The sequence below is a fragment of the Leopardus geoffroyi genome, chromosome D3 (assembly GCF_018350155.1).
Source record: "Leopardus geoffroyi isolate Oge1 chromosome D3, O.geoffroyi_Oge1_pat1.0, whole genome shotgun sequence".
NCBI classification, from domain to species: domain Eukaryota; kingdom Metazoa; phylum Chordata; class Mammalia; order Carnivora; family Felidae; genus Leopardus; species Leopardus geoffroyi.
Window position 1 is genome coordinate 27,298,458 of NC_059339.1, and position 67,541 is coordinate 27,365,998.

Here is a 67,541-nt window from a genome sequence, read left to right on the forward strand (position 1 = left end):
CGAGATCATGACCTGAGCTGAAATTAAGAGTCGGATGCTCAGCCAACCGAGTCACCCAGGTGCCCCTGATTGTAACAGTTTTTTACACAACTTTTTTAGTTTTTAAGTAATCTCCACACCTGATATGGGGCTCAAATCCATGACCCCAAGATCAAGAGTCAAACACTCTTTCAGCTGAGCCACCCAGGTACCCCTACAAGGTAATTTTAGAACTTTTTTGTTCTTTTAAAAGAAACCCTGTACCCATTAATGGTCACTCCTCATTGCCTCTCTTGGCCCCAGTCCTAAGCAACCAGTAATCTACTTTCTGTCTCCATAGGTCTGCCTGTTCTGGAGATTTCGTAGCAATAGAATTCACAATATGTGATCTTTTGCAAATGGCTTCTTTCACTTAATATAACGTTCTCAAGATTTACTCTTGGGCACCTGGCTGGCTCAGTCGGTAGAACATGTGACTCTTAATCTCGAGTGTGTGAGTTCAAGCCCCATTCTGGGCATAGAGTTTCCTAAATAAACAAGCAACCCAGTAAATAAATAGCTTTTAAAAAGATTTACTCATATTGTAAATATGAGTAATTGTAATTTACTCATATTGTAAATACTTCATTCCTTTTTATGGCCAAATAGTATTCCATTGCATGGGCATACAGCATTTGGTTTATCCCTTCATCACGTGGCGGACATTTGGGTTATTTCTACTTTGGGGCTATTGTCAATAATGCTGCCATGAACATTTGTGTATCTGTTTTTGTGTGGGCCTATGTTTTCAAAATTAAAAAATATTTTGTACTGAAAAACGACACTTTCCAAATGAAAAGACAATCTACAGAATGGGAGAAAATATTTCCAAGTCACATATTTGATAAAGTGCTTACATCTAGAATATGCAAAGAGTTCTTACAATTCAATAATAAAAAAGTTAATAATCCAAATTAAAAATGGGTGAAAGCCAGGGCACCTTGGTGGCTCAGTCGGTTAAGCACCCGACTTTGGCTCAGGTCATGATCTCGCAGCTTGTGAGTTCAAGCCCTGCATCAGGCTGTCTGCTATCAACACAGAGACTTCTTGGAATTCTCTGTCCCCCTCTCTCTGCCCCTCCTCCTCTCATGCTCTCTCTCGCTCTCTCTCTCAAAAATAAACATTTTTAAAAAATAAAAATGGATGAATGGATAAAGAAGTTGTGGTTTATATACACAATGGAATACTGCTTGGCAATGAGAAAGAATGAAATATGGCCATTTGCAGCAACGTGGATGGAACTGGAGAGTGTGATGCTAAGTGAAATAAGTCAGGCAGAGAAAGACAGATACCATATGTTTTCACTCTTATGCGGATCCTGAGAAACTTAACAGAAGACCAGGGGGGAGTGGCAGGGGGAAGCAGAAGTTACAGAGAGAGAAGGAGGCAGACCATAATAGAGTCTTAAACACTGAGAAGAAACTGAGGGTTGATGGGGGCTGGGAGGGAGGGGAAAGGGGGTGATGGGCATTGAGGAGGGCACCTGTTGGGATGAGCACTGGGTGTTGTATGGAAACCAATCTGACAATAAATTTCATATTCAAAAAATAATAAAAAAACAAAAAATAATAAAAATAAAAATGGGTGAAGGATTTCAACAGACATTTCTCCAAAGAAGATACACAAATGACCAATAAGCACGAGAAAAGATACTCAGCACCTGTTAGTAATCAGGGAAATGCAAACCAAAACCACAATAAGACACCTGTTTCACAGTCACCAGGATAGCTGTCGCCAAAAAGACAAACACTAATAAGAGTTCGTGATATGAGACAGAGCTGGAACCCTCACACGTTGCTGGTGAGAATGTAAAATGTTACAACAGTGTTTGGCAATTCCTCAAAAAGTAAAGGGAAGGCTCAGCAATTCTGCTCCTAGGTACATAACCCAAGAGAATTGAAAATATAGGTTCTAGGGGAGCCTGGGAGGCTCAGTTAAGGGTCCACCTCTTGATTTTGGCTCAGGTCATGATCTCACAGTTCGTGGGTTCGAGTCCCACATCGGGCTCTGTGCTGACAGTGCAGAGCCTGCTTGGGATTCTCTCTCTCCTTCTCTCTCTGCCCCTCCCCCTGACTCTCTCTCTCTCACACACAAAATAAACAAACATTAAAAAAAGAAATAAATGGGGCACCTAGGTGGCCCAGTCAATTACGCGTTTTACTTTGACTCAGGTCATGTGGTTCGTGGGTTCAAGCCCCACATCGGGCTCTCTGCTGTCAGCATGGAGCCCGCTTCGGATCCTCTGTCCCCTTCTCTCTGCCTGCCCCCCCCCCCGCTCTCTCTCTCTCTCTCTCTCTCAACAATAAATAAAAAACATAGTTCCATACAAAACGGATACATAAATGTTCATGGCAGCATTATTCACAATAAATAGCCCCAAAGGAGAAATAACCCAAGTGTCCACCAAGTGGTGAATGGATAAATAAAATGTAGTATATCCACACAATGGAATATTATTTGGCCATAAAAAGGAACGAAGCACTCATATACACCGCGATATGAGTAAATCCACTCTCCCTATTTTTTCTTTTGGCATTTGTACTTTGGGTGTCATACCTAAAACACTATTAACTAATGCAAAGTTATAAAGATTATTCCTCTGTTTTGTCCTAACAGGTTTTTTTTTTTTTTTTTTTTTTTTGAGAGAGGGTACAAGTGAGTGAGGGACAAAGAGAGAGGGAGAGAGAGAATCCCACGAGGAACACAGAAAGAGAGAGAGAAGCAGGGCTCACCCAAAGCGGGGCTCAAACTGACGACCTAAGAGATCATGACCTGAGCCACAGTCCGGTCGATGTTTAACTGACTGAGCCACCCAGGCGCCGCTCTCCTCTTTTATAATTTCAGCTCCTCTATCTGGGTCTTTGATCCTCTCTCCGGGTCTAAGTTTTTGGACAGGACCCTTCCAGTGCAGTGATCGTGTTTTTCCCCCAGTGATTTTTGTTCAACCTTAGGCTGGAAAGCCCCTTCCCTGACCTCAATCCTTTCTACTCATGTACAAATTAACTTATCCAAGGCATTCATATTGTGATTCCTGAGGTGTTAGGGGCTGGATGTGTATATAATAGGTACAGTATTTGTCAAACAATCGTATTTATTGGGCAGCTGCTGTGTGCTTGCATGATGCCGGAGTTAGAAAGTTAGAAAGGTGAGTAAAATATGATAGTTGTCCTCAAGGAGCAAACACACAAGCTGGAGATTCATTCAGAAGTATTTATTTATTCAGTACTTTGTTTTATTTTAAGTAGGCTCCATGTCCAATGTGGGACTTGAACTCAGGACCCTGAGATCAAGAATCACATGCTCAGGGCGCCTGGGTGGCTCAGTCGGTTAAGGACCTGACTTGGGCTCAGGTCATGATCTCGTGGTCCGTGACTTCAAGCCCCACATCGGGCTCCGTGCTGACAGCTCAGAGCCTGGAGCCTGCTTCCGATTCTGTGTCTCCCTCTCTCTCTGCCCCTCCCCCGCTTACACTCTGTCTGTCTCTCTCTCAAAAATAAACAAACAAAAAGATAAAAGTCATGTGCTCTACCGACTGAGCCAGCCAGGAGCCTCTGTTCAGCACCTTGAAGTGCCCAGCACCAAGCAAATAAGACATCCCTCTTTACTTTTATTTGCTGAATGGTGGCAACGAGTGCACAGGAGGGCACTAAACCCAGTCCAGGAGGAGGGGAAGTGGAGGAGGCAAGGTCTCTTAGAGGAAGTGATGACTGGCGGTCTTCCAGGATGGGTGGCAGTCGGCTGCTGAGGAAGGAAGGAGGCTAAGCCGACCTTCAGAGACGTGGCCTGAGGAGCAGAATGTACACTTCCTCAGTGGGCACCAGGCTGTGCGCGGGGAAAACAGCGCTCCTTCCACCCAGAGAGGGAGGGTGGAGGAAGCAAGTTCCGGGCCGTCTGAAGCCATCCCAGGCAGAAGGCTCGCTTCACCCACTTTACTGCATTGCCTAGAACATGGACCCTTAAATAATAAGACGTCAGATGCACAAACTCAGAGCCCCCCGGATGGTGTTCTGTACAACAGAAGATGCAGACGTTCATTGTGGGAAGTCCACCGTTCTCCAGATGGTTTGGGGAGCTTTTCACCTGAGCATCACAAGAAATACATTGAGTGCATGCCGGGAAATGCCATGTCTGCTGCACTCAGGCGGTGGGGGTGCTGCGTGGCAGGTCCTATAGGTCCAATTCTCCCTGAAGCGGCTGCTCTCCAGAAGCTGAACACAGCTAAAGGCAGGCTAAGGGAGGTGGCTGCAGATGTATAATGGTGCGAAGACCCAAAAGGGACGGTGAAAGCAGTTGAACGGCTGACGACTTCACCTTCCCCTACCGCCTGGTGCAGTAAGCGCTTGGCGCCCCCAAGGGCCCACCTTACTCTGTGGCTGGAAGGCATTTGCTCCCTCCTCTGGCTTCTTTGCATTTTTCTGACCTCTTGGGGCAGCAGTGACCCACATGGATGTTAAAGTCAGTGGCTGTTCTCACAGCTGGAATATTGGTTGAGAGGGAGTAGGACTTCTTGATGGGGAGAGGAGAGGTTGGGAAACAATTTGATCTATTTCGGTCATTAGATGTTTGAGAAACTTATGCTAGGAATTCTGGTTTGCAGAGTCCAAAAAAAAAAAAAAAAAAAAAAAAAAAAAAAAAAAAAGCTAGCGAAGTTTTTAAAGTGAAAGCTACCCGAGTCACGTGTCATCTGAGGGCTGCTCATGCAGAAGGTCTGATCTACTCTTCGACATCAGAGGGGAAGTACAGGTTCCTCCCAATTCCAGAGCCTCTGTCCTACGTCACCTATACTGAGCAATCAGAGCCTGAGTGAACCACCTGGGGTCAGCGGTGGGGTCGGGTGAAGCCTCGGTGTCTGATGGATTTGGTCTCGAAAGGCAGTGGGGCCAGCATGGGCTCCTGGGAACGATGTCACCTGAGGGGTTGGCAAGTCTGAGGCGCGGGAGGCAGAGCAGAGCCTCCAGAGATCGTGCACCTGTGCTTCCTGTGCTGAATGCCACCAGAAGGGGTCGTGAGCTCTGAGGTGTCTGGATTTGGCCCTTTGGCAGCATTTGGGGTGGTGGTGGCTGGTGGTGGAGGCGTGAGGAATTGGAGGGCCAGGCCAGTTAGCAGGATGGGAAGCTCCAGGAGGCTGGAATGAATGGGCGGCAGGAAGCCCGTCTGAGCCCGAGCCAGGCCCTGCAGCCTCTGCCCTTGGATGTCACCTACCCTTTCAGTGTGCTGTGGACAGAACTGCTGCGGGCACTGCCCACCCGCGGTCCCCATTCCCCCAACTGTGACTCCAGGGCTCCTCCGCCTGTACCTCTACCTCTGCTCTCGTCCCACGGCCCTTTCTCAACGCTGCAGCTCAGAGCTCTTTGCAAAGTAGCTCGGGGTCACAGGGAGGGTAAGGTCCCCGTTGCCCTCACCTGGAGCAGCAGCCACGCCGGACCCCCTCTGCTCCTGCTCCTGAGACGGGAGCCACCGAACGCTGTGGGCTGTCTCACCACGTGCCTCTGCTCCCCCAGACCCCGACCATTGGAACCATTCCCTTCCTTGACCTCACTGTTCTTCGTTATGACTTCTGGACTCTGCATCTACTAAGTCCCAGGGAATCGGAGGGTCCTGTCTGTTCTCTCTGGGGAACACAGCGCCCACCCAGCACAGCGCGGGGTATACACAGCAGGTGGCTGTTTTACAGCTCATGGGTGAACGGGTGGAGTGTCTTGTTTTCGCATTTTAGGGTGTTAGAGAATGTTTTCAGGTGAAAAAAGGGCACAAGAGAAATGTGGATGAGGGAAGCCATGGGAAAGTGAAAGGTCACGGGGACACCCATCCTTGTGGGCAGGGTGGACACCGTCAGGGGGAGCTATGAGGGAGGTGTGCCGGGGAAACGGCGCCACTGAGATCTGACCCCACACCATCATCTCCGTGTGTTCGTATCGCTTTCATTGACTGAATGAGTCTGGGAACAAAAGTCACTCCCTCATCTGTTCACGTCCAACTTGTAGAAATACTATCTTACTTCCATCGAATTTGACAAAAGTAACAATCCTGCCCAGGGACAGGAGGACATTAACACTCACGCCTGGCCAAGCACCCCAGAGACACTCATGTGGGGCCGGAAGGTGCACGGTTCGGTTCCCAGCTGCACACACAACCCTCGGAGCTTCCGGGAGTCACAGGAAGTTTGACTCACATCCTGGGGTTGCCAGCTTTTTGTATTAAGGCCACCCCTGACGTGCTGAGTAGAAGGCAGAATTCTCCCAGCATAGGGGCCCCTGCGTGGCTCAGTTAAGTGACCCACTCTTGATTTTGGCTCAGGTCATGATCTCGTGGTTCGTGGGTTCGAGCCCCACGTGGGGCTCTGTGCTGACAGCGTGGAGCCTGTTTGGGATTCTACTAAGTAAAAACTTAAAAATAATTCTCCCAGCTTAGATACAGTTCAGGGCCCATGCTGGCTGAGGCCAACTCTGGGCCTGGTTCCCAGAGCTCTCGGAGGCCTGCCCTCTCCCATCATGGCCACTTAGGGGTTTATGGCTGCCTTGGTCTGTTGCTGCTGTAAACAAACCCACCGTCCCCCTGGGAAGGACAATGGTGCCCTCAGTGGTCTCTGCCAACCCCAGCTGTTTGGGAGACCTGTGCAGACGACCGTGCTGGAGGCTGAGCCCTGGGACCACAAGACTCGGGAGCAAAAACAGCTTTATTCAGATCTGTGGTCAGTTACAAACTTGGTTTGTTTTTTGGTCACAGGCCCCAGAATGCCATTATTCTGAGTCCACATCAAAATACAAAGCTCAACATTTAGTTTGGAAACTTAAAAAAACCCAAAACACCCAAAACAAAGGTTTGGTTTAAAATCGTCGTTGAGATGTTCTCTCTGGTGCGTCCCCTGTAAGATGAATGCACGTGCTTGAGACCCTGTGGGGATGACTTTCGACAGAGAACATGAAATTGTTGTGTAGTATGAACATTCACATGTCATCAAAAAGTTAGTGTCTTTGCACTCGATTTTACTGAAGGTACAAACAATGCCTTTGACCATCTTTGGTTGCAGCACCAGACGATGCCCAACTCCCATGGCCCAGCCCATGGGACAAGCGAGCCTGTCCCGGATGAGGCAGTGACGCTGGGCTGCCACCAAGCAACGCGCTTAATGGCTTGGGGGCCAGGAGGGAGCCAGAGGTGAAGCACTGTCCCACTGAGCATCTGTGCTCCTGGAGGATCTTTTCTTCTAGAAAGTGGAGCTGTAGGGCCCAGCCCCAGAATTGCTGGCAATGCGTGAAGAATGACCCTCACTTTGCCAAAGGCGATGGCAAAATCTAGGTTTAAAGTTAGGAATCAGAGAACCATCCTCTAACTTTCTCAGGAACCTCTAGGGTTTTGGAATCTTCTCTGGAACCAGACACTGAGGGACCGTCCTGCTGTCGGCAGGGAGAGGAGAGGCACGCCACCTTGCCAACCTTAAGGATGGCGAGGCCCCTCCTGGGCAGCACTGCCTCCCAGGCCTCACACAGCTAGACCCTGGGGCGTCAGGTTGGAGAAAGGCCTGGAGGCCCATTTCACTGCAGGGCCTGTGGCTGAGGGAAGCAGGGAGGACCGAGTGGCTGGGTCCGGCACCGTCCTGTGACGCTAACAGGCCCTTTGATGTCACTCCCTTCCTTGCCAAGCCTGGACCACACCCTTCCGGTTTCATCTCCTCTTACGCGTGGCATGGCTCAGTGGCTGCAGGAAAGCGGCCCCCTAGCTCGGAGGTGGCCTCTCAGGCTCGAGCGAGAGGCTGTGTGGGCCTCTTGCTGGCGGCCCTGCATCGGCACCCGGCCTGAGGTCAGAGATGGTGCAGCTTGCTGCGCTCGGTGAGCAGCGTCATGGCCACAGCGTAGAGGAGGTAGCCCAGCACGAGGAGCAGGGCGCAAGGGAGGGGCCCAATACAGAACAGGGAGGCCACGAAGAAGGCCAGAAGCAGCGAGAGCAGCGTCCGGTAGCTGCCCAGGAAGCGCAGGCTGAGCCTAGGGCCCCGGGGACGGCGGGCCGCACACCCTCGTGCCACCGGGCTCAGCAGGTGCCTGTCTGCCAGCCCAGGCTCCGTGAGGTGGTACCGACAAAAGCTGCCGAGGAAGTCGGCACGGGAACACAGGGCTGCCATCGGGCCTGCAAACTGGGCAGAGACAGAGGCACGGGGAGTGGGCGCGGGCAGGGCCGCACGCTGCCCCGGCCTCTCCCCGAGGGTGGCAGGACCAGAGGCGGGGGCGGCCCTCCCGCGTGCACTCACCCTGCGGTTGATGGCGGAGGACAGCCGGAAGAGCACGCGGACCAGGCTGGCGATCTCATAGCTCCGGATGGGCTGCAGCTCTGAGTCACCCTGGTACTCGATGTCAAACCTTCGCAGCCCATTGATGATCTAGAAGCAGCAAAGGAGGCGAGCCCCGGGTGAAACCTGGGCCGTGCGAGCAGCCCTGCGAACACACCTCTGCGACGCCTCACAAGTGCGGTCTCCGCTGCCGGGCCTGCCGGGACAACAGGGCTCGGAGGCTCGGCCAGCGGGAGCCACGGCCACGCCGCCAGGAGAGCGGAGCCCTCTGGGGTGTGGCCCTTACCTGGTACCGGCCCAGGGGCGTGAGGATGAGCCCGTCCTCCCCCACGACGCAGTCTGGGAGCTGCTTCTTCCCATTCTCATCTTGAGTTGTCCCCAAGGCAAGCGTGAGCTGGGTGAGCTGAGCCTCGCTGAGCTGTGAGGGAGGAAGCCCCGTGAGGAGGCAGTGCCGCTTCCTGCTACCTGCCTTCACTCTCGGGGTGAAGGGAGGAGACTGGCCCCCCTGGGCCTCTAACGGCGACAGCAAGGGGGCCCAGACGTGACATCGTGGGCACGGGCTGTATCTCCCACGGGCTGGGCAGGGGATGAGGGCCGCGGGACCGAACGCCAGGAAGGGGACAGCTCCCCCGGCTCGTACTCGGAACATCTGGCACAGGTACTCCAGGGCCTTCTCCAGGTACTCGTCTGTCTTGCGGACACTGTCCTGCCCCATCTCGTCCAGGTCGTTGGCTGCGTAGGAGCCGTTCGTGTCTGTGGAGCAGAAGCCCAGCCACGACAGAAAGGGGCGGCCGGCCGTGCTCTCCCCGCACTGGTCAGAGATGGACTTGGCAGTCTGCTTGGCCTGCGTGATGAGCTGAGCCAGGCGCAAGACCTGCGGGGCATGGGGGCAGGTCAGCCAGCTCGGGTGGTGCCACCGCACGCCACCCAGCCACCGACAGGCTGGCAGGCGGACCTGGGGGCCCCCAGCAGGCCAGGAGGAGGCCAGGGTCTTTCAAGACTAAGACGTGCATATTCTACGTGTGTGTGTGTGTGTGTGTGTGTGTGTGTGCGTGTGTATTTCCTTTGGAGAGACACAGAGGCAGACTGTGAGCAGGGGAGGGGCAGAGAGAGAGGGAGACACAGAATCCAAAGCAGGCTCCAGGCTCCAGTTGTCAGCACAGAGCCCGATGTGGGGCTCGAACTCAGGAGCCCTGAGATCATGACCTGAACCAAAGTCAGACACTTAACTCACTGAGCCACCAGGCGCCCCCAAGACGCCCATATTCTAAATGTGAAAACTTTCTAGCAAGTGCTGCCTTTATCATCAGAAAAAACGTAGACCGCACTGAAAAAAGAAAAAAAGCCAAGGTACAGCAGCGTCCACCAACACCCAACCTTCCTCCTTCCGTACAACACGTGTGCTCTCCCTGGCCCTGCTGTTGCCACGGCTTCGGGACGGCCGTGTGGCCTGGGGGAGCCCCAACTCACCAGCGTCCGGACCTCGGGCCCGAACATTGGGGTGTACTTGCAGTCCTGGCCCTCCAGGCTGTAAACGTGGCTCTTCACCTTGAAGGAGGCGTCTGTGACGGCTGGGGGCCACGAGGACAGGAAGCTGCCGGTGAAAGTGGGAGCTGTGAAGAGTCGGTGCTGGCGGTGTGGGATGACGAGTTCTGGCTCCAGGAACAGCTGTTCCCCTGGAAAGCAGAACCCGACTCTGGCTTCAGCTTCCATGGCACCAAACAGCCAGTAGCCGCTGGCTGGCTTCCTGGGTGCCGCTGAGGCTTCCGAGGGATAGGGACCGAGTGGCACAGGGGCCCAACTCCTAATGTTCCTGGAGCCCCCACCAGTCTCAACAGGAAGGCCGACATGCACAAAAGAAAACCAGAGAAGCTAACACCCGATAAAGCCATCTAAGACACGACACGGGCCAAGACTGCTTTCTCATGCCACCAAGAGTCACCAGGGAGACACAGCTCTGAGCTCTGCTTCCCCCGCCCAGCACCCCCGCAGCTCCTGCCTGGCACGCGTGCCACAGGGAAGGCAGGATGCCGCTAGGCTCCGACGTCCACCCCGCCACCGTGCACCAGGAGTCCCCGTGGCACCTCTGCCAGCCCACCGCGAGCCCGTGAGGCACATGCAGGGTCCGTGGGTCCCTCTCTAAGTGCTGCTTCCCTCTGGCTGAGGGCTTACCTTTCTGGATCATTTCAGCCAGGTTGGGCTGGGCAAAGACTTTGGCCACTCGGAATACCATGAGCGCGTTCTTGGGGCTGACCAGGTCGGTGCGGAGCGCGCGGCTCAGGAAGCCCACAAAAAGCTTGGTGTACATCAGCAGATTCTCCTGCACAAAGGGTGCCCTGGGGACCAGGCAGTGCATCAGGGCCCAGAACTCCCACTGGAGGCAGGACTACACCAGTCTATGCCCCCGCTTCACTAGCGCTCTCTTCCTTGGGTTCCAGGTTCTCCCCTGCCACGACCTCATCGTGGCTGAGGGACCAGGGCTGGGGGCAAGGGAGGAGGCACAAGGGAGGCAGGGAAGACCTAGGCCTCCTATAGACGGCGCAATCCGCTGTAGGATGCGGCCCTTCCCGAGAGGGCCAAAGCCTCCGCAGCAGAGGCTGGCCCGGGCACCAGAAGGAGCACAAGGAAGGCAGTCGTGGAGAGGAGGCGCTGGCGGAGGCTGGGGGGTTGGCCGTGAGGGCGGGAGGGGAGGCGGTGGTGGCTGCTATGCAGAACGCTAGTGAAGACGGGTCGAGGGGTGCTTGGGGGCGAGTGCAAACATACATCTGAGGGGAGACAGTCAACGGCAAGGGGACAGCACAGAGGAGTCACCAGCTGTTTCTGTGGGAGATCAAGCCCAGGGCCCAGACAACAAAGCACAGTCAAGGAGGGAGGGGCCTGTGCCCCACCTGGAAGCAGGTCCCCCTAGGGAGGACAACGGGCCGGGGCTCACCATCTCTCCGACACACACCGGGCCTGGCAGTCGCTGCTCTGAGCCTGCTTCTCAGGTGCATACCTCCAGGGCTGTAGGTAGCTCAGCCACATCTCCAGGACCTGGTGGGACACGTGTGCCCTGAGGGCCTGGAGGCTGGCATTCTGCTGGGCTGTGGGGCTGGGGCTTTGGTCCAGATCCTTGGGTGGCCTGGAGCTCGGCTCCCGGCAGGCAGCTCAGGTAAGGAGGGGGTGATCCTAACCGTGGGGCTTCGGTTCTCCTGGAGGTGTTACCACGTTCTCTTCCCACCCGCCACTCCGAGAGGGAGCAGGAGGGAACTCCGCATCCCCTATGATGTTTCTTTTTTCATCTTTAATTAAAATGATTTTTTTAACCTGCAGATAGCTGACACACAACGTTACATTAGTTTTAACCCTTAGGATATGTAACCCTCGTGCCAGCCCTTCGGAAGCGAGTGTGGAACGTGTGGAACACAGGAGTGCTTTCCCCAGCTGAGGGAGCCTGTGAGGCTCAGTGGGGCTGGGAACCCACCCAGCGTGGACCCACTGGGTTCCAGGTCAGGGCAGACAGCTTTTCTGTACCTGGGGGTTGGCTCTGAAAACTCAAATGAGCAGAACAACGTGACCCACCAATGTGACCCTCAGCAGCAATAGCTGATTCCTTCCTGCATCCGCCCCACGGGACCTCCCTCATCAGGCACAGAGGGCAAAGACAAAGAAAGCAAGATGGGGCTGACACTCACGGCTCTGAAGGACGCATCCAGGGGCCAGTGGCCAAAGCAGTGCTGCAGGAAAAGGTAGAGTTTCTGCTGGACAAACCTCGGGACGGCGGCCCTGCAGGGGAGGGGAGGCGAGGAGAGGGTCCCCTCATAGGTGAGCCAAGTGGCTCCCGGTTCCGAGGGCCAGCTCTGCCGGGGTGAACACTGGGCACCCCTGAAGGTAACGCCTCCTATTTTGGGCCCCATTTTTCACAAAGAAACCAAAGTTCAGAGAGATTAGGGAATGTCCCAAGGACACACAGCACACAAGCGGTTGACCTAGTATGGCTCCTGTGACCATCTCTGCTTGGGTCACCACACACAAGTCACCTGCTCTGCTGGCCCCAGTTGGCCTAGGAGTCAGGCCACCGTCCTGGCCCTTTTGACAGAAGGACTGGGGGAGCAGAGGGGAAGAGGAGGGGGAGGGTGCAGCACAGAGCTCAGTCTCCCATGACAAATGAGCCACTTTGCAGTGAAGGCACTCCCAGCCCATCGGCTTTCCTGGGCATTCTGAGTGCGGTCAATGTAGATCTTCCACTCTGCCCACACTGGGGAGGAGGGGACAAGACAGGGCAACAAGATGGGGCCTCTTTCTGGCCAGCCTGGCTCTTTCTACTGAAGACGGCAGGCCTGGAAGGAAAGGCCGTGGCAGCCAGGCAGCCCCCACCCGCCTGTGGAGCCAGAGGAGGCGTCGGGAAACAGACCCAGGAGGGGTCAAGGTGATTTCCCACCTGCCCCACCCTGCAGACGCCTCACAGGCCGACCCCATGCCCTAAGGATAGGTTACTGTGGGCAACAAGTATGTGCAGTAGGAGGCAGTGGCAGCCAGGGACACGGGAGGCCTGTGCATGCCCTGTACCCACCGTTTGAACTCCTCCAGGGGACTGGTGGCGTGAGAGTGGGTGGAGGGAGAGACCTGCTCAGGCTTCAGGCTGTTGGAAAAGGCGTGCAGATGCTTTAGCAGCAGGCGCACCACCAACACGTGCTCCTCCGTGGGTGTGAACGACTCCTGAGGTTGAGGGGGAGCTGTGTCAGGACCCAGACTGGTCCCAGGGTGGGGCCCCCAGGCCTGGCCATGTATGTCCCGCCCAGGACCACTTCTCCCCGACAGGATGTGTGGGCCACCCACCCACAGGGCCCTCCCTGGGCCTGGCACGCAGCAGATAGACCTCGCATGCCAGCTCTGAGACCCGCTAAGAGCACGCAAGGCAGGGCGGGACGGGACGGCTTTGCTAAAGCAGACCTGAATGCTTCCCTGTGTGCTTCCAACCCCTTCTTGCACCCTCTGTGGTTGACTCGGGTCATTGCTGCCCGGCCAAGTCCTCGGGGGTCCCCCCCAACCCCTGGCCAGCCAGAGGAGGAGCAGGGGGCAAGGCAGGCCAGTATCCCACCCTGGATCCGGACTCAGGGTCTCCTGCCTGCCTCCCAGGTATATGAAGACAGCTCGCTGGGGCCCATGGCTTCCTTTTTCAGGGAGAAACACTCCCAAATTCCTTCTCCTGCTGTAACCCTCACCCTTCCATCCACTTCCTGTCCTGGACACAGCCAGCTGGGGCTTGGCGCAGGGTGGCCCTTCCTCTATTGCTAACAGCCCTGCCGTCAGCACAAGACAAGAGTGCTTTCTATCTTGTCAGGTGAAATTCTCGTTCACAAGGTTCAAGTAGGATCTTTAAGACCCAGCCCCGAGAGGAAAGCCTGTCTGCTGGCTCTTCTGTGACGGAATACAGGATGGAGTCTCCAGAGTGGCAGAGGACGGCACCGGCAGGATACGCTGCCTCCGGCTCCCAGCTCTGGGGTGCCCGGACGCGCTCCTCTCCCCACACTCACCCCCCAGGCCTCTGGGACCCCCACAACCTCGATAGAGCTTTCGGCAGCCTAGTCCAAATCCTGAGCAATGTTGAGGCTGGCACAAGCCGTGCCTCCTGGCACAGCCCGGGCACCCAGTCACAGCCCCACCACTGCCCGCGGCACTGCCTTCTCCGCTCTCCTTGCCATGGATCTGTCTCCACAGGCCTAGGCAACACACCACACGACTCGATATGACTGCGGGGGAAGCTACGGGGCTTCAGGAGGAGATTTTCTTCTGCTTATCTGTAAGCTTAAGCGATGAACTTGCATCATTTGAACAACAAAAAAAACGTAAGATATTTTCACAGTAACGGAGGATCAGAGGGCACTGTTGCCAGGCTGTGACTCCCCCCAGGAGCCTCCCCCTTTCTCATTCCTGGCCCCTCGCCGACCCACCCACCATCTCCCTAGCAGAGGACAGAGCATTTGCACTGAACCGGGAAGCTCCTTGGGCTATCTTCCCTCTGGACAGAAGCCAAACCTTTCTTCTCATCCCCCCCCCCCCCCCCCCCCCGCCGAGAGCCAAATCCCCACAGGAATCCAGCCACCGCTGCTGTAAGTGGGCCTCCTCCACCCGCATGGCCGCTAGGGACACTTTCCCAAAGCCAGTGGCATTTCTCACTGGGCCCAGCCCTTCTCAGCTCAGCAACCCTTCCCATGGTGGGTGGGGGGAGGGCTCTTACCCCTCCTGCTGTGCACTTTTCTCCAGGGATGCTGCTCTTGGCCAAGTGAGCCCTTCCCCAACACATGCTGGAGTGGTACCACTTCTGTGCTAAACCCGCCCCCGCTGGTCCTTCTGGATCATTCTCTTCCCTCTTCCCTGTGGCTGCTGCTTCTGAGTGGGAACCCTGTGCGCACTCACCACCCCATCCCAGCAAACGTGATTTCTTATCTTGTGCTCAAATAGCAGGTTAAATGTGGTGTGCTCCCACTGAGGGGGAACTGGACAGACCCCTGGCCTCGAGCATGGGATCTAGATGCATGCTTTCTGCCCAAACTTCCTGACATTCATCTCATGAATCCATGAACTACGAGACTCCATCTGCCCTGAAACAGCCTGTAGTCCTGCACTCCATCTACCGACCTCAAGACTTCAAACCCGTCCACACTGGTCATCTCTGCCTAAAGCAGACCAGTCTCCGTGAGGCCCTCTCTCGCTCTCGCCTACCTCTGTGGGAGCACAAAAGTCCACAAGAGGCCAGGCCCCAGCATGCTCAAGGACCAACAGCCTCTCCAGGCTAGGGGACGAAGCCCTTGTCCTCCCTGCCCCTTGGCCTCACACAGGCTTGGGATTGACAGACCATGCCACCATGAGCCTTGGGGCTTCCCTGGGCTCAGTCAGTTCCTAGGTACCAGGCCCGCAAAGCCAGGCAGGCCACTGCGAAGGCCACACTGTTTCCGCTCCCTCAACCCAGGGCCAAGCACAGAAGTCACCAACTCCCAAGAGCCTACCACATTCCAACTGGCTTGGGGCTTGGCCAGGCAGATCTGGTGGCCCCACACCCCAAACCCGGGCTAGTCTACCAAGCTGAGGGCTGAGCCAGGCTAAAGACGGATGCCTGCCACCATCCCCAACACACACTGGCCTCACTCTGCTTGGAACTGGCCTGAATCACCCCAGTTGGCCCCCGGCCGGACCCTCGCTTTACCACTGCACTGCCATGCGCTCCATGGCTCACACCACAGGGCAGGGGTGAAACAAAACAATATGAGAGCGGCCAGTACTTGGTAGGCGTGGAGGGCCTGGAGGCTGGGTTGGGCAGGGCTGTGGAGGGCGCTGGAGACACTGAGTCGGTAGTGCAGAACCTCCAGCTGAGAGACAACAAAACAGAGAAGCCAAGAACAGGCAGGGAGGGCAGAGGACAGGGCAGGGGACAGGAGGGGAGAGACCGGGGAGGGGACAGCAGGGAGAGAAAGACAAAAATGAGCCCAGAAGTAAGGAGAGAAAACAAAAAAAAACAAAAACAAAAACAAAAACAAAAGCACGTCAGTGACAATCCAAACAATCACAGCCCAGCAGCCTCAGACCAATGGACACCACCCTCTCAGCCGCCCAGACGGAGCCCTTCCTGGTGGGCAGACTAGAGCCAGGCCCAAGGGGTGCTCTTCCACCTGCCAGGCAGAGGGACAGACAGACCCTCAAGGTCACTTGGGCAGCCTCCTTCATGTCTCTGGGGCCTGAAGTTCTCTCCAGCTCCCTGAGGTCAGCCTGACTCACTTTCCTTCCAGAGGGTCCTGCCCTCCCCCAACCCCGAATGCTCTGTGTGCAGCGTGTGCACACTGGAGCCCACCAGGATCCCAGGAGTCTTGCTGGGACACACTGATGGCCACCAAGGCCCTGAAGGCCCCGAGGCTCCGAAGAGAAAGTTTTGAGGAGCTAGTTCCAGATGGAGACCTCTTTGCTCAAGAAAGAAAAATTTGTAACTTATTGGACTTCCCTGTGTTGTCCCAAGAAGAAATTTACCAAACTGATATATGATGAGATCAGTTCCTAGGTGTCAAAGATCCAATCAGCGACCCCTCCTGAATGGGGCTGATTCCCAGGGTGGCACAGAGGCAAGCAAGGTTTAGCTCACCAGGCCTGACACCTTCCACACCCCACGTTCCCGAAATCGTTAAAGGTAACGTGGACACTCATGGGTTCGAATCCTGGGAGACCCACCTCTCGTACCTCACCAGGACTCCCCAACTCCAGACACACAGAGCCCTCCATCAGTCCCGACGGGCCCCAAGAATCTGGTCATGGCCACACACACCCAGAGGCAGCTGGAACCCTGAGGCTGGGACAGCCTGGGCCATGGGGGATGACAGCAGAGCTGGCTTAAGCTGTCCACCCCTACCCCACCTCTGCCCTGCCCCGCTGCAGCGACAAGGCCTGCTAAAGCAGTCCCCCTTAGCCAAGCACAACCCAGAGCCGGCCCTGGCACACATCCTGCCCTGGGAGGGCCATGCCTCCCACCGCGTACCATGCTTCACACGGGAGAGGTCAGAATGCATGTGCCAGACCTCGAGGAGACAGGCACAGCCACAGACGCGCAGAGCAGGGGCAGGAAGCAGCACAGCAAGGAGGTGTCTGCCCTTCATGGCCTTCCTCTGGGCCAGACCCGGGCTCAGCGACAGCTCTCAGTGAGGAATCAGGGAGCACACGGTTCCCCTGTTGGGGGTCTGCCCAGCCTGCAGGAACACAGTGCAGGCCCCACAGTGTCCTGCAGGAATATGCGGTCTTTACCGACCATCTGACTCTCCTGAAGCCCTCCCTGCCCAGTAAGCTGAGGCAGAGCAGAGGCCCGGGCTGTAAGGAGCGAGCATACGCTCCGGACCCAGGCTAGGCATGGAAGCACCATGGGACCTCTCAGAGCTGCGTTTCCTTCATCTTTCACATCAGGAAAACTGACCCCAAGGCTAGGATTTCCAAACGGCACAGCACAGGCCTGGGTAAATGGTAAGGAGCCTCAGGTGAAGCAGACCTCCACGGCTGTCCTTCTCCCCTTCCCACACACCAGGTTTTCTTAGGTTTTGCTTTCAGCCTCAATAGGAGGCAAAGACAAATAGGAAACAAAACAAAACAAAACAAAACACAACTAAACACCTCAATGGGTACCTGGTGGGGGCTTCCCAGTCGCCCCCTGACTACCAGTCATTCTGAGCAGCTCTCCCCTGCCCTGTGGTCTGGCCAAGAGGAAGCAAACGTGAGGAAGAAGGGGAAGGCTCCCCTGCTCCGGCAGGGACGGCCCACCCTCCTCCCTCGTATAGGGCTCGGGATCCTCACAGGAGACAATCCAGAGGACCTCTGTGACTGGCAGATCTGCTAAAAATGACAGTGAATGTGCTCCCCCTGGCTCAGAAGACAGAACGAGCAGATGGGAAGGCAATGCAGCAAAGCAGCCCCTGCCTCTGCAAAAGCCACATGCACAGGGGCTGAGTGAGCCCCCAGGGCCCTAGGGGGAAGCCTGGCCCCTGACCCCCGTGCACCAGCCAGGAACATGCAGCCAGTCCACTGTGGAAGCAGCAATGGCAGTGCAAGCACTTAGTAACGCGAGAGGCCCAAGACAGAGTTCTGGCTTTCCCTCTCTTCCCTGTGCAGTCAAGGACAGAGATTTGGGTCACTCTGCACTTTAAGAGAGCAGTGGTTGGGGGCTGCTCCCCAAATGGGTACTCAGAAGGGCAGCAGAGAAGCAGAACTGGTTGCCAACACTTTGCAGAACCACCACCACTTGCTGGAATCACAGAGGGAAGGTCACAGGCCACCCTCGTGAATTTTAGCCTATAGAGTGTTAATTCGTAAGGAATCTCTCAAGAATTCTGTCTGGCGTTGACAAAAGCAAAGTCTGAGGAGCAAACACAGAAGCGCACAGAAGCCACAGATCACACAGTTGGTTACAGGCCCCAGTTCACACGTTTCAGGCTGCTTCATGGAGCGTGAACCTAGGTGCCCACCCTGCCTAATAAGAGGCGAACAGAGCTGTTGTACTCTGACGAGTCCAGTAGGCCGCCGGCCCTGGGAACGTTCCAGGGACACAGCTGCCTTCACGCCTCTGCAAATGAGCATGCTGCCCTGTGAGGGAAGAGAAGGGAAAAAGAGGAGGAGACAGGCCAGGCTGCATGCAGGGAGGCATCAGATCCCACCCACTGCAGAAAGGGCTGCCTGCCAATGCTCTGGAGGAGGTGGAAGGCAGTATGGGCACCAAGGTGAGCGAAGTCGGCCGGGTGCCACCTCAGCAGGAAAGCAGGAGACGCTGTGATAGCAGAGGGAACAGGCCCGGATGTGACTCCCAGAGGCATCCGCAGCTCTCCTGGCCCCAGAGCACGAGCACCACAACCTCAGCCATTCCGGCTGCCAGGGAGGGGGCTCTGGAAATAGCATGGGGAGGACCCCAGAGAGGACAGGCCTCCAGCCCGCAGGGTGCAAGCCCACCACAGAATGAAACCCACCTGCCGTCTGGCATCAGAGTAAGGGGTGATGGTGAGTTTCTGCTTCCCACCATCCAGCCCTTGACAACGAGCTGAGATCAAGGACAAGAAGCAGCAGGTGGACCAGGCACACCAGGGCCAGAGCAGAGGGGATGAAAAAGTGTGGCAACCTACCTTGGCGTGAGGGGACTGCATTTTTTGGTACATCTCCAAGGAATAATGATGAAGCCACATTTCAACAAAAACCTGCAAGAGAGCACTGGATGGTCAAATGGTTTCCATCTAAGGTATCACAGCCATTCCAGGGGCAGGTCTTTTCAACCAACGGTGTTGGGAAAACTGGATATCTACATGCAAAAGAATAAAGCTGGACCTTTACTTCACACCATGAAAAATAAATAACTCAGAATGGATGAAAGGCATACATGTAAGAGCTAAGACTTAAAACTCTTAGCACAAACTGTGGGCAGAAAGCTTCAGGACACTGGACTGGGCTATGATTTCTAGCTCTAAAAGCACAGGCAACAAAAGAAACCAGACAAATTGGACTTGATGAAAATTCAAAAATATTTTGCACGTCAGAAGACATTATCCACAGAAAAAGGTCACCCACAGGATGGGGGAAAGTATTTACAAATCGTGTATGTGATAAAGAATGGATACCCAGAATATAAAGACAACTCCTAAAACTCAGCCACAAAAAAATAAAGCCACTCAATTAAAAAATGGGCAAAGGGCTTGAACAGACATTTCGCCAAAGACGTACCAATGGCCGATAAGGACACGAGTAGATACTCAAATCATCAATCATGAGGGAGGTGCAAATCAAAACCACAGGGAGACACCACCTCACATCCGTGAGGATGGCTATACTAAAAGATAGAAAATGATGGGCATTGGTAAGGTCGTGCACCGCTGACAGGAATATAAAATGGTACAGCCACTGTGGAAAATGGTATGGCGGCTCCTTAAAGTATTAAATAGAACTATCATATGACCCAGCAATTCCCCTTCAGGGTATATACCCCAAAGAACCGAAATCAGAATCTCTAAGAGATATCTGTACATCCATGTAGAAACAGCTATTCACAATAGCTAAAATGTGCTAACAACCCAAGTGGCCATCCATAGATGAACAGAAACACAAAAAGGGGAATATCCACATGACACAACATTATTGAACTCTGGGGCACCCGTGTGGCTCAGTTGGTTAAGCATTGGACTCTTGATTTCGGCTCAGGTCATGATCTCACGAATCATGAGATCAAGCCCTGTGTCAGGCTCTGCGCTGAGAATGGGGCCTGCTTAAGATTCTCTCTTGCGCCCCCTCTGCCCCTTTCCCCTGCTCGTGTGCATGCGCTCTCTCCCTAAAATAAAACAAACAAACAAAACCAAACAACGACAACAAAAACGCTACTGGGGCAGGGGTTTAATATCCAAATGACGGTGATCACAGGAAACATCTCCAGCAACGTGGGAACAGGTTGAAAATGTCGAAGGTGGGGAAAGCTTTTACACGGATCCAATGGAAACTGAGCAGCGCTCCTATTACCACGAGAAAGACAAAAGTCTTTGGAAAGGGGACGCTGGGATGAAAAATACTACCAATGACATACAGGTTAGACACATGGGCACGTTTCTTCTAGTCTGATTCCCACACGCCACAGCAGGAGAACACCAACAATTCAGAACCACTTTCAGGCTGAGGACAGTCTTTAGACCTCTGCCCCTGGGGGTGGAAGGTGGCCAGGCAGTTTATTTTGAAACAGAAGATGAGAAGAGCCTCCTCGCGCTCACCTGAAGCAGAGTTTCTGACCTCCAGATCTCATGGGAGGCAGGGTCTGCATTCACAGATGTCTGATGAGAGATGTGTCGCTTTAGGAGGCTGGTGTGGTGGAGGCCATAAGAAGCGAAGGGCATGGTTGGTGTTCTGAGGGAGACACAGGAAAAGGCCTTCGTTAGGGGATCCTGCTGGCACAACCAGGGGCAATCTCAACATCAACATCACTGGCAACAGTAACCATTACCACTTGTTGAATCATAGAACAACCCCCAAATCCATACAAATCCATATCGATACACACAATCAACAGACAGGAAGAAAAGTCTTTCCTACCACAGAATGCCCACTGATAACTATAGGATGAAACCAGACAGCTATCGTCTGGCAACCAACCAATTAATAACTGATTTGGCTGACGATCGTCAAGGGACACGAACACCACTGGTAATTACAGAATCTCAGTAGATCTTCCCAACAAATCCCTTTTGTTAATTAATTTAGGCACAAAGGACCCATTTAATTTTATGGTAGGAAAACCTGGCCAACACCCCCTTGGCCCAGCGATCAAGACAATGTTGCAAGCACACAGACTCCACGGGCTGCTGGGTCTAATCACTAGGAAATACCAGAGAACTTAAGATAAGGGCATTCTGCACACCTCCAGGCTGCACGCTTCAAAGGTGTTGAGGTCAGGAAACAGGGAAAGACTGAGAGAGTGTTCCAGACTGGAGGGGGACCAGAGCCAACCACACACAGAGAGTGACCCTCCCCCAGGTCCCAGCCAGGTGGCAAACATTAGTGGGGTAGACAGTGCAGCCCGAGTGGGGTTTGAGGCTTAGATGGCAGCCGGGTAGCAATATTAATTCCCTGACTTGGATGGAAGTGCAGGAGGCTGTGTAGGAGAATGCACTGGCTCTTAGGAAATACACTCCAAGACATTAAGAGGGAACAGGCATTGCATTTATAGCTTACTCAGATGGCCCAGAAAAAACACATACAGATAAAGAATGAAATGATTCAGAAACGTAGGTGAAGGACTTATGAAAGTTTTTGGTTATTGTGGCAAGTTTTCTAGAAGTCTGAAATTCTGTGTTAAAACAAGCCAACAAAATCGGGCCCAGAGAACAGCTGGGCAACTGAAACCTGCCTCTGAGAGGGTGTGAACCTGGCCAGCCCTGGTCCTTCTTGGCCGCAGCATTACTGATGCCGGGGCAGCCTCTCCCCACCTCCGTGCCCCCACCTCCTCTTTTCAATCCCCCCTCCTTGGGCACATCTGTGCACACATGTGAGTTCTGGGTCACGGCACGGCACATGTCAGCAGATGTGGGGTGGGCCTGAACCTGCCTCCCAGGGAAGAAGGTACACCAGCAAGACTGAGGAGGGTGAGGAGCACAGCTGGCAGCTCCCAGGTCAGGAGCGTCTCCTGGGGAGAGGCGGCCAATGAGCCACTGGCTAAATGCACCCCGCCAAGGCCTCAGTTCACCCTCGAGTTGAGGCTGGCTGTACACTCCCGTCCTGCACGGTCTAGCCACAGCCCAGCCTTGGACTGGCACGAAAGGCTTTTTGCCCCAGGGCCTCTGGCTCAGGCCACGACCTGGTCCTGCAGCCTACACACATTCTTCCTGTTCTTATTCCTCCACATGTCAGCCCTGCTGTGGCCTGCCCACAGCCCCTTTCTCTCCAGCACCACCTGCCTAGTGCCATCAATCAGCCCTGGCAACACACCGCTTCAGTGTGGGGCTTGGATGCACATGTGGGGAGGGCTGCTGTGGGCAGAACACAGCCCACTCCCAGACCAAAGCCAGCCCTCGTCCTTGTGGCCACAGGACCTAATCACTGAAAACCCACACAGATGTCCTCCTTTACCCTCCTCTCCAGTCTGTGCTAGGGCAGCTGGGGTTGAGATCTCAGGCATAAGAAAAGTTGGGACACCATGAACAAAGAGTGGCACTACTGTCCCTATGAGCAATGCCCGCTGACCAGACCACCCCCTCATGGAAGAACCAGGCCTTAAAGGCTAGCCACAGGGCTGGGCCACCCCAGGCCAAGGGCCAGGGCAACCAGAGAGCCTTACCTGGGAGCGGGTGAGGGGTTGGGCCCCCCAGGACTGGAGGAGAGTGCGGGGAGCACACTGCCTTCTGTGGGCAGGAACCATGACAGGTATCTGTCCACGAGGATGAAATAGGCACAGTCTGAAGTTCGTATGTGGAGAGTCCCAGGGAGTGGCTGGAAAAGCAAATCTGCATTGGTGTGTAGCTCTGCGTGCCACCCTGGCTGCTAACCCCAGCAACGGCAGGGCTCAAATCACTGCACATGAGCCCTGGGACATGCGCCATATCCCAAGGGCCCGAACACAAGCACCTTGGGCAGTGCCAGGAGCAAAGTTCCCACCACAGGGGGCTAGACCCCACAGTCCTTTTCGGCACATGGGAAGATGACGTACAGCAAACTTCCTGGGCACCTCTGCCCTGCGCCCATGCCCAGTAAGCACTTCCTGTGGGAAGCCTTCCCGACTACCACTCGAGGCACCCAGGTCACCCCACATGACCTGTCAAATCCGCCCACCAGCCTGTCATCCTCACTAAGTGAGAATGGCCTGAAGGGCGAAGGCTGGAGGAGGATGCAAAGGAGGAGCTGGAGAAATGAGGTGGAGAGGGAAGAGAAAGAAAGTCCTAGGCCACAGCCCCCACCCTCCATGGGGGCTTTGGTAAAGAGCTGCTTAGGGGCATCCCTTTCGTACCTTTTGAGTGATGAGGCTCAAAGCAAAGAAGAACATGTAGTACTCGAACGGATCTGACGGCAGTGTCAGGGGGCAAACAGGCAGGGGTTGTTGGACCACCCTCAGCATTACGTCTTGGCCACCCATGGCCTCCCCACCCCTGGGGGACTGACAAAGGATACTGAGGGCCAGGTTCAGGCCGAGGCCCCCCGTCGGGGGGAACTGGACCTTGTTGTGGTACAGGGGGCTGTCGGGGAGCACGCGCTCCTGGATGGATGCCTTCACGGGGCCCTGCGGAGAGAGCGTGTTGGGCTTGTGGACAGGCTCTGGCAGGGCGCCCCATGCAGTGCAGCCTTTGGGAGGGGTGCGGTGGAGGCCACAGGCACTCAGACCCTGCCTGGGGGAGTGGTGCCGTCCTCTGGGTAGCACCAGAGCAAGAGGGCCTCCACTCAGAACGGTTCACGCCATCCTCAGGAACACCCGCAAACAGCAAGGGCAGCAGCCGTTTGAGTTTCTGAGCCTTGTCAAGCACTTGATGTTCCCCGTCTTCTTTGCTCCTCAAACCCCCTGAACAAGTCATCCCTTAATTCTGCCCCCTGGACCGGAGACTCAGAAAACCAGCAACTGGTCACATGGCCCTGCCTGCCACTCAGCCAGGTACAAACCAGGAGTGTGGCGCCTTCCCCATGGGCAGAGTTTGGAATGATCTTTAAAAAAAGCAGCCACTGAAGTTCTATGTGCCACGCCCCCTGGGCCCTGAGCAGACACCATGGTGCCGTGCCCACTGCCGCCGCCCCTCAAGCCCTGCCCGCCTCCCCCACGGCCGCAGCCGCTGTGCGGGGTGCTCTGCCCGAGCACGGCTCTCACCCCACGGCTTACTTACAGGCAGGTAGGAAACCGGAAAGTCAAACTTATAGTCTTCGGCCTGGAGCTTATAAACCAACTTCATCATTGGGCCACTGGAGATGAAATTAAAACAACAAAAACAGGGCAACGAACTGCAAACCATCTTGCTTTGACGGTTTCTGAGTTTTGAGAAATTCGGTGCTTCAAGAATGGGATCACCATGAGGAAACATCCGGCCCCTCTCAGGTGACAAACCTACCTACCCGGGGTCTAGAAACTCCATTGCAATGCTGTACTCCACAGGGCTCACTCGCCCCTGTAAGCAGCGGAGGTTCCAGCCAACGAGGACACCGTCCAGGCTGCCGAAAATGCTCTCTACCAGCCACGGGAAGATGGCGTGCAGCTCCTGAAATGGGTGTGCAGGGGAGGCTGCGGGCAGGCTTGCTGAGGACCGGTGCCCACTGCCGGGCTCCATGCCACGTGAGCCTCCCACCCAGTCCAGCCCCGTGCCACAAACTGCCCACCTCGTCCATGGAGTGTGTACACATGAACTGGAAATTTCTGGAGTCACTGACCACCCCTGATGACATTCCTGTGATCGTCGGTGAGAATCCTTGTCCAGGCCAGCTGCCTGGGCTTACACTACTATTTGATAATTCTGGGTGTGATTTAAATGTATCTTTTCAGTATTTTCATCAGGGTTTCTCAATCTTTTTGAGCTGGATGCTTCCTTGTTGGGGTGGGGATTGTCCTGTGCATTTGGGGATACTTACTAGCACACTTGGTCCCTACCCACTTGATGCCAGTAGCACCCTCCCCTGTGTGACAACCAAAAATGTCTCCAGACGGTGCTAAGTATCCCATGCAGGACAGAAGCACCTGTGGCTGAGAACCCCTGGCCTACATGCTGACATGTTTAAATGTGTCCATACACGTGACAGTTACAATACTGGGTCAAGCCTCTGTCCAGGGCAATGCTCAGAGGTAGGAATCAGGGGCTTATATAAGAACATTTTTCAGGGGTGCCTGGTGGCTCAGTCGGTTAGGCATCTGGCTCTTGATTTCCACTCAGGTCATGAGTGGACTTGATCAGTTCACAGGATCAAGCCCTGCACGGGGCTCTGCCTGGACAGCACAGAGTCTGCTTGGGATATTCTTTCTGTCTCTCTCTCTCTCTCTCTCTCTCTCAAAATAAATAAATAAACTTAAAAAAAATGTTTTTCAACGAGTATGAGACATGCCCCAAGGAGATGCTAGCACAGCTGTACCTTTGCTGGAAAATCCTCAATGACTTTAACCAAGTCTTGGCACCGCTGTGCAAAAGGCTTATTTACAGAGTCAGCTTTCAGGCTAGCCTAGAAGATAGAACAAACCAAAAAGATCATGAGCATATTCACTTGGGGGCTTTTGCGGTTATCCTGGCTCGAATCAAAACAGAAATCCAAATGATAGGTAGGAGTCAGACATACCACCGGCCTGGTTCCCCGGCACCTCGTGCCTCTGTCAGTGGCCTAAAGGACACGACTAGGAGACGCCTTGGCTCTCTACATCGCCAACTCTCAGGCTTCTTCCCTGCACCCTCTGTCAGGCATCCCCACTTATAGCAGAGAACTGCACATTTGCATGACCGAAGTGACTTCCACACAATCCATAAGCAGGGGGTCAGCTCCAGGGTCAGTCCCACAACCAGAAGAGGATGCTTATGCGTAGGGCACCCCTCAGAGACCACAGGGTACTCACTGAGTGCATACACGTGAACTGGAAATTTCCCATGTGATGACCCCCTGTGATGACCCCACTGTGATCATCAGTGAGGATGCCCAGCAAAATGAGAGTGACAGAAGGCCTCTTAACCAAGCTACCCTTTATTCAGTAGGTAACAAACCAACTAAACTCACTATCTTAAGAAACAAGGCACGCAGGTGAGAAATGATAGACAGCTTTAACCAAATGTTGACACTAATCATGAAGGTGATGGACAGGCTAGGAAATTCAGGACAAGAATGAAGGAAATCTACCCAAGGTCATGGGGTATGGATTAAGATCAGGAGAAAATATCAGAATGTGAACCAAGAGGGCTCTGCCCAAGGATACCTAAGGCCTTAGCCACCTCTAAATGAAGGTGGTGTCTCAGTCAGAGGTGGAAACCTGGGCTGTTGCAGCCACGGAGGGTGGGGAGGTTAGCAGCATGCCTGGTCTCTACCCACTCGATGCCAGAGGCACTGCATCTGTTGGCTCTAGAGGGTGCACCATGGAAGGATGTCCTTCTGAATAAATGTTTACGAGAAGTATCTTCTGGGACCTGAAATTAGGAATCCTCACCACTGATATCTGCCTCACACCTAACTTCTTGGTGTCATGTTTAATACTTAGAGTACAGTCCTGGTTGCCCCCAGCACCGCAGGGTCCCTGTCCCTCCATTGTCCAGGGATGACAGTACGATTATTAGAATATCCCATCAATGTGTAAAGGTTTACAAGACATGAAAATTCTGATGTATATCCTTTCCCGTGCTCCTCCCCAGACCTCAGGAAGCAGTAAAAATGGCACGTGAACCAACTTATCTTGTAGGTAAGAAGCTCCTCTTGTAGATTAGAAAAACAGGGCTCAGAGGCTGAGTAAACCCAAGGTCCTACACCATTAGGGGGCAGAGCCAAGTCTAAGGATTCTAATCCCAAGTCCAACGTTCTTTTCCTCACATGCCCCTCAGGAAACCACCAGTGCAAAGTTCAAGTCAGTGGATAGGACTCTCAAGTCCCTCAGCTGTAGAACCATCATCTCACTGACCCTCACGCGGGCAACTGACACTTACCAGGAGGAAGCTGGGCTGCTGCAGGTGAGGGAACGCCATAGCAGCCTCCTGGGGAACGTTGAAAACGGCCACCTTAGGAAACCACTGTGAAAAAACCAAGGCGAAATCTCAACATCTGCCACACGACACTATACTACAGCACAGCCTGTGCTGCCAAGTTTCACGTTTTACAAAAACGCTGTTCTGATGCAGTACGTGGTGGCCAGCTTCAGAGCCAAGTTCGCAGTGGCGAATCTGTAAAGCTTGTACGGCACTTGCTGTGTGGCACGCCTGGTTCTAAGGACCCTCCACGTATTTCCTCATTTAATACTCAGTGGTAGGCAGAATGTTAAAGATAGCCCTCCACGATTCAACCAAATGCTCATTCAGGTCCTGTGAAGGAATTCTGCAGATACAATTGAAGTCTCAAGTGGGCGGACCCTAAGATATGGAGCAGTTCCCATTGCCAGCCAGTAAGGAAATGGGGACCTTAGTTCTGCAGCCCGAAGGAAGTGGATTCTGCCAGCAACTCGAAGAAGCTTGGAAAGATTTTTCCTGAGAGCCTCTAGGTAACAGCAAAGCCAACCAACACCTTGATTTCAGTCTTGTGATATCCTAAGCAGAGAATCCAGCCAAGCCCTCCTGGACTTGACTATAGAACTGTGAGATAATAAATGGACGCAGTCTTAAGCTGCTAAGTTTGTTAAGCAAGAACAGACTATACTTCCTCACAACAATCTGCTGGGCCAATACAGATAAAGAACTAGCAGCAGAGAGGAGGTAACTCACTTGCCCTCACTCAGCAGAGCCAAGACTCTAATATACTCATCTCCTAACACATCTCCCACAGAGACAGGTGGGTGAATCTCCCGAATGTCACCTGTGCTCTATGAGAATGAATGGAGGGGATGAGCAAGCTGGAGGAAGCTTTCGAACAAGCCATCAGAAAATCAGGAGCAACTCTTTAGATTCCCTTCTCTCTGACCACCCAGGTCAGAAAGTGAAAATATCCAGACTTGAACAGGAAGGGAGCCTGCCGAGTCCCACTGATGATGGCTTTCCTGGCACAGCTGTGCCCACAGCAAGAGTAAAGGTGCTGAGGTGGCAAATGAAAGTGTATGTGGATGGAGAAAGACTAGATGCAAGGAGGCTGTGAGGCAGTGGAGTTGAGGGGAGATGTGCATCTCTGCTTCTTGGCAATATAAGCATCTTCCAGGTTTTCTTCAATTCTTGATATTAGCTATCAAATTCAGGTGTCTTTTTTAAATGGTCATTTATTTATTTAGAGAGAGCACATGAGCAGAGGAGGGGCAGAGAGAGAGAGAGACAGAGAGAGAGAGAGAGAGAGAGAGAGAGAGAGAGAGAATCCCAAGCAAGCTCTGCACTTGAACCCATGAACAGCAAGACCGTGACCAGAGCCCAAACCACGAGTGATCAATCAATCAAGCCCAACCGAGCCATCCAGGCACCCGCTATCAAATTCAGTTTCAAGGAAAATGTAAACACTTTGCTCCTGAACCAAGTGGCCAGGAGAACACTGATTAAGATGACCAAAGCAGAAGGATCAAAGCAGCGTAAAATCTTGGCCTGTTTGCAAAGGGCAGAGCTTTAGAGATGATGAGGTGGAAGGAAGCACCTCCTTCTTAGACGAAGCCTGCATAGGCAGCAGCTTAAGAACTGAGGCCCAGAGGCACCAAAACACGGAGTATTTCCAAGAGAGGGCAGTGTCTCTTCTGCCCTGTTCTCTAACGCTGCCACAGCCTGGCTCGTCCATCACACCCTTCTCCGCTGTGTACCAAGTGTTCCCTTCATCCGCCACTTTACACCCACTTTCTTCAATGGCTGCTTCGGATCCTGTTGGGGTTTCTTCTCAGAGAGGCATCGCCAGTCATTCCAAGCAAATCACACTACTGCCAAGGCCTCCCTTTGGTTGCGCTCTGAGAAGCAGAGTATGTTCCCAGAGTACGCTCACAAGTATGCTGTTAAGTGAGCATGGGAGCTCCATATTACAGAAGACGAAACTGAGGCTCCCAAAGGTCGGTCCACACAGGGAGGAAGAGTCAGGCGAGAATCCACACCCGGCTCTTCCTCCCACACGGCCTGTGGAGCCCAAGGCTCAACTTTAACTTGAATCTCTCCTTCCGCCAACCCGTCAACGAACGTTAACCAAGCACCCACCAGGACCGGGTGTGCGAGGCGCGCGAGAAGGTGGCACGAGTGCGCAGCCCAGGAAGACGGCATGAGCGCACAGCCGAGCCCTTGGCTTCCCAGCCTGCCCGCCCGGCCGGGGGCAGGGCTACCGGCGCCGGGCCTGAGGCCTGCGGCTCGCGTAGAAACGGAAATGACTTAGGCGGAGGTCCGGAAGGGGGGGGGGGCCGGAACGCGGGGGCCGTCCCGCACGCGGCCCCAACCACTCACCTGTGGGACCCATAAAGTCGCCCGCCTAAGGGACGGAGACCGCCATTCGGCTACCCGGCGCCGAAATGTCGTCATCAAGCTGCGCTTGGCGTCACGCCTCCCCTGGCCTGGCGGGAAACGCACCGCTACCTCTGCGAGCAGTTACCTCAAAGGGCGCGTGCGCAAAGTGAAGGCCGGCGGGGTTTATGGGTTACACCTCCGGATGCGCGTGTGCAGCGGGGGCAGCTGTGTCCCTTAGCCCAGAGTTCCGTGTGCCCTGGAAGGAGCGCGCGTGCGCCTGCTAAAGAGAAGCCGTTTCTTAAGGTCCTGGAAGCGCGCCCTCTAATGGGGAGCTGGAGCGGAAAAATCATACACTGTGCATTGACTGACCTTCTTGCGATAGACGTTTATTGAGCGCCTTCAATATGCCAGGCACTGCCCTGGGTGCTGCTGCCCAAGCGAGAACGACCAATGCGGCCCGACCCTGATGGCCCAGAAACGGGTTTCTGAGGTCCGCCACGGCATCCCCTACGCCTAACACGTCTCCCTGTTGTGGGATCATTGAGTGCGACCCTCAAAAAAGAATTCTTGAGATGATCCGTGCAACTTAGTAAGTTCATTTAGGTAGCACGATACAGGACTTGTGGGCCGAAAGAGCTGCATTTTTGCTGTACGAAGCTAGTGGTTATATGCTTAGTGTTCAAGGGGGAGAGGACGCGCAGGGAGTATAGATCATAAATGTCTTCTTGCAATTTCTACTCCTACAACTACTGTCACAAGATTTCTCTGGTGCTTCTCATTCAGTTCGGTGTTGACTATCGATGAGACATACAGGCAGTCATGAGACCCTTTAAGAATGTAGCAACCAGTACTTATTTGATCCTTATCAAAACTATGCAGGCTATCAGCTTTCTGGGCTAAAGATGCACATTTTTCTGCTTTTATCCCTCATCATCCCGCAGGTAAACTTCTGCGGATCGAATGGCGGAGAGGAGACAAACCGGTTTGCGCCCTCTGCTGTAGGGCTGCGGGGCAGGCCAGGCGGTAGCGCTTCAGGGAGAGAAGCGACCGGCGGAGCCAGTAGAAGGCGCTGTGGGAGCTGCCGGAGGGGCCCGGCGGAGGCGGGGTCAGAGGAGGGAGCGCGGCGGGGCGGGGCGCTCGTCTTCCCGCTAGCCGGGTGCATGGCGGCCCCGGGCGCGGGCCCCGGGCCGGGAGCACCCCCGGGGCTGGAGGCGGCCCTGCAGAAGCTCGCGCTGCGGCGGAAGAAGGTGCTGAGCGCCGAGGAGATGGAACTTTACGAGCTGGCGCAGGCGGCGGGTGGCGCCATAGACCCCGACGTGTTCAAGTGAGCGCGCGCGGGTGGGAGTGCGCGCTCATCCTACCCCCCCACCCCCCAGACACCCCTGCTCCCCCGCCCGGGCCTCTGATCTGGAGGAGCCCCCCACCCCCACCCCGCCCTTTTCGGACCCCTTTGAGCGCCCAGAGTAGAGTTGGGGTCTTGAGGGAAGTGGCCTTCCTGGGCCTGGGCGAGGAAGGCTCACTGCCCCCCGCGTGTGTTCTCTCCAGGATCCTGGTGGACCTGCTGAAGCTGAACGTGGCGCCCCTCGCTGTCTTCCAGATGCTCAAGTCCATGTGTGCTGGGCAGAGGCTGGCGAGCGAGCCCCAGGACCCTGTGGCCGTGTCTCTGCCCACATCGAGCGTCCCGGAGACCCGAGGTCAGAGCTGGGCCCGGTGCTCCCTGCCCCTGTGACTCAGGAGGCGGGTGGCAGGGGAGGCACGTGGGCGGTGCCAGACACAAGGTGGGCTTGGTCCTGAGTGGCCTGGCCTTACTGTGCGTCTTCTCCCAGGACCCACAGGGACTGTCCAAGGGCTCGCCTTTTGGTTTCCAGTCCCCAGTTTCGTTTCTTTGCTACCCTTTGCTACATATGCAAGTCCAGATCAGGTGGTCGCAAAGCGGGTGTCCAGGGTGGCCAGCAGGCTAAGCCTCATATGGGATTCTGCCTCCTTCCTTGGGTAGAAACGCTCTCATTCCACAAACACGGGAACAAGGTGGCTTTGGTTCCTGTTCTCACGGTGTGTACAGCGTCCAGGAAAGTGTTCAGGGAGCGGGGCAGGCAGAGGTCTTACTGCCGCCCCTTAGCCTATACCCCATCTGGGCCCAGGTGCTGCCCAGGAGTCTAGCCAGCTGAGCGTTCTTCCTCGGATTGCAGGACGGGTCATCATGGCAGCCCCTGGCTGCCCTAGACACGCAGGGTGCAGAGGCCTGAGTGGGCACCGCACTGGGCTCAAGTTTGAGGGGCCTCCTGACTCTCGAGAGTCATGACTGGGGGATAAGCAGGTGCCCATGACAAAGGTGTCACAGTGGAGCTCCGGCTGCATCCTCCTGGTGTGTCGCATCTGCTCCCAGTTTCAGAAACAACCTGAATGCTTGGCCAGAAGCATTCGGGCACTCACAGACATCCTGAGAAGGGGCCGATGTTCAGGTGGGGGGCAGGCTGGGTCCCTGTGGGAGGGAGTGCCAGGGCCCTGGGTACCCACGCCCCCTTTCCCCCTTTCCTGAGAGGCCCTGGGCACTGGAGCGCAGGCTTCCTTACTGATCCACGCTCTGTCTGCTCTCTTTGTGTCTCTCTCTGACCTCCAGAGGCCTCCTTTCTCTCTGCCAAGAGCTGTAGTCCCCCTGCAAGGCCCTCCTTTTCCTCGGCCCCGCGGCCTGCGGCCTCTCCGGTTCTGCTCCACGGCCCAGCTGCCACGCACTCGCCTCTCTCTCCAGGGCCCCCCGGTTCCCTCCGGTTCTCTTGCTGCCTGTTCTCTCCTTTTGCAGGTTGCGTTTACTGGTTTATCTCTGGGGGTTGGTGCTCTTTCTTGTTTCTGTGGAAACTGCTGTGGCCCCTATTCGAGAGTCAGAGCAACTTGGAGATGAACTGCCAGGGCAGGACCCTATGGGCCATCCCTGTTACACAGCTTAGGGATTGGGGACACAATTTCAGATCTTGGTTTATTAGAGACCACTTGCAGTACTTCTGGAATGGGACCAACGCCCCCTGCCCCCAGAGGCCAATTCTGCCAGGTGTGACTTGTGCTCTGTAGAGGTGCCCTCACCCCGAGAGGAGGGCACCAGGCCGAGGGGCAGGAGAGCCTTTACTTTGCTGTAGAGAGGGAAGCCTTAGGTGTGAGAAACACCTTGGTTGCTTAGATGCTGTCACCTGACAGGTAGCCTAGAGGGTAAGATGTGATTGTCCTTTCCTGCCTGTTTCCTGAGCTGAGGGTACCTTCCAGGCATTGCCCGGTGTGGCGAGGCTGGAGGCCCAGAGCCAGGGGCGTGTGAGGGCCTGAGATCCCACAGCTGCCCTGGCTGTGCTCTCCATATCCTTTCCCACATCACCGACCTCGCTGTTCTAGGTGCCACCTGAAACTCGGCATGGGGAAGGGCCAAGGGGCAGGTCAGGGTAGAGCCAGTAGACTACAAGGCTGAGTTGAGGAATCAGTGGGCAGAGGGAGGGAGAAACTGGGCATGGAGCCCTCCTCTTTCAAGGGGGTGTTGCTGCTTGCTCACCCAGTGACTGGGTGCCAGGCTGGCTCTCAGCGCTGAGGGCTCAGGGGGGCTGTGAGATGGACAGGTCCCCCTTCCAGTTTGGGAGATGGCTAGATACACCAATGGGGACAGAGACCGGAGGAAGCCAGTGTAGCCAGCCTTGCTGGAGCAGCAAGGGTTAAGCAGGCTCAGAGTGTTGTTGCCCTGCAGCCCTTTGAGGTAGGAGTAGTGGGGAGCGCTCCAGCCTGAGATGCGGGCCCAGGTCACTGGTGGGAGCGGGCCTGAGCTTGGAGGGGAGAGGTGGGAAAGGGAGGGCGGAGAGCCCAGAGGTGGAGTGGGTTTGCTTTGGTGCTCAGAGCACTGACATAGAGGGGCTTGGAGAGAGGTGGGGAAGAAGCCCCAAGCATAGGGACAGGAGTGGCATGGAGTGCTGGGCCCCACAGGGTTTTCTCAAATGCTTATGCCTTGGGTCTGCTGGGTTGGGCAGCCAGTGGCCAGGATATGAGGACATAGAGGTCCTGAGGAGGTGCCCAGTGAGGGTAGAGGGCAGCCTGGAGAGGGGGTGGGTGGGGAGGCAGTGGAAGGGAGTGGGGCACATGAGGGGCCATGCCAGGAGTGTGCTGTGGCCAAGAGGCAGAGGCCATCGGAGACCAAGAGCTCTGAGGCCACATGTTGCAGAATCTGTCTGTCCACACAGACCTTGGGCAGAATCTGAGGTAGAAAAAAATGAGGAGAGTCGTCAGAGTGATCAGTTGGGGGACTGTGGTAGCCTAGGATCATGATGGGGGTTTGGGGCTGTTAGGGCTCGCTGGCCTTAGGTTTCCCACAGAATTGGGGTGGCAGCTGCTGCAGACCAGGGGCTGGAGGCCCGCCCAGGAGTTTGATCTGGTAAGCTGCAGCATGCTCAGCATCCAGGTGGCCTGTGGGGACTGTCACTGACAAGCTCATCCATTCCTGGCTTTACTAGGCAGGACATGGGGAAACAGAAGACCCTAAGAGCACAAAGAGGGTAAATGCTTGTCCTGATGAGGGTGTGGTCACCAAGGAAAAATAAAATTCGGTCGAGTGTTCTCTGCTGAGGCTTAGGGAAACTGTATGCTTTAAAAAGATGTTCCTCTGGAATGTGTAAGATGAAGTTTGGTGTGCAGAAGCTGTGAGCCCTACACAGAGCTGCGCTGTCCCGTACAGGAGCCATGGGCCCCCCAGGGCTCGCGGCTGAGACTCACTGCAAGTTTAAGTATACACCAGACACCCAGATGCCAGAGAACTGGAACAAAAAGAATACCTCACAAGTAATTTTCATATCGATTACATGCTGAAATGGTAATATTGCACATTTTAGGTTAATTAAAATACATGATTTACATTAATTTCCTGTTTCTTTTTACTTTTTTTTTTTTTTTAACATTATTTTTGAGAGAGAGAGAGAGAGAGAGAGAGACAGAGCTCAACTGGGGGAGGGGCAGAGAGAGAGAGGGGGACACAGAATCCGAAGCAGGCTCCAGGCTCTGAGCTGTCAGCACAGAGCCCAACACAGGGCTCCACCCCCCAAACCATGAGATCATGACCTGAGCCGAAGTCGGACACCTAACTGACTGAGCCCACCCGGCCCCTCCCCCACCTTTTACTTTTTAATGTTGCTACTGGAAAATGAGTTACATGTGGTTCACATCATATTTCTGTTGGGACAGTGCTGCTCCAGAACAATTGAACTTTGCCTGAAACGCTGAGTCAGGGCTTATGTACTGCATGTGTGCAGGAGAGGGTCACATCTCCTAAGAAGCACAGGCCCAGTTAAGGGCTAAAAGTGCATGTGTGCATGTCCATGGTGCACATCAGTCTTTGTCATTATGTCTGTATGTGTTCTGGAAGCACTGACTGATTAAGCCACTCCTGTGTGCTCAGCCAGAGAGGGCAGCAGGACTGGCTGGTGCGTGTAGACCTTCTGGTGGGCTCTCGAGTAGCAGTGATAGGTGGTCCTGGCTGCACGCTCACCCTGGCCACCAGACCTTGCCAGCCAGCCTTGAGGATATCAGGGCACTTGCTATGCTGCCTCACCCCCTTGTTCTTTTCCTTCCTCACACACACATCCAGTGTCCGCTTACGGCCGGTCACTAATATTTGACCTCAGGGGGCCCCACCGGCCCATTTGAGCACGAGGGAGTGCTCCCACCATGAAGGAGAAAGGCCACTCCCGGGGAACATGGGCAAGATGGGAGCAGCTTCTCACATTCTGGGCTTTTTGTCAACCCTTGATCCCCCCGCACCTCTGCCAACAGAGCTTGCAGGGGTTGGGGAGTTGGGATCACATGGGCCACACCAGAGTTAAATGGTTCAGTGGGTCCCGCTGGGGCGGGCCAGCTCCCCAGCCGCAGGGGGTGTGTTTAGGGTTGCCTTTGGGGTTTTGCTTCATCTGGGGTTGGGGGGGGTTCGGTCAGGTATTAGGGGTAGGAGGAGCACCAACCTTTTAACACCGTGAGCCAGGCTGTTTTTAACCTTCAGTGCTGTCTTTGACACCCGTGAGGGCTCCTCAGGCATCGGGCCTGGGGGCATGTCACTGCCACCCACCCTAGCCTATAGTCACCTTTGGCTCAGTCCTGCCCTCCAATCCATGGGACCCTAACTACCCCATTGCAGGGAGCTGGGGCAGGTAAGACCGGTTCCAGAAAGTCCCCTGCTGTGTCCAGGACAGAGCAGGTCTGTCCACTGACAGGCCCTCACACCATTCTCCTCAGACCAGAATGCCTCCCCAGCTCTGCATGAGGCCTAAGTGGGTCTCTCCACTAACAGAGAGCACGTGATTCCTGAAGGTTCCAAGAATTGCAGAGCTCGATAAACGGTTAGATGGTTTTCTTAATGGCTCAAATTTACATTGGTGTCTTATTTCCAGGGTTTGTCAGCCTCATCAAGGTTAAAAATGAATATTATTTGCTATTTTCTCCTTTCCTCTCATCCTGGACTTTCCAGAAGGGCCCTGGTCATTATACTGAGGGGGAGAGGAAATTCAGATATATGGCAGGGTGAAAAAAAGCTGCATTCAGACCCGGGCCCACGTCTGAGACCCACACTGCCATTTTGGGGGTGGCCTATGCTTGAGCTATATTTTCAGGTCCTTCAGGAGCCCTGGGCCTAGTCTGTAGGATGCCTAAGCACGCAGGGGTAGGCCAGGTGCTACAGATGAGTTATGCCAGTCTGGCCAGGCCTGGAGAGGGACATGGCCTCATAGCTGACCAGCAGGTTGGGAGCTGTAGGGTGGCGGGGTCGTGCACTCACAGGAGACAGGATCCTTGCCCACTGACCAGTCAGCGGGAACCAGAATATCAGAACGTGTAACAGGAAAAAAGGAAATGTGTGGTGACGGTTCTCTACTTTTGTTTTTTCCATGAACCACTGGCAGGCTGAGTTGGCCCAGCTTCGCCCCACCACATGCCCTTGGCCCTCTGTAACGTGTTATTACATCTCCATTGAATCAAACCTGTGCAAGCCCAGGGAGGCAGGGCAGGGGAAAATCTGAGCTGTGGCATTCCAAGCAGTGGCACCATGGTAACCCTTTCCACCCCACTAGGCAGCAAAGACCCCCTGTTGTTCCCTGGGGAGGAGCTGTTCAGAAATGCTCTTAGGAAGGGCTGTCCTATCTCTGCAGGAGTCCTGGGGAGAAAGTAGTGTCAGAGAGGATGGAAAGGGAGTCTGATGTCTTGAAGAAGCCAGGAACTGCAGTGTCACAAATGTAGGTGCCTCCCCTCGTTCCAGGTGACAAATGGTGAACCAGGAGTGACTCAACATGCCCCCAAGAAATTCATGGTGTCTTTTCTCCAAAAACCCACATGTCCCCATTGCAGGCTGTTTATTTGACTAAGAACTGACATTAAGGTTGAGGGTCAAACAAGGATGGACCCTGCCAGGCTGGCGCAGAGAGGAGCCCTGGCTGGGGAAGGCCCAGTGGGGAGGGACTGTGACCCAGGGGGTGAGCCTGCTCCCTGGGCACATTTTGTGCCTCCTGGTGTCCTCTCGGTCTTGTGAATGCTGTCAACATCCTGAAGCCAGGGAAGCCATTCCTTTAGAATAAAGTTTGGCCCAAGTGTCATTACAGATCTTCCTGTCTTCACAGAAAGAGGGGAAGGTAAGTAAATTACAAGTCAAGGGATATCTGCACCAGTGGTCTCCATCTGAATGTGACTACCTGTGGTCAGGGCAAGCTTCCTCTGAGCAGTCAAGCCTCAGCATGAAGCCAGTCACAGGATCCTGGAGCTGAACTTGAGAGCTAGAGGCTTGACCAGCGAAAGTTTGCAAAATACTTTGAGGTAGTCAGGGAAACGCCTGAGGGAAAGATTCCAAGGTCCAAATCCAAAAGCCTGACTTCCATTCTTGAGGGATGTGCTTCCAGCAGTTCAGCTGTGGGTGACCTGGAGCAGGGAGCGCCAGGGGAGGCTTCGAAGTGGTGGCCCTGGTGGTGAGCCCTCCTGTGCTGCTGGTGGTCGGGCGATTCCTTACACTCTCCAGGGCGGGAGTCAACCGGCTGAGCTCACCTTTCCCTAAATGGGCCTTGCGGACTTTCCCCATTGTTCCTCGTGCTGCTTCTGTCCTAGGACCTGTGCTCGAGGGCCTCTTGCACTCTGTGGAGGACTTCTCTTGGATGTGCCCTCTGCAGGTGGTCCTCAGCCTCAGGGCTCAGAGCTGAGAGGATCCCTGGCTGAAAGGTCGGACAGAGATGTACCAGACGTAATGTGCAAGGAACACAAATGTAGTGGGTGTGCCGACTGTGGAGTGTGCCCTGGTTCCTAACAATTGTGTTCTGCGTCCACTCAGGGAGAAACAAAGGCAGCACGGCTCTGGGTGGAGGCCCAGCACTGGCAGAGCGTGGCGGCCGGGAAGGATCCAGCCAAAGAATGCCCCGACAACCCAGTGCTACCAGGCTGCCGAAGGGGGGCGGGCCGGGGAAGAGCCCCACTCGGAGCAGCACCTGAGACGGGCAGACTTCTCACGCCACCCAGCTGTGGGCTCCACCAGCCTCCTAGCAGAGGCTACGTGTGGTTTCCTCCGGCTGGTAATAAAGCTTTGTGAAAAACCGAGGGTCCATCCAAGCTGTTTTCTATCACCTTTTGAATACATTAAGGCTCCAAGATTGAGAATCAGTTTTGCATTGTGGGCCTAGACGTACTGCAGCTGAACGTAACAACCAACTGACCTAAACCAGTGGTTTCACCCTACTATACCTTATTTTCAGGTCATAGAGAAAAATATCTGTATGGTTGGCCCATGAACAAATGGGGGTCAGGGGCACCAACCCCTGCATAGTTGAAAATCCAAGCCTAACTTTTGACTCCCCAGAACTTAACTACCAACAGCCTACTGTTAGTAGGAAGCCTTACTGATAATATACAGTCAATTAACACATCTTTTACGTATGTATTATAGCCTGTATACATATACTATATATATCATATACTATTACATACTGTATTATACTCTAGGAAACTAGAGAAAAGAAAATCATAAGAGAAATGCATTTACAGTACCATGCTGTAAAAAATCCACATAGAAGTGACCTGCACAGTTCAAACTCTTGTTACTAAAACTTTTATAAATGCACGTCAACATGTTCCGCTAAAGAGAAAGGTGCAGTGCTTTTGCCGAGACCATTCCCAGGGTAGAGCTGCAAGGGTCTGAGGGTGGAGTGGAAATGCTGTCTTACAGGTTACGTGCACAGTAAAGTCAAAGATGAGCCGTAATCTAGAGCTCACCCTGTGACTGTGAATGCCATGGGGAATCCAATAAAACTCCAACACCCCCCCACCCTGCCCAATGTCCTCACCCTACACATTTGACCCACAGCATTAAGGACTTTATGGACAGCCCCCTTCCATGGACCTCAGGCGTTCAAACTCCAGTTCCAAACTTACACATTAGTCACCATGTGCCATCAACAGAGAAACCTGAAAAATTGCAAATTCAATTGAAAGCCTAACTCAGTTTTGCTAGAATCTAGGCAATCTTTGTGCTTTGGAACCTCAATTTGGAAAGAACTGTTGTCCCCAGGCCATGCAGATCATGTCAAGTATGCACTGGCTCCCTACAGATGTAGGTAGTGCTGTACACAACTCACAGTGCAGCCCAGGACAGCTTTCCACACGGCCTGACAGGCCTTGGGGTCCTACCCATCTGTGCAGTCACATGAGTGTATCCCAAATGAGCATCACAATAGACCGAAGTTTCATGCAGAAACTTTAATTGGATTTAACTTTAACTGAAAACCACCTGTGCTGCAGGGTGGCAAGAGAGAGAGGGAGAGAGGAATGCCTGCCAGCCATGTCCCCATTCAGTATTCTTCCCCTTCTTCAGCCTCTGCTTCCACGGAATCCACACCCACCTCTTCATAATCTTTCTCCAGAGCTGCCAGGTCCTCCCGGGCCTCGGAGAACTCCCCTTCCTCCATCCCTTCCCCCACGTACCAGTGCACAAAGGCTCGCTTTGCATACATGAGGTCAAACTTATGGTCTAGGCGGGCCCAGGCCTCGGCAATGGCGGTAGTGTTGCTCAGCATGCACACGGCCCGCTGCACCCTGGCCAGGTCCCCTCCGGGGACGACGGTGGGGGGTTGGTAGTTGATGCCCACCTGCCAGAGATGGGGAAGAAAACAGTCTGTGCAACTTGTGTCAAACCCAGAAACGGTAGCTGCTTTCATGGAAACAAAAGACATGCAGGTGCCTTCTTTGTGCCAGGCAAGGTGTCAGGTGAGCAGGGTGCTGGTTTCCAGACCAGGAAAACTGGGGAAAAGGAGCCCTGGCTCCCGGCTCAGTCCCAAGTTGCCTGAAGGGCTGTGTCCCAGCAACTGAGACATGTGACAGGTGCTCAGGTAACAGGGCTGTTTCTTCTAAAAGGGGACACTGCTTTGTATTGCTCATGTTATTTTCCCCATAGGCTTCTACAAGATGGGGATTCATTTCTGTAGCTGAAACCTTTTCCACTCGATTCAGAGTACTATGGCCGTATCACCAGGGGAGATCATAGCCCCGGTCTCCCACCAAATGAGCCAGCCTGTGCACAATAGGGCGACAGGCACACCCTCAGGTCCTAGGACTGTTGCTACTACTGCAACAGGAGGTGGCCTATGTGTGTGCTAAGTAGGAGAAAGGGGTGATATTCGAGGGCTGGGTCCAAAAGGGGAGGCATTCTAAGTTTCCAAACCAGGAGACAACACGACCAGAGGTTTGGGCAGGAATACACAGGGTCAGTTAGAGCTGGGGTCGGCAAACTTTGTCTATAAAGAGCAAGACAGGGACGCCTGGGTGGCTCAGTTGGTTAAGGTGTGCAACTTCAGCTCAGGTCGCGATCTCACGGCCTGTGAGTTCGAGCCCCGTGTGGGGCTCTGTGCTGACAGCTCGGAACCTGGAGCCTGTTTCAGATTCTGTGTCTCCCTCTCTCTCTGACCCTCCCCCGTTCATGCTCTGTCTCTCTCTGTCTCAAAAATGAAAATAAATGTTAACAAAAAAAAGAGCAAGGCAGCACATATTCTAGGCTGGGTGGGCCACATGGTCTCTGTCACAATTACTTAATTCTCTCTTTGGAGCACAAAGGCGGCCACAACAAGACACCAATGAACAGGTGTGGGTGTGTCCACATAAAACTCTACGTGGCTGGTCTGCCAACTGTGCCGATCCCTGAACCCAGAATAGGAAGGGCTAGTGAAGGACCCGCTGCAGCAAGCCCACCAGAAGCAGTAAGGTCTGAGCCAGCTAGGCGGCATGGAAAGCAAGGCAGAGGGAAGCACGTTCTCCCAGATGGAAAGCATCGACAGTTTAGCGTCCAAGTACTGGACAAAGCTGAAGAGCTACAGCAAGTTTCCTATTCTGTATCAGATGGAAGACTGGCACAAACTGTGTTGGAGGCAGCCTCTGCCCAAACTTGCCAATCTTACTAACGGAGAAATGAGCATGTTGCCATTTCTTCCAAAAACGTCCATGACCATTTTTCGTTAAATCAAATGCTGCATGGGACGTTTAGATTTCGTTTAATTTCCTTATGCCTGAAGAATGACGTGGGATTTAGGAACACTGATGTTTACAGTGATATCCCAATTTCAAATATCCACATCAATTATCCAAATGCCCTTGAAAATTGCTACATTTCTAAGTCCAAACTATTTTTCCCACACTAATTCTTTCACCCAGAAGCGGCAACAAAAATCCTTCCAAAAACTTTCTGTTCTGTTAAAAAAGAAAATTCTCACACAGATACACAATGTGATAACTCAGGAAGGGAGTTCAAATGGCACCACTGAATAAATTATCACTCCGGCTCACTGATTGATGACCAAGGGGCTGGCTGCCATGGAACAGGGCATCCCCTACAAAGGGCATGCTGTGCTTGGTCGGCTGCCTGCTGACCGGTAACACCACTCAACATCACCCAGTCCTACCTTAAATCCAGTTGGGCACCAATCCACAAACTGGATGGTGCGCTTGGTCTTGATGGTGGCGATGGCTGCGTTGACATCTTTCGGGACCACGTCCCCCCTGTACAACATGCAGCAGGCCATATACTTGCCGTGCCGAGGGTCACACTTGACCATCTGGTTAGCCGGCTCAAAACAGGCATTGGTGATCTCGGCCACAGACAGCTGCTCGTGGTACGCCTTCTCAGCTGAGATGACCGGGGCGTAGGTGGCCAGGGGGAAGTGGATGCGGGGGTAGGGGACCAGGTTGGTCTGGAATTCCGTCAAGTCCACGTTCAGGGCCCCATCAAATCGCAGGGAGGCCGTGATGGAGGACACGATCTGCCCGATCAGACGATTAAGGTTGGTGTACGTGGGCCGCTCGATATCCAGGTTGCGCCGACATATGTCGTAGATGGCTTCGTTGTCCACCATGAAGGCACAGTCAGAATGCTCCAGGGTCGTGTGGGTGGTCAGGATGGAGTTGTAGGGCTCCACCACGGCCGTGGACACCTGGGGGGCCGGGTAGATGGCAAACTCCAGCTTGGACTTCTTGCCGTAGTCCACCGACAGCCGCTCCATGAGCAGGGACGCAAACCCAGAGCCGGTGCCGCCCCCGAAACTGTGGAAGATGAGGAAGCCCTGCAGCCCCGTGCACAGATCCGCCTGAGAGAAACCAGAGACCGTGAGCCAGTGCCTGCGGAAGCCACACCGCCGACCTCCGACAAGCCACGCTCGCTTCTTTGCCTCTGCGGGATGATCACACATTCAAATCGTCCACAGCGCACGTGCAGGACGCTCGGGAGCAAAGCAAGGCAGACGTTAGAGATGTACGGACGCACTGAAGCCACACGTGAAGGGAAACGTGGACTCAAGATTCTGGCCTGGGGTTTTGCCAGGGCGACCTCCTGGTCGCAATCCCTGCACACCCTCCCGTCCGGGGCAACGTCCACAGGAAGCCTTCTCGGCACCCCCTTACCAGTTTTCGGATCCGGTCCAGGACCAGGTCGACGATCTCCCTGCCGATGGTATAATGGCCTCTGGCGTAATTATTGGCTGCGTCCTCCTTCCCGGTGATCAGCTGCTCTGGGTGGAAGAGCTGCCTGTAGGTCCCCGTGCGCACTTCATCTACAAAGAGGACACGTGGGCCGCAGGGCTTCAAGCCTGTTGTCAACTCACCAGGAGGGGTGGGTTTGGGGACCGTCGGGATCTACCAAGCACGTGCCGTTCCTCGCGGGTCGGCAGCATCAGGGTCTCGTAGAAAACGTCTCTGCGTCATACGCAGACCACAACAGCAATCTATGGCTCGCCAGGTAAAGTCAAGTGGAGGTACAAAGTCCAATCTGACTGGTCCTCAAAGAAGGGAAACCACTCACACCCGCACGCAGGTGATTCTGCACGTGCATACGTATGTCCTCCTACCCACTGCTGCCTCCAAGAGTGTAACTAAAAAATCGCTTACATACCAGACAGTCACCAGGTCAGCATGACCTTGGCCGGCCAGTCCCATCAGGGCACCCTCTGTGGCCTGCCTCTCACAGGCTTTAGGGTGACATCCTGTCTTCCCCTGGGTGGCCACTGAAAGGTGCTCTCTCCTTGCAGCTCTCCCTGGCAACCACTTCAGCCTTCTAATCCGGAGGAAGCCAACGAATGTGCTCTCCTTACCTTTCTGTCAGATGCAGGTCAAGATTCTCACGCGGCAGCATTTTGGTGTGCGCAGCGTTAAGGAGGGACCAGTGCCTGGGCACCCCGCAGGTGGAGTCTACACAACCACCTGCCTGGGGCTGAGGCGGCCACGAGTGAATCTATTACCAGCCTATGTTTTTCCTGTACGTTAGGTTCTCCTAACTTAGGAGCCTCAGTTTCTCACCTGATGTAGCCACAGGCGTGTACTTGCACACCCCGTCCTTTCCGCAGAAAGGATTCAAAGGAGCACAGGGGGCATGGAGGGGGCTTCAGGGAGGCTCTCCCACTCTCCCGGGAAAGCCGCCCAAGTGCCCGAGTACCTACCGACCACGGTGGGCTCCAGGTCCACAAACACCGCTCTGGGCACATGCTTGCCAGCCCCAGTCTCGCTGAAGAACGTGTTGAACGAGTCGTCCCCACCACCGATGGTTTTGTCACTTGGCATCTGACCATCGGGCTGAATTCCATGTTCAAGGCAGTACAGTTCCCAGCAGGCGTTGCCGATCTGGACACCTGCCTGCCCCACGTGGATAGAGATGCACTCGCGCTGGGAACCAGAACACAAACGTTGAGATCCCCTTGTCTTCAAGGGAACCAACACTATATGGCATGGAAACCGTATTAACACACACATCTACATGTATTTCACATTGTCTATGGCTTTCCCAGACCTTTCCCAGAAGGCTTATGTGACCCTTTTCAAGTCCCTATGAAAACTGAGGTGCTCTAAACCGCCTTAGCTACTAAGTGCCGGACTTAGCCCCCACACAAAAGTGTTTGCTACCATACACGTAATGTCAGTGATAAACGCCACACCATACAGTCACATACAGCCACAGTCACCATACAGCCACAGTTATTCTCTAAAGAGTATAGCGATTAGTTTCTGATGGTGTCCTGTCCAAAGAGAATGTAACAAGTAACAGATCAGGGAAGGAAGAGTGGACTTGGACACAGGTCACCATGGCCCAGGTGCCAGTGGTCACCATATGTGTGCCATCCATCTACCCATCTACAGCTACCCTCTATTTTCTCCACCCAGGGCTGTGCTCAGGGAGGCTGACCCATCTGGACTGCATTTAAGGGGCTTCCTTGCACCTGGCTTCTGGTTGCATTAGCCAAGGCGGGCATCAGCAAGAGACTGCGAGGTTAGAGGACAGTGTGGTCAGGGTGCTCACTTCCTGGCTCCCACCCTGCCGGACTGCCATGAGCTCCCTGAGTGTGTTTATCAAGGCCACAAACTTTCAGCAGTCAGTGTTCTTGACAAAGCCACCTTCTCAGCTTCTAGTGACCACTCCCTTCACCTCAAGGCTAGGAGTTAATGGCAACCAGACATCACAAACGGTAGGACACTACACTGTCCTTTGGTGGTTTCCTTAGACTCAAAGCACCGATTTTGACTGTATCCTATCTTTCCTGCCATAAACATAACTGTACAGTCATTAATCATTTGTTCTATTTTAGACACCTTATCCTTACAAATACATAGAAGAGATCAAATAAAATTCAAGGTGTCCCACCTTGAATCCTAAATCCTAATATACAATACCAAGAACTTGAAGTCCTGTTTTTAAGTTTGGCAGGTAATTTTTTTTTTTATTCTAAAGGATTGTTTATTATGGAGAGGCAGCACAAGCAGGGGAGGGACAGAGAGAGAAGGAGACAGAAGCCGAAGCAGGCTCCAGGCTCTGGGCTGTCAGCACAGAGTCCGACACGGGGCTCGAACCACAGACCGTGAGATCATGACCCGAGCTGAAGTCGGACGCTTAACCGCCTGAGCCAGGTGCCCCCGAAGTCCCAGTCCCGTTTCTTATCACACAAACACCAACTCTCCAATTAGGGGCATAGAGATTCACGTAACGCCACAATACCCTAAGAATCCATCCCAGAAGGAACTATTCAGTTGCAGAAAGAACTTCTCCAATGACAAGGAATGCACTCCTTCAGGGAAGAAATTCATCAACACTCTGGGAAGTCTTTTGGAATCCACACAATCACACCATTTACAGATCAGTATTATTCATTTTGCCTTACTTAAATCCAGGCAGCCTATGCTTCACAGGATGCCTGATTTAGTTGTCTACGGACTCAGCCCTAGTATGATCACAGTAAGCTCTGTACCCTGAGAAAATCCCTCAGTTTTTTCTTTTACAAAATGGGGGCTGGTGCGCTACATGATCTGCAAGGCCACTTCCATCTGATTATCCAATGGAACTAACGAAAAGCAGTCAGAAAAATCATTCCTAGCTTTCAATAGAAAGCCATTAAAAATTCATCACCAACCTCACCTGGATCATTAAAATTTTACCTTGCTTTACTCAGCCTTATCTTCATCCTCTTTCTTTTCAAGCTCCAGTCCAACTGCTCTCTTCATATTCTTGGCAGATTACTTTGTTCCCTACGTACCCAGAAGCTTCAGCTTCCAGACAGCAAATGCGCAGACCTTTCTGCTCTCTTCCTCCTGTCAATTGTTTCTACTGATCCCCTACCCGCTAACAGTCCTCAAAGTAATCACTGGCCTTCTCAGGCCACTAGAGATCCACAGACCTCTTCAGGGTAATTGGAAATTAAAGCGATTTCACAGTAGGACTACTGAGATAACCAGCCCTTTTCACCGTGTTCACATTTCACCGTGTTCACTGATGGTGCATAATCAAACAGTGGGTAAAACTGGGGTGCTTGGGTGCCTCAGTCAATTAAGCATCCAACCTCAGCTCAGGTCATGATCTTACCATTTATGAGTTTAAGCCCCGCACTGGGCTCCGCACTGACAGTGCAGAGCCTGCCTGGGATTCTCTCACGCTCTCTCTCTCAAAACAATAAACTTAAAAAAAAAAAGTGGGTAAAACTCTTAATGCCCTAGTACAAATCAAGGTAGTGGCACCAAACTATACCAGTGTTCGTTAGATTCTTCACCCTTATGCACTCCCGGTAAAAAGACCAAAAAAAAAAAAAAAAAAAAAAGGCAATTTCATTTCAGAATATTCATGATGAAGCAAAAAATGATTATTTTATAAAACATCCACCCTCAAGTACTGTGATAAAACGGAAAGTATCCATAAAGCACTTGTGCACCTGCTGAAATACAGCTGTTTTAAGAAATAGCACTTGTGTGTTTTCAGTTGCCAACTGAACTAGCTTTTTTCACAGAATGTTATTTTCCTTGCAAGAGGCGACAAACTATGGCTATTGCAACTTGGATATCTGGTGTTTATGTTAGCATGTTGTCTGAAAGTAAATAAATATTTTTAAAATTTCTAACATGGCAAATGACTATGGAGATAACCCACATAAACAAAGGCTTTTTGGAGTCCTGATCTGTTACACTGTAGAGATGCCCATGGAGTGCCTGGGTGGCTAAGATGGTTAAGCATGACTCTTGCTTCCCCATCAGGTCATGATCTCATGGTTTGTGAGTTTGAGCTCACTGGGCTGGCAGTGCAGAGCCTGCTTGGGATTCTCTCTCTCCCTCTCCCTCGCCCCTCCCCCACTTGCACTCTTTCTCTCTCTCTCTCTCTCTCTCTCTCAAATAAACTCTATAAAAAAATAAATACTGTAGGGGCACCTGGGTGGCTCAGTCGGTTAAGTGTTGGACTTCAGCTCAGGTCATGATCTCCTATCACATGAGTTCGAACGCCACGTTGGGCTCTGTGCTGACAGCTTAGAACCTGGAGCCTGCTTGGGATTCTGTGTCTCCCTCTCTCTCTGCCCCTCCCCCACTTGTGCTGTGTGTGTGTCTCTCTCTCTCAAAAATAAACATACGTTAACATACATACATACATACATACATACATACTCTAGGGTTGTCCTGGGACCCCAACGTTTGAAGAACCCGGCTGTCCTCAGAGACTGAGTCAAGGACACCCAACAAGTCAAGGTCACCCAGCTTCCAACCTGGCTCATAAAGTTACAATTTTCGAGAAGACATCTGCACCTGCCGACACCCCTTCATCCGGGACATTACCACGACGCAGGTTGCCGCTGCCCTCAGGGTTCGCACACCCAGAGAACAAGCGAGAGGACTATTATCTGTTCGTCCGGGCAGCCCTGGGCCTCCCGTGCCCAGCCCAGCCCCCTCTTTCCCCCGATCTCCACTCCCCCCCCCCCCCACACACACGCACACACACACACACACACACACACACACACACACACACACAGAGCCCCTGTCCTAGGATTTGTCCCAGTCTTGCCCCACCCAGGGGCCTCATGTGGCGGGCTTCATCCTCCCTCCTGCCTGGGCCTCTAGGAACCGAGAGTGGCCGGGGGGGGGGGGGCCTCACCATGGTGAGTTCAGCTGCTGCCCAACGCCGTTACCAGACCTCAACCGCTGCCACCGACGCCACGCGCCCAACTGCCGCTGCTGCGCGGTGCACCCGGCCCGGGATTGGCCCGCCGCTGCCCAGGTGCCCATTGGTCCTCAGTGCCTCGGGGCGGACCTAGGCCTGGAATCCCGCTTCTGATTGGACGGTACTTGACTTGCGGAGTATGGTGCTTTCTGATTGGATATGGCTGTGGCGGGAAGGCTGTGGCCTAGCCAAAGCCGAGCATTCTGATGCATCCTCGGATGCTAGGTGGGAGTGGTCACGGTTTTCTCTGCGTGGGACATAGCACATTTTCGTACACGTGAGCCCTCCATGTGCGCGTGGCTTCACGTCAAGCTTGTGCCGCCTTCTTGCTTGGAGGCCCAGGCCCACTCACCTGTCTGCACGTGATTCCGGTCTTGGCAAACGAGACACCCTCTCAAGGCCTGCCCACCATCTACCTGTAACCAATGCAAAGGAGAGCTGCTCTCCCGTGCTTCGCAAGCCAATAAAAGACTTGCACCAAGTTTTTGCCTTGAAGATAGGCTATTCCTTGGTGTGGCACCACCCAGGAGAACGTAAAACCAGTGTTCAACGTCCCGAACTTCCTGATGGCTTATAAACGAGGGGTTTTACGGGGAAAGTTGGGGGCAGGGCGGGGGCCGGGGGGGGGGGGTCTCCTGAGAAGGTGGACGCTGTTGATTGGAGGCTCATGAAGTCATGTTCACAGATGTTACTTTGTTACTTCAAGTGGCTTCATCTGGTCCACGGAGGTGTGTTCTATCTCAAGAGACTTGAGATAGACTAACAACCAACAAGATGGATGCCAGCTTCATACCCAAAATCTACACCCGGCTTTCTTGTCCACCCTTTTTCCGGTGCAGAAAGGCCTTTGCCATCCAGCGCCCAGGAACCAGGCAGGATTTGATTACTTCTTTAATCTGGGGATTTCTGAGTTTCTGGGGACAAGGCAGTTGGAGGGTATACCCCAGGCTCCCCCCGCCAAGGCTGGGTTGGAGTGCAGTGTCCATTTTGGGGAACTTTGGTACAATCACCTGATTCTTCCATTCTGTAAAGACTGACTTAACTTTCTTTGGGATCCACTGTGTATGTATTTCTGAGAAAGGAAGGGTAAAAGGAATTCTGGCATAACCCCAAACTTATCACCAGAATGCAACATCCTTTCTGGTGATTCCCTAGAGCAGGTTGGAGCAGACCCTTAACTTCTTACAGAAGAGCGGGAACTCTGCCCCTGCAGTGGCACACAGCAGGTAGAGGAGCTGGACTTTTTCTGTAGGCCTTGGGAACATTTGGATAGTATGATTAGGTCGGCCCTTAGAAAGATAGCTTTGGCAGCAGGGAGGAGGGAGATGGAAGGAGGTCAACGGAGAGCCAGGGAAACCAGGAGAAACCCTCCCTGCTTCTTCCCTCCAAGAGAGTGAATCCTTCTATCTTAGGTCACCTGCCATAACAGAACACCGTGGACTGGGTAGCATAAGTAACGGAAGTTTATTTTCTGGCGGTTCTAAAGGCTAGGAGAGTAATGCAAGGTCAAGTTCTGGAAGGGTTGGTTTCTAGCGAGGGCTCTCTTCCTGATTGCAGAAGGCTCCCTTCTTGCTGTGTCTGCCTATAGGGGTGGGAGGAGAGAGCAAGCTCTGGGTGTCTCTTCTTACAAGGACACTAATCCTATCAGATCAGGGTCCCACCTTTATGACCTCATTTAACCTTAATTGCCTCCTATTTCCAAATATAGTCGCATTGGGGGTTAGGGCTTCAACGTAGGAATTTGGCAGGGGGACCCAATTCAGTCTATAGCACCCTCCTCCACCCTCACGGCTCCAATCATTCTACATACATCACTGAATTGTAGCCTGTATCACATTTTAAAGTACTATTTATTTTTTCTGGTTTTATTTTTTATTTATTTTTTTTTTAATTTTTTTTTTTCAACGTTTATTTATTTTTGGGACAGAGAGAGACAGAGCATGAACGGGGGAGGGGCAGAGAGAGAGGGAGACACAGAATCAGAAACAGGCTCCAGGCTCTGAGCCATCAGCCCAGAGCCCGACGCGGGGCTCGAACTCACGGACCGTGAGATCGTGACCTGGCTGAAGTCGGACGCTTAACCGACTGCGCCACCCAGGCGCCCCTATTTTTTCTGGTTTTAAAAGTAACACATATTCAGAGGAGAAAGTGTAGGAAATGAAGAATGACATAAGGAAAATAAAAATCATCCCCAAACCCACACCTTATAGCTAAACATTATTAATATGTCAAGGTGTTCTTAGTTTTTTTTTTCCCCCTGTGTATATACTTATACATGGGTTTTACAAAATTGGATCCAACAATATGATTTTTTGATTTAGTAACAACTTTCTTGAGATATAATCCACATACCATACAATTTATTTTTTTAAAGATATGTTTTTTTGTTTGTAAGTAATCTCTACACCCAATGTGGGACTCAAACCCACAACCCTGAAATCAAATCACATGCTCTACCAACTGAGCCAGCCAGGTGCCCCACAACTCACCCATTTAAACTGGTGTACAATCCACTGGTTTCCAGTATATTCACAGAGTTGTGCAACTATCACCACAATCCATTTGAAAAGTTAGAGTAGGTGACTTATTTGTTTAAGTTTATTTATTTATTTATTTATTTAGAGAGAGAGAGCATGAGTGGTGGAGGGGTGGAGAGAGAGAGACAGAGAGAGAGAGAGAGAGAGAGAGAGAATCACAAGCAGGCTTCACACTGTAAGCGGGGAGCCTGAAGCAGGGCTCAAACCCACAAACCGTGAGATCAGGACCTGAGCCAAAATCAAGAGTTGGATGCATAACCGACTGAGCCACCCAGGCGCCCCATCACGATTCATTTTAGAACATTTTTATCATCTCCAAAAAAACCCATGCTCTTTTGCTGCCAACCTCCAGTCCCTCCCATCAACCTAGTCCTAGGCAACTTCTTTTAAATTTTATTTTAGAGAGAGAGAGAGAGAGGGAGAGAGAGCAGGAGCAGAGCAAGTGAGTGAGAGAATCCCAAGAAGGCTCCATGCTGAGCATGGAGACACAGGACACAGGACTCAATCCCCTGGGATCACAATCAGCTGAAATCAAGAGTCAGATGTTCGACCCACTGAGCCACACAGGCGCCCCAGCCCTAGGCAACTTCTAATCTACTTTCTGTCTTGGTAGATTTACCTATTCTGGACATTTCCTATAAACAGAATCATACAATATGTGGTCTTTTGTGAATGGCTTCTTTCACAGCACCATGTTTTCAAGGTTCATTCATGTTGTGGCATGACACATTCCTCCTGTTACATGATACATTCCTGTGGTAGCATGATCCTTCACTCCTGTTTCTTGCAAACAGCTTTATTGAGATACAGTTCACATACTCTACAATTCATCTATTTAAAATGCCCAATTACTTTTGGTATATTCACAGAGTTGTGCAGCCATTACCACAAGCAAGTTTAGAATGCTATCATCACCTCAAATTTCATTTCTTTTTATGGCCAAATAATATTCCATTGTATGGGCATACCATTTTTATTTTATTTTTTAATGTTTATTTTATTCATTTTGAGAGAAAGAAAGAGCAAGGGAGAGAGGGAGAGAGAGACTCTGAGGCAGGCTCTGCTCCACCAATGCACAGCACAGAGCCTGATGCAGGGCTCCATCCCAAGGTTTGTGAGCTCATGACCTAAGCCGAAATCAAAAGGCAGTTGCTCAACTGACTGAGCCACCCAGGTGCCCCTATACCATCTTTTATTTACCCATTCATCAGTTGGTGGACATTTGTACTTTGTGGATATTATGAATAAAGCTGCTGTGAACACATGTTTTCATTTCTCTATGACACGAATTGCTGGGTCTGTGATAAACTACAGGTTCAACCTTTTAAGGAATTGCCAGACAAACCATGTGATTTTTTTTCAATCCTGATTTTCTCACTTAACATTAATCATGTGCTTTTTCATAAACTGTTAACGTGTTCAATGTTCTTTGAACGCTTGGCTTTTAATGTTTGCAGAGTTCCAATTCTTAGTTAACCAGTCCCCTGTTATTGGGCATCTAGATTATTTCCAATTTTCATATTATAAACAGCCTTTCAGTGAGCATTTTTGGGCATCAATATTTTTTTGTGAAACTTTTAAAAATATTTATTTATTTTTGTTTGAGAGAGAGAGAGAGAGCACGAGTGAGGGAGGAGCAGAGAGGGAGGGAGACACAGAATCTGAAGCAGGCTCCAGGCTCTGAGCTTTTAGCACAGAGCCCGATGCGGGGCTCAAACTCATGAACCTACTGAGCCACTCAGGCACCCCTGGACATCAATATTTTTATGCATCTCTGGTTATTTCTGAAGAGCAGATTAGTCAGACCATTGAATCAAAGGACATAGGCAGTTTTAAGGCTCTTGGTACATAAAACCTTCCAAAAACCTTGTGTCAGTTTGCGCTCTGGCAAGTTGAGTTTGGGAATGCCAGTCACACACCACCTTGTATTTTCATGGTCTCTTGAAGTCACCAAGGCAGGAACTTTGGAGATCTTTGACCCCATACCCAGCTCAACATGTAGCACAGAGCACAAGTACATGTTACGGAAATTAGTGTGAGCAAAGGAAGGCCCACCCTCTGCATTAACAGAGGCCATGGGATGGAGAGGAGGGTACAAGTGTCTGAGTCATCATGAAGACAGGCTCCACAGGACTTACCACCCAGCTGACATGGGGACTCACTGCAGACTCAAGTGGTAATAAAGCATCCTGAGGCCAAGAACTCTCCACATGGAAGTTGAAGCGGCCAATGTGAGAAGAAGCCACATACCGCAGTCACTTAGGGACAGACGCCAGTAGGGACGGGGTGTAGACTGGAGGCAAGTCTTTTGTACTCCACTCTGTGGGCAGCAGTCTTGATATAAAGTGCTGGAAGAATTGCCTTCACTGAGATAGCGAGGTCATCAAACTCTCTGTCCACTTGGATATCCTGAGGAGAAACCCATTACAAGGCAATACATTACCACCTTCTGAGAACTTTGCTGGTTTTTGCTGGTACACACAAGGTTTTGGAGAAAATCCTTAGGGCAGCTTCTCTCCTATGGATGACAATGTCATTAGTCCCCAAACTATGGAAATAGGGAAGGGAAGGGCTCCGGGGAGCTCCTCGGAGTCTGTGATTTCTTGACCTGCAGGTTGGTTGCATAGGTCTGTGCTGTTTGTGGAAATTCACACCCCAATCCATGTGTACCTTTCAGCATAAACGTTATTCCTCAATAACAAATGAAAAGGCACGGGGAGTGAGGGGAAGGATACTAGCACCAATAGTGTCTTTCTCTACATAGGCCTTTTCTGTGGGGTCTGCTATCTCATCCCATCTTCACAATGACTCTGGGTGGGAGATTTTAGCCTCATTTCACAGAAGGACCAGGCTGAGCCCTGGGAATGGTTTTACACGAACTGTAAGGATTTAGAAGTATTTCCCTTACAGTGATTTATTTTTGAGAGACAGAGAGACAGAGCACAAGCAGGGGACGGGCAGAGAGAGAAGGAGACATGGAATCCGAAGCAGGCTCCAGGCTCTGAGCTGTCAGCCCAGAGCCCGACACCGGGCTCGAACTCACAAACCGTGAGATCATGACCTGAGCCGAAGTCGGACGCTCAACCAGCTGAGCCACTCAGGTGCCCCGAAGTATTTCCCTTAAAACTGAGAAGATCTAGGCTAGGGAGATTAGACTAATAACAGTCAAGGAATAGGAAAACGGAACATTGCATCTAGACAGGTGTTGCTCTCCAATTCAGAAGATCCCATGTTGATGGACTCAGGATTTGGTCCCAGGCCTGATTCCAAAGTCTGTGGTGTTTCTGTTATGCTAAAAGCTTCTGTTAATAACCATACATTATATTGAATAAGCATGTATTTTTGCAGAAGTTTCATATATAATTCCTTTTTTTTTTTTTTTTTAATGATGGAATCCAGTGCTGACAGGAATTCTCAGAGCAAGCGGAACATGGTCAAGGCATGCTACTCTCTGGCTTTGGAGCTGTAGAAACTGGGCAGGCAGAAGGAAGCAATAAGCAATAAGAAGAAGGAAGCATCAGTTGTCCCAGGCCTGAAGGATTGGAACTGTAAAAACGTCTCTGGAAAGACTTTGACACAAATCTGGTTTTAAATAAATGAGGGTTAGAATAAGCAGTGATTTGTGACTAGACTTCAGTTTAATAACTTGTGTTTGGGGATTCTCTTCTTAATGTTTAACTGCTTATATAATTTTCTCTCTATATTTTTAAGTTTATTTATTTTGAGAGAGAGAGAGCGAGCGAGCAGCGGAGGGGAACACAGAGGGACAGAGAGAGAATCCCAAGCAGGCTCCCTCCTTTCAGTGCAGAGACCAACATGGGGCTTGATCTCATGAACCATGAGATCATGACCTGGGCCAAAAGCAAGAGTCAGACACTTAACCAACTGAGCCGCCCAGGTGCCCTGAATTTTCTATATTAAAAAGGCACAATTGAGATGCCTCGGTGGCTCAGATGGTTGAGCATTTGACTATTTTTTTTTTTTCAACGTTTATTTATTTTTGGGACAGAGACAGACAGAGCATGAACGGGGGAGGGTCAGAGAGAGAGGGAGACACAGAATCAGAAACAGGCTCCAGGCTCTGAGCCATCAGCCCAGAGCCCGACGCGGGGCTCGAACTCACGGACCGTGAGATCATGACCTGAGCCGAAGTCGGACGCTCAACCAGCTGAGCCACTCAGGTGCCCCGAAGTATTTCCCTTAAAACTGAGAAGATCTAGGCTAGGGAGATTAGACTAATATCAGTCAAGGAATAGGAAAACGGAACATTGCATCTAGACAGGTGTTGCTCTCCAATTCAGAAGATCCCATGTTGATGGACTCAGGATTTGGTCCCAGGCCTGATTCCAAAGTCTGTGGTGTTTCTGTTATGCTAAAAGCTTCTGTTAATAACCATACATTATATTGAATAAGCATGTATTTTTGCAGAAGTTTCATATATAATTCCTTTTTTTTTTTTTAATGATGGAATCCAGTGCTGACAGGAATTCTCAGAGCAAGCGGAACATGGTCAAGGCATGCTACTCTCTGGCTTTGGAGCTGTAGAAACTGGGCAGGCAGAAGGAAGCAATAAGCAATAAGAAGAAGGAAGCATCAGTTGTCCCAGGCCTGAAGGATTGGAACTGTAAAAACGTCTCTGGAAAGACTTTGACACAAATCTGGTTTTAAATAAATGAGGGTTAGAATAAGCAGTGATTTGTGACTAGACTTCAGTTTAATAACTTGTGTTTGGGGATTCTCTTCTTAATGTTTAACTGCTTATATAATTTTCTCTCTATATTTTTAAGTTTATTTATTTTGAGAGAGAGAGAGCGAGCGAGCAGCGGAGGGGAACACAGAGGGACAGAGAGAGAATCCCAAGCAGGCTCCCTCCTTTCAGTGCAGAGACCAACATGGGGCTTGATCTCATGAACCATGAGATCATGACCTGAGCCAAAAGCAAGAGTCAGACACTTAACCAACTGAGCCGCCCAGGTGCCCTGAATTTTCTATATTAAAAAGGCACAATTGAGATGCCTCGGTGGCTCAGATGGTTGAGCATTTGACTCTTGATTTCAGCTCAGGTCATGATCTCAGGGTCGTGGGATTGAGCCCTGCATCAGGCTCCATGCTTAGCATGGAGCCTGCCTAAGATTCTCTCTGTCTCTCTCTCTCTCTGTCTCTCTCTCTCTCTCTCTCTCTCTCTCATTCTCTCTCTCTCCCTTTGCCCCTCTCCCCTAAAAAAAAAAAAACAAAAAAAAAAACCCAACTGAATGAAAAGGAGTCTTAATCTCCCTCAAAGCCACACGAGTGAATCTTCCAGCAACAATATCCACCTGCAGGCAGAACAGGCCAGGGGGTGAGGTGGGTAAGTACTGAACCTTCAAATCCAAACGTCAGTGAACAGTGAGCTAAGTGTCCTCTGAGGCAATTCTCTCTCAGCCAATGAAGAACCCAGGCATGAGTCAGAGATGAGACCGCAACGGTATCCCCCAGTCAGGAGTGGAAATAAAGCCACAGTGGCATTGTGACCCTCCATTCAGGCCTGGGGTGGAACTCAGACTTAGCCACACTGAGTATCTGAGCAGGACATGCTGTTTCTCTAATCCCTACTTTCTTCCTCTAAATGAGAACTCGTGGGGCTGTTGGAAGGATCACAGATGAGATTTATGAAAAGCTCTTACAGAGAAATCCAGCAGTTCTAGGGCGGACCCTGGATTATCCCGGACAGACTTTAGAACTCCAAAGCAGCCTTCGCCTCGCATGGGATTCCTGGACATCTGAGAAACACACACACAATTGAGAAAAACTGAGCCCAGGGAAGCTGGAGGTGGAGCAAGTCAAAAGGGAGGGAAGGATTCTTCATCTCTGATGACAAGTGCCTCAGGACAGCCCCACTGTCTCAGCTCAGAATTTGTCTCCACTGACAAAACACCCTGGGTGAGGCGGTGAGGCTGGGGAAGAGGGGAAGGGAGTATGCACTGGCTGAGCGCCCAGCATATGCCCAAATCTGTGCCAGATGCCAAAGATACGGACACACAAGGCACAGCTCTGCCTTTAAGGAATTCACCCATCACGGGGAGGAGAGGAAAAGGAAACATCATGAAAATGCAGTGTGATAAGTGCAATGAGAGTGTACATCAACTCTTCTGGGGAGGTGAAGTTTACGCACCCGCACTGAGCTTTACGGGTGAGGCGGGCAGAGCTGGGTATTTCAGCAAGAGCAGGAGGAGCAAAACAAAGGGGAGAAATTGCATCATGTGCAGAAAATTCAGAGCAGCTTGGGGTGAGCGAATGAGCTTCAGCGGTGGAAGGCAGAGGGGCTGTGGCAGAGCCCAGAGCCCAATGTGCGGTGAATGCCATACTACTAACCTTGGATTTATCCAGAGGGGAGCCGTTGACAGGTTTAAAGCAAGGAGGGGACGGGGGCATGTTTCTGCTTTAGAAAGATCAACTGGCAGGTGAGAAGGAAGGACGAGAGATGGGAAACTCACAGGTCAACGGAACTTGAGGGGAAGTGAGAAGGAAAAGCAGGCAGCCCCAGCACCCTGCAGGAAGTAAGATGAAGGTTGGAAGGCAAGGAAAAGAGAGGGAGGAGTGAGCACTGGGCGCCTACTTCTGACTCAGTGAGGATCCCCCCTTCCCCCACCACAAGAGGCAGCCCTTAGAGAGAGAGGATGCCTTCGGGTTGTGATTTATGCCCATGGGACATCTAGGGGATGGTCCAGCAGGTGGCTGTAAATGGGGATCCAGAGCTTAAGAGAGGTCTGGGCTGCAGGGGGGGAGCGTGGATGGGACTGCTTCAGGGGGCTCTTCTTCTTCTTCTTCTTCTTCTTTTTAATGTTTATTAGAGAGAGAGAGAGAGCGCGCATGAGCAGGGGAGGCACAGAGAGAGGAGACAGAAGATCTAAAGTGGGCTCTGCACTGACAGTAGAGACTGATGCGGGGCTTGAACTCATGAACCATGAGATCATGACCTGAGCCGAAGTCTGATGCTTAACTGACTGAGCCATCCAGACGCCCACAGGAGGCTCTTCTGCCAGTTGATGGAGCTGAGAGCCAGGCAGGGCTGGATACCCCCCAGGACCTGTCCTCTGAGCACAGTGGCCCTCTTGGGCTTCACCTTCCATTGCGCCCTCCCTTTTCCTACTCGACTGGCAATGCTGAAGAAAGGGAAACCCCATCTGTCACACAAGGCCTCAAGTAGGTCTGAGCATAGCCAACGGTACACCTGGGCTGACCCAGTGAGCTGAGAAGGAGCAAGGACAGTCGGGAGGTGGAGGTGACACTGCTGGGGGTTGGGGGGAGAAGGATGGATGAGGGAGGAGTCGGAAGAAGTGCCGGGGTCAGGTCAGAGGTGGGTGAGGGAATGGCAAGGGAAAGAAGTGGTCATAGGAGGCAGCCAGGAGGTCCCCTCCCTCATCTGGGCTCTAGAAATTCATACCCTGCTGCCACTGGAGTGGGGAGATGAGGCAGGGGAGGGATCTGTGTGGACACATACAGGCAGGTCTATGCTGGGGCCTGGCCCATCAGGCTAGCACTCACAACAAGCATCCTCAGTGTCTGGTTGACCCGGAGGCCCAGGCCCAGGCTCAGGGCTCCCACTGCAGAGATGCGGTTGTTGCTGCAACAGGAAGACATATGCATTTTGCTACCTTCCGAGCAGCTGTGTAGAGCCAGATGGTCCCAGGGTCCAAGCTGGTGTTGCTGGTGCATCCACCTGCTTGGGCTTCATGTTCCAGCCTCCACTGATGTCCCAGGGACCCTGGGCAGGTCAGTATGTAAAAGCTGGATAACAACCCTGGTTCCCAGTGTTGAGGGAGATCACTCAGCAAGCACACCTGGAGCATCCCTCCCCTACTTTCCCCTCCCTTACCCCCCCCCCCCCAACGACCCTGGGATCATGACCTGAGCCAAAATTGAGTTGGACACTCAAACAACTGAGCCACCCAGGCACCCCTCCTCCCCTTTTTAAGTGAAGATGTTTTACATATATCTTTTCACTAGCAGCCCCCACCTATCCGTCAGGAATTATGAGCTCCAAGGTACAAGTGCTGAACTTGAGGGGCACCCGGCTGGCTCAGTCGATAGAGCCCGTGACTCTTGATCTTGGGGTCATGAGTTTGAACTCTTATAGGGTGTAGAGATTACTTAAATAATTTTTTTTTTCAAACTTAAAAAAAAAAAAAAAACAACCCGGTGATAAACTTGAGTGAGAAGGAGGGAGTTGGGTGCTCTTGGATTGTGTCTCAAGCCCCATCGTGGGTAAACTGTGGTAGGCTTGGGAGTTGCTAAGGTGGTAAACAGCAACAGGATCAGGGAGTCCCTGGTCCCTCAGGTGGCTATGGATCTGGAGACTGTGACACAGGGCCACCCTGTGTGCCTCACCTCATGTTGAGCTCTTCCAACACATTGTTGGTCTTAAGTGCCTCACCCACTGCAGATGCTCCAGGATCTCCAAAGCCATTGTATGAGATGTCCAGGACTCTCAGGAAGATGTTTGCCTAGAATGCAGAAGAGTGAAGCCAGGAGACCACCTGTGAAGTGGGGAAAGCCAGGGGTCACCGCCTCAGAGCCCGGGAGGCCCAGGGTGCAAAAAAGCACGGGCTGAGAGCACAAGGTCAGAGGTTCCTGGTAAGAGTCTTGTGGCTTGGATGACGGTGGCCGGGAGAACCAAATGACCGGAAGCACGGCACCAAGGGTGGTTGTGGGTGTGGATGATCCTCAGAGACTGAGAGGCCCACCGCTCAGCAGCAGACCCCAGGGACACAGTGGTCTGGTTCCATGACTGCTGGGGGCGGGGGGGGGGGCGAGGCTCAAGGGCAGGTCCTCTGAGGCACAGAGCAGAATGACAGAGGGACTCCGGTGAAGGGCTTTGGGGGGGCTGTGATGGGGAGAAGGGCAGGAGCTTGTGGGTGCACTGGGAGGACAGAGCCTGACCCACCACCCTGTGGGGCAGGATCCCCAGGTCAGCCCCTGAGGAGGGGGGCAAGGCAGCTGCTGCTGTTCCCTGAGGAGGGCCCCACAAAGCTAGCCAGCACCAGGGGCATCCTGGCAGGGGCTAGGAGCCACACATTCCCGAGGCTTATGAACCACAACATCGGAGGAAGCAGGTGGGATGTTTAAGACTATGTGCTGGGACGCAGGGTGCAGGGCTGTCATCTCAGGGAAGCATCTGCATGTGCCCATAGCAGGCATGTGTCACCAGACTGCACGATGTCCCCCACCAGCCATATGTCTGTAATAAATGGAGAAGGTGTGCAACATTGAACTGCAGACCCTTGAGTAAGTGACATGAGAGTGAGCACGGTATTTTGGAGTCACGAAATGGGGCTGGGACAATTAAAACCACCAAACAAAATATTCTTTAAGCTCTGCTTGAAGGATCCAAGGGTCATTTCTGAAGAGCTGCAAAGATAGGAAGCTGGCACCTGGGAGACTGTCCCCACAGGACAGGCCAGAGGGCAGATGGGTGACAGAGGTGTTCATACCTCCAGTGCCCTGGCAAAGGCTACAGCTCCTGGTCCTCGAAGGTGATTCCAGTTTATATTAAGCTCGGTGAGTCCAGTATTTTCTGCCAGGGCTGGTCCAAGCATCTCCCCTTCAGAAACACCAAGACAGGCCTTATTCACTCTGTTCTTTCCCTCAAAAAATAATACTGATGACCGCTGTGTGCCAGGGTCTCCGCTTGGCACAACAGTCACCAAGTTGAACCCTATATGGGCCTGCTCTGTCCTAAAAGAATTCACATTTAATGGGGGAGAAGCAGTTGACCCTTGAATAGCACAGGGGTTAGGGGTGCCAACCCCCGTGCAGCCAAAAATCTGCATATAACTTTGACCGTCCCCCCAAACCTCAACTACTAACAGCCTACTGCTATTGGATTTTAGAAAGAAGACTTTATCGAGAATGTAAAGTGTCGATTAACACATATTTTGTATGTTATACATATTATATGCTGTATTCTTACAATAAAGTAACCCGAAGAAAATATTATTATTATTTTTAAAAATTTGTTTAATGTTTATTTATTTTTGAGAGAGAGAGACAGAGCGTGAGCAGTGGAAGGACAGAGAGAGAGAGGGGGAGACACAGAATCAGAAGCAGGCTCCACGCTCTGAGCTGGCAACACAGAGCCCAACGCGGGGCTTAAACTCACAAACTGAGAGATCATGACCTGAGCTGAAGTCAGACGCTTAACCGACTGAGCCACCCAGGCACCCCAATATTATTATTACTTTTAAATGTTTATTTATTTTTGAGAGACACAGAGAGAGATCGGGGGAGGGGCAGAAAGAGAGGGAGACACAGAATCTGAAGCAGGCTCCAGGCTCTGAACGGTCAGCACCGAGCCCCACATGGGGCTTGAACTCGCAAACGGTGAGATCATGTGCCAAAGTCAGATGCTCAACCGACTGAGCCACCCAGGCGCCCCACCTGAAGAAAATATTAAGAAAATTATGTGGGGCACCTGGCTGGCTCAGTAGGTCGAACATCCAACTCTTGCTTTTGGCTCAGGTCATGACCTCATGGTTTGTGAGATCAAGCCCAGTGTCAGGCTCTGTGCTGACAGTATGGAGCCTGCTTGGGATTCTCTCTCTCCCCACTCTCTGCCCCTCCCCCGCTTACGCACGTGCTTGCTCTCTCTCTCTCTCAAAATAAATAAATAAAACTTAAAAAAAAGAAGGAAAATCATAAGAGGAAATACACTTATAATACTAGACTGTATTTATAAAAACAAAAAATTGTGTATAAGTGGACCCACGCAGTCAAACCCATGTTGTTCAAATGTAAATACAACTTAATGGGATGTGAGTTACTATAGACTACAAATGGGGATGTGTGGGAACAGCGTGGGGACTTACTCGCTTTTGAGGAGGGTCAGGAAAGTGAGGAAAAAGGAGATAATCTTGAAGACTGAGGGACTCACCAGGTGTGTGTGCATGCACAGTGGAGAACAGACATGGGAAAGAGCAAATGTGTAGAGGCATGTGGGAGCATAGAGCACCTGAGGAAATTCCCACAGGCCTGGTGGGTGGGGGGAAGCCAGTGAAATGAGGTAGCAATGATGGACACTGGAAAGATACTGAGAGGCCATCAATGCTGGACCAAGACTTTTGGGCACAAACCGATTAGTAGGCAGGGAGGGCTTTAAGAAATGACAAGGCTGGGCTCCTTAGTGGCAGGTGTAGGGTATGGACTGGGGTAGGCAGGGGCAGGGTTAGAACCCAGGACACCAGTTGGAAGGCTTGTGCCATAGTCTATAGGCAAAAGGTGATGAGGCTGGTGCAGCTGTGTGCAAAGGAGACACTTGTGGTGGAGAAAGGAAAGAGGGAGCAGTGCAGGGTAAGAAACCCCGAGAGATTTTTAGCTTATAAAATGCAGAGAAGCCCCAGCCACCCATCATGCTCTCCACTCTGTCAGCATTCAGCCAGTCTGACCTGCTCCCATGCCTCTGGGCTGTCCCCCTGTGTAGAACTGTTGACCCCCTTCTTCACCTGGATAACAGCTCCTCGTCCTTCTAACCTGGGTTCATGACATCAGGAAGCCTTGCTTACCCAGCTGGGCTAGGCTGCCTCAGGCCCCAGGTCCACTATGCTTCTATCCTTCCAGGCTCTGATCTAATGACCTCTCTGCCTGGCCAGTCTTTCCCATCAGCCTAGGAGTCCCTCAAGGATCTGAATTTGACTCCTCTCCATGGTCTCAGCTCCTCCTCTTGCAGGTTTAGTGAGGCTAGTTTGAAGAAATGCACGGAAGAAAAACAGATGCACTAATTAAGCAGAACTAGCCTGCTTGGGGGGTGCCTGGCTGGCTCAGTCAGTAGAGCATGCAACTCTTGATCTAGGGGTTGTGAGTTCAAGCCCCACCTTAGGTGTAGAAGTTACTTAAACATGAGATATTTTTAAGTTTATTTATTTATTTTGAGAGAGGGAGAGAGTGAGCAGGGGAGGGGCAGAGAGAGAGAGGGAAAGAGAGAATTTGAAGCAGGCTCCACACTCTCAGCTCAGAGCCCTACTCAGGGGTCAATCCCACAAACCGTGAGATCATGACCTGTGCCAAAATCAAGAGTCAGAAGCACAACCTACTGAACCAACCATGAGCCCCAAAAATAAAATCTCAAAAAAAGAAAGAAAGAGAGAGGAGAGACAGAAAAGAAAAGAAAAGAAAAGAAAAGAAAGACAAGAAAGACAGAGACAGGAAGAAAGAAGAAAGAAAGAAAGAAAGAAAGAAAGAAAGAAAGAAAGAAAGAAAGAAAGAAAGAAGGAAAGGCAGAAAGAAAGGCAGAAAGAAAGACAGAAAGAAAGAGGGGCACCTGGGTGGCTCAGTCCAGTAAGCATCCAACTTCGGCTCAGGTCATGATCTCACAGTTGGTGGGTTCGAGCCCCGCATCGGGTTCTGTGCTGACCTTGCAGAGCCTGGAGCCTGCTTCTGTGTCTCCCTCTCTCTCTGCCCCTCCCCTGCTTGTGCTCTGTCTGTCTCTCAAAAATAAATAAAAATGTTAAAAGTTTTTAAAAGACAGAAAGAAAGAGAGAGAGAGAAAGAGAGAAAGAAAGAAAGAAAGAAAGAAAGAAAGAAAGAAAGAAAGAAAGAAAGAAAGAAAAAGAAAGAAAGCCAGCCAGCCTACTCCAGCAGGACCCACTGGAGCAAGATGCTTTGGCACTTTGGAGAGCTCCCTGCAAGGCTGCTAGGACTCCCAGTGATGCCTTCCTGAGCTAGGACTCTGGATTCCACACTTGCACTGGGTCTGACACGGCGGGTTCTCAGATACAGACACTTCTGGGGCTGAGAAGAGAGAGTGGTGGTCCGCACTTTGTAGGGAAACCCTTCTTTCTGAACAACTAGAGGGTGAGGAGATTCTCCAACATGCATGATTGGCCTCTTGAAATTCCCATACTTGGTCTTCATGACCTCTGTAGCCAACTCTGAGGCAGGGGCTACCTTCGCCATGGGTCAGATCGGGAGATTGAGACCTAAGCTCTTCACCCCTCAAGGGAGTTGAGATCCCCACAGATCCCCATTTAGGGAAACAAAATGGTCCTGCTGAGTTTGTCCTTTTCCAAGATGAAGACCTCCGTACTCCATATTTGTGCAGGCTTCACAGAGCTTTAGCTTCCGGCCCCTACTATCCTGGCTGTCTCTCTGGTGCTTACCTTTTCACTGTGAAGACCTGGGAGACATCTATACTTAGTTTTTTGGAAGTCTGAAATAAACTTCTCTCCCTGTTTTCAAGTTTATTTATTCATTTTTGACAGAGAGAGAGAGAGTAGGGGAGGGGCAGAGAGAGAGAGAGAGAGAGAGAGAGACAGAAGATCTGAAGTGGGCTCTGTGCTGACAGCAGAGAGTCCAATGCAAGGCTTGAACTCACAAACCACGAGATCATGACCTGAGGTGAAGTCAGACACTTAACTGACTGATCCACCCAAGCAGCCCTGAACTTCTCTTTTAATTTCACAGACTTCTCATGATAATTCTCTTAGAAGGGAGGCACCTGGGTGGCTTCGTCAGTTAAAGCGACTGACTTCAGCTCAGGTCATGATCTCACAGTTTGTGGATTCGAGCCCCATATTGGGCTCTGTGCTGACAGCTCAGAGCCTGGAGCCTGCTTCAGATCCTGTGTCTCCTCTCTGTCTCTCCCTCTGTCTTTCTGTCTCTCTCCCGACACCACCCCCCACCCTTGTGTTCTCTCTCTCTCTCTCTCTCTCTCTCTCAAAAAAAAAAAAAAAAAAAGATAATTTTCTTAGAAGGTAAATGGCTCTCTGGCAGTTAAATTCTAAGGCTGATTCTCAAAGGCCAAGGCTGGTACCATTCCTACCCTAAGCAGCTTGAGACAGAAAAGTGATTCCCAAACTTTCTTGATCAGATAAATCTCCTGGGGTACCCATTAAAATGTAGATGCATGGGCATCCCCCCACCAAGATTCTGGTTCAGCAGGCCCAGGGCCCAGGAATTTGTATTCCTAACCCAGGGTCCTGAGTGATTCCTGTAACTGACTGGAGTGCTTGAGGACAGACAGGTAGAAGTGCATGCTCCTGGCAAAGCTGATAGCCTGTGCAAAGGCCCCGGGACATGAAAGCGGTGAGATCAAGAAATCCCATCAAAGTGGATGTACTGTGAAGACGGTACTTGAAATAAAATCTTCATGCCTTTTGCCAAGATTTGTAGGCCTGAAGCTCTCCACTGCCTCTTCAACTCACAGCTTGGCCCCTCTCTCCTGGCTCACTAGCCCAGTCACACCGGTGTCTATCAGTCTGGGAAATAAGCCTGCATGTTTACTGTTCCTCTGCTTTATTTTTTTTTAATGTTTATTTATTTTTGAGAGAGAGAGAGAGAGAGAGAGAGAGAGAGAGAGTACAACTGGGGGGAAGGGCAGAGAGAGAGGGAGACAGAACCCAAAGCAAGCTCCAGGCTCTGAGCTGTCAGCACAGAGCCCGACGTGGGGCTCGAACTCACGAACTGTGAGATCATGACCTGAGCCGAAGTCGGCCGCTTAACCGACTGAGCCACCCAGGCGTCCCTGTTCCTCTGCTTTAAATGCTCTCTCTCTCTCTGGTCTTGCTATTGCTGATTCCTTCCCACCCTGCGCATTTCAGCTTAAATGTCATCTCACAGAGCCCTCCCCAACCACCTCTCTATAGCATTCTTCTCTAAAATCATTCCTTTTGTTTATCTTGTGGCACCAATAATTGTAGAGAATTATCTAGTTAACGTGTGTTCCTTGAGGCCAGGGACTTTGTTTTGTTCACAACTGGGTCCCTAGTGGCTAAATTAGCACCCAGCACATGCAGCAGCAGGCCATGACTTCCGTGGAATGGATTAAGGGTTCTGTGTGGAAGGACAGGGAGAGGGGTAGGCTAAAGTGGAACATGGGAAATGGGAGCCAGAGTATGAATGTTCAGAATGGTCCTGCCAACCTTCACCCACCCCTGCCCCAGGAAGATAGGCTCAAGTGCCCCCATGGTGACCCTGGTCAGATGTTACCTGCTTGGTCATTCAGCTGGTTATAGCTCAAGTCCAGGGATTTCAGGCCTGTGTGGGCCAGCAGGAGTTCAGCAAGGTACGGGGCTGCCTGCTCGTCTAGGCCATTTCCTGCCAGCTGTATCTTCTGCATGGTTGGGTTCACCATGAGGGCAGCACAGACAGCCTGGGCTCCCACTGCTCCCAGCTGGTTCTCCGACAGGTCCACATCTAGGGGTCAGCACCACTTCTCAATCAGTGGGATCCGAAGCCCGGCACCACCCTCTTCCGCCTTCCTCTATCCCCCAAACCTCCAGACCTGAGGCAGCAGAAGGGGCTTTGCAGCTGGACCATCCTGGGTCGCATGGTGACTCTGCCACTCACCAGCGGCATCTCCCCAGGCCCCCAGGCAGCTTCTCTGATGCCCACACCCACCCCACGCATCCACAAGCTTCTTTGTCAAGGGGTTAAAACCGCCTACTTCGTGGTGCTGTGCAGGATGCCTGTGATGGAGATCCAGTCACCCTGTTGATGATTCATGCCTGGCAGCGATATAATACATCCACAGAAGTCTTCACTGATGCATTTCTGGGAACTGGCAATGACGGCCCAGGTGGCCATGCTTGGAGCATGTCACATATGCAGTTTCATTTAATACTCAGTACAACTCCAAGGGCTAAGTAGTATTGTTGGGGCCATTTCACAGGTTGAAAAGTAAGGCTCAGCAAGGGTGAATGGCTTGCCCAGGGTCATCCCTGGTAGAAGGTGGCTCATCGGTGGTAGAGGTGGCTTGCATCCAGCCCCACTTCATTCCCACCCAGCCCTCCACCCTCTCACACTGTCCACCCCTTGGCTCTCCGTTGGAGGACCCTTTCACCCTGCATTTAGGCAATGGGAGGCCACCATATGGAGGGGGAGGTGCTGACCAGCCAAGCAGGAGAGTGGGGAGTAGGCAATCAGGAGAGGAGTAGCATCCAGCATTGGGGGCACCACAGAGATTCTAACTCCACCCCCATCAGCCCCACCCTGTGTTAAGACCCCTGTACCAGCAACACCAACAGGCCCCAAGTGAGAAGGCCCAGCTATGGGGGGAGCCCACACCCCTCAGGAAAGGGAGGACTCAAATGTGCCCACCAGCCCCAAACTCAGCACTTACCACAAATGCTGCTGCTTTTGCTTAGGGCACCTGCCAGGGCCTCTGCACCGGCCTCACAGAGCCCATTGTCTCGAAGGTCCAGCCGCTTGACATAGGGATTGGAGTTCAGTGCGAAAGCCAGAGCCCGGGCACCCTTGGACAAAGAGGGGCCTGAGGGGCCTGGTCTTTCCTAGGGGCGAAGGCCTCAGACACAGCTAGCCACTACCCTGGCTTGTTTCCAGGGCTCAGCCCACCTGGTGCCCTCCAACTGGAAGGCTCTCTCTTTCCCACATGCCCAGGGGACACCTGCTTCTCTTCTAGGCTTCACCCAGATCTCACTTCCTGGAGCCTTCCCTGACTGCCCCCCCCCCCCCAGCAGGTTAGAGGTCCCCTGCAGGCCCCTCAACCCTTACACTGAATTCTGTCATAGCCTCGATCCTACCTGTCACCCAGATACAGGGGATGGGACATGCCTGGCACATAGCAAAGTTGGGGAGTGTGCAGTATGGGTTCAAGAAGGGGCCACTCCATGGCTGCTGCCTCTGAGGTCCTTTTACTCCAAGCCTGGCCCCGGGGTTTCCCCAAGGTTACCTGGGGCCCCAGGCCACGGTGCCGCAGGTTCAGCTCTGGGGCGCTCCCTTGGCGCAGAAAGCAGGAGGCGGGCACAACTCTATGGGCCTGGCAAGACCTCAGGTAGAGGGTGTCCTTGACCAGTTCTCCAGGCCCATGGATGCCTGATAGGAGACAGGGAGATGATGAATGCAGATCCCTCTCTACACACAGTAGCCTCCTCCCCCCACCCTCTGTCACCATCCAGTCTGTGTTTCCCTCTAGAAGCATTTCTTCCTCTGCTAGTAGAGACTGAGGCTCAGAGAAAGCAAATCCTTTCCCTAAAGTCACGCAGAAAGTAATAGCTAATCTGAGTAGAGCCAGGATCAGGACCCTGCCTGTCTGATGCCAAAGTGCATGCTATGTGTTTTCCACTGGGTTGCAGAACACGTATGTTTTGTGAACATTTTATGGGGGAAGAAACTGAAACAATTCTGTTTTATACATTCATTAGCTTAGTTGTTCCTGGGGGTTGGGAAAACCCAGCCCTGATCCCATTTCTGGGTAGGACACCCCCTCTTACACTGTTTGGTGGAGTTTTTGCATTTTAACATCACTTTGGGGGTGTTTTCTTCTTTTCTCTCTCTTTCTTTCTTTCTTTCTTTCTTTCTTTCTTTCTTTCTTTCTTTCTTTCTTTCTTTTAAAGTTCATTTATTTACTTTTAAGAGAGAGAGAGCAGCAGAGAGGCAAAGAGAGAGGGAAGAGAGAATCCCAAGCAGGCTCTACCCTGTCAGCTCAGAGCCTGACTTGGGGCTCAATCCCACAAACTGTGAGGTCATGACCTGAGCCGAAATCAAGAGTCCGAAGCTTAATAACCAACTGAGCCAGTCAGGCACCCCTCTTTTTTTTTTAAGATTTTATTTTTAAGTAATTTCTACACCCAAGATGGGACTCGAACTCACAACCCTAAGATCAAGAGTCCCCCACTCCACCTACTGAGCCAGCCAGGTGCCCCTGGAGGTGTTTTTTTTTTTTTGTTTTTTTTTTTTTCCTCCTTTCCTTTCCTTTCCTTTCTTAAGCTTATTACTTTCTTTTGAGATCT

At 52.4% G+C, this 67,541-nt stretch overlaps 4 protein-coding genes across 16 annotated transcripts in view; 1 reads left to right on the top strand and 3 right to left on the bottom strand.

Moving 5' to 3' along the window:
* Nucleotides 1–6,676: 6,676 nt before the first annotated feature.
* On the bottom strand, nucleotides 6,677–29,487 carry LOC123587932 (sphingomyelin phosphodiesterase 4). Of its 12 annotated transcripts, none has more exons than XM_045458028.1 (20): nucleotides 29,308–29,487; nucleotides 26,911–26,994; nucleotides 25,367–25,453; nucleotides 24,362–24,504; nucleotides 24,136–24,211; nucleotides 23,435–23,543; nucleotides 23,274–23,326; nucleotides 22,608–22,759; nucleotides 20,548–20,680; nucleotides 18,925–18,996; nucleotides 15,565–15,651; nucleotides 12,855–13,000; nucleotides 11,977–12,067; nucleotides 11,235–11,335; nucleotides 10,475–10,638; nucleotides 9,773–9,978; nucleotides 8,943–9,176; nucleotides 8,589–8,720; nucleotides 8,264–8,392; nucleotides 6,677–8,149 (listed from the first exon to the last, which is right to left on the bottom strand). In XM_045458028.1, the coding sequence occupies exons 1-20, from the start codon at nucleotides 29,380–29,382 to the stop codon at nucleotides 7,820–7,822; spliced, it is 2,604 nt and encodes an 867-aa protein (XP_045313984.1). In that variant the 5' UTR covers nucleotides 29,383–29,487; the 3' UTR covers nucleotides 6,677–7,819. The 12 variants fall into 12 exon arrangements, with proteins under 12 accessions (XP_045313984.1, XP_045313985.1, XP_045313982.1 ...); XM_045458029.1 differs by lacking the exon at nucleotides 29,308–29,487 and adding an exon at nucleotides 29,068–29,236; XM_045458026.1 differs by lacking the exon at nucleotides 29,308–29,487 and adding an exon at nucleotides 28,526–29,230.
* Nucleotides 29,488–29,525: 38 nt separating this feature from the next.
* Nucleotides 29,526–37,885, top strand: MZT2B (mitotic spindle organizing protein 2B). Of its 2 annotated transcripts, XM_045458038.1 has the most exons (5): nucleotides 29,526–29,896; nucleotides 30,249–30,631; nucleotides 30,853–31,001; nucleotides 31,928–32,107; nucleotides 37,625–37,885. In XM_045458038.1, the coding sequence occupies exons 2-5, from the start codon at nucleotides 30,468–30,470 to the stop codon at nucleotides 37,780–37,782; spliced, it is 651 nt and encodes a 216-aa protein (XP_045313994.1). In that variant the 5' UTR covers nucleotides 29,526–29,896; nucleotides 30,249–30,467; the 3' UTR covers nucleotides 37,783–37,885. The 2 variants fall into 2 exon arrangements, with proteins under 2 accessions (XP_045313994.1, XP_045313995.1); XM_045458039.1 differs by lacking the exon at nucleotides 31,928–32,107 and having other exon boundaries at nucleotides 29,547–29,896.
* Nucleotides 37,886–39,027: 1,142 nt separating this feature from the next.
* LOC123587934 (tubulin alpha-3 chain) lies at nucleotides 39,028–47,339 on the bottom strand. Its single transcript, XM_045458036.1, has 5 exons — nucleotides 47,219–47,339; nucleotides 43,260–43,482; nucleotides 42,229–42,377; nucleotides 41,235–41,915; nucleotides 39,028–39,431 (listed from the first exon to the last, which is right to left on the bottom strand). The coding sequence occupies exons 1-5, from the start codon at nucleotides 47,219–47,221 to the stop codon at nucleotides 39,135–39,137; spliced, it is 1,353 nt and encodes a 450-aa protein (XP_045313992.1). The 5' UTR covers nucleotides 47,222–47,339; the 3' UTR covers nucleotides 39,028–39,134.
* Nucleotides 47,340–51,885: 4,546 nt separating this feature from the next.
* Nucleotides 51,886–67,541, bottom strand: part of LRRC74B (leucine rich repeat containing 74B) — a 16,843-nt gene continuing 1,187 nt past the window's right edge. The window contains exons 4-11 of the mRNA XM_045459266.1: nucleotides 66,482–66,624; nucleotides 65,912–66,044; nucleotides 64,780–64,986; nucleotides 59,292–59,401; nucleotides 58,189–58,304; nucleotides 57,346–57,424; nucleotides 55,485–55,580; nucleotides 51,886–52,230 (exon numbers count right to left, since the gene is read on the bottom strand). Of these exons, the coding sequence (XP_045315222.1) occupies nucleotides 52,081–52,230; nucleotides 55,485–55,580; nucleotides 57,346–57,424; nucleotides 58,189–58,304; nucleotides 59,292–59,401; nucleotides 64,780–64,986; nucleotides 65,912–66,044; nucleotides 66,482–66,624 (1,034 nt within the window). The 3' untranslated portion in view covers nucleotides 51,886–52,080. The remainder of the gene's footprint in view (nucleotides 52,231–55,484; nucleotides 55,581–57,345; nucleotides 57,425–58,188; nucleotides 58,305–59,291; nucleotides 59,402–64,779; nucleotides 64,987–65,911; nucleotides 66,045–66,481; nucleotides 66,625–67,541) is intronic.

What these genes read in the sequence shown, in the direction of transcription:
- MZT2B (XM_045458038.1), top strand. Translation starts at nt 30,468, where the DNA reads ATGGCGGCCCCGGGCGCGGGCCCCGGGCCGGGAGCACCCCCGGGGCTG. An exon ending in ATAGACCCCGACGTGTTCAA is followed by an intron (nt 30,632 to 30,852) that starts GTGAGCGCGCGC and finishes TGTTCTCTCCAG; the next exon opens with GATCCTGGTGGACCTGCTGA. An exon ending in GAGCGTCCCGGAGACCCGAG is followed by an intron (nt 31,002 to 31,927) that starts GTCAGAGCTGGG and finishes TCTGACCTCCAG; the next exon opens with AGGCCTCCTTTCTCTCTGCC.
- LOC123587932 (XM_045458024.1), bottom strand. Translation starts at nt 29,382, where the DNA reads ATGACGACATTTCGGCGCCGGGTAGCCGAATGGCGGTCTCCGTCCCTT. An exon ending in CGGCCTGAACCTGGCCCTCA is followed by an intron (nt 23,327 to 23,434) that starts GTATCCTTTGTC and finishes CACTGCCGTCAG; the next exon opens with ATCCGTTCGAGTACTACATG. An exon ending in CGCCCCTGGGCCGGTACCAG is followed by an intron (nt 8,393 to 8,588) that starts GTAAGGGCCACA and finishes TGCTGCTTCTAG; the next exon opens with ATCATCAATGGGCTGCGAAG.
- LOC123587934 (XM_045458036.1), bottom strand. An exon ending in CCTGGAGCCCACCGTGGTCG is followed by an intron (nt 42,378 to 43,259) that starts GTAGGTACTCGG and finishes TCCTCTTTGTAG; the next exon opens with ATGAAGTGCGCACGGGGACC. An exon ending in GGTGCCCAACTGGATTTAAG is followed by an intron (nt 39,432 to 41,234) that starts GTAGGACTGGGT and finishes CATCTCTGGCAG; the next exon opens with GTGGGCATCAACTACCAACC.